Genomic DNA, 60948 nt, shown 5'->3' with positions numbered 1-60948 from the left:
AAATAGGTAAATAGTTTTTAAAGTAAATGTTCAAAATTTCTTCCTTCCACTTGAATGCACAGAGCAGCTCTTCTCAGTAGACTTGCCCTAGCATTACTGACCATTTCAGCTGTTATTGAAGCAAATGCTTCTTGAATGCGGTTTCTTAACACGTTAATATTTTCAGGCATATTTCGGTACACCAAATTCTTGACGTGTCCCCAAAGGAAAAAATCTAAGGGCGTAAGGTCTGGCGACCTGGGGGGCCAACGTCTTGGGCCTCCGCGGCCTATCCATGCATTAGGAAATCTAACATCTAAATGGTTCCTAGTTACATTTGCAAAATGTGCTGGGCATCCATCATGTTGGAACCAAATATTGTTAATGTCAACATTTCTTAATCTTTGTAGAGGAATATTGTCTAGCAGCATGTCCAAATCATCAACTAAAAAATTTGTATAAATTTGGCCGTTGAGTCTGGCGGGAAATTCGTACGGGCCAACCTGAAAGAATGTGATGTTTTATAATTGCGTATAACTTGTTCTCAAAACAATTTACTATGGCGTTCCCAAAAATTCCAGCCCAAAGATTGACAGAAAATCTTTGCTGGGGATTACTTTGCCTGAAGACGTGCGGATTATCTCGCCCCCAAACATGAAAATTTCTTTGATTGAAAAATCCATCTTTTTGAAAGCAAGATTCGTCTGTAAACAATATGCTTTTGACGAAGTTCTCATTTGCTTCATGTTCCCGCAGAAGCCAAGTACAAAACTCCACTCTTAGAGGATAATCTTCCGGCGTAAGACATTGCACTTTAGTATAATGAAATGGGTGCATTCGTTCGTCTTTAAGAATACGTTGAACAGAAGAGGTGGACATTTCAAGATTTCTGGCCACAATACTAATGCTCGTTTCAGGTTCCTCTTCAAAAATCTCAATAACCGCTTCCTCGTTGTCCACGGTTCTCGCAGTTCTTGGGGCACCCCCAACCTCCCTTCTGCATACTTTTAAATTACCAGATTCTCTTCCTCTCTGTACTAATCTTAAAATAACATTTCGGCTAGGCTGTTCCCTATTTGGAAAACGAAGTGCGTATTGCTGGATAGTAGCTGTTGCACTGCGATTACACTCTCCATACAACAAGACCATATCAAAATATTCTTCCGGGGTAAACATAATTAATTATTAAAAACAATGAAACCACAAATCAACGTTTGGAATGACTGTCTAATTGTCAGAAATACTTTGTTATGACATAACAGTCAATTATTTTTTGCAACAATTAAATAGGTTTCTATGGTAAAAAATATATGTTTTAAGGTAATTTTACATCTACAACACGATTGGTCAATTAAAACCGTTCTTATTTTAAAAGCCAACAAGAATGGATTTTTTTAAACAATTTTCTCTTTATCTGCAGAAGATCATTTATCCATGGGATGATTTTGGTCCGCCAGTTCTGATAGACCCTGTATATTTCAAATTTCTTTCCATCTTTATTTATTTTAGTAAATTGTTCATAGTCGACTATTTTAAGTTCAATTGCATTTTTTGGTCTTTTCAGTAATTCAACGATCCAAGGTTGATCAGTCCTTTTCTCGTCACCCGAAATATTGTTATTACCGTTTTTTGACGTATTCTTAATTTCTTTAATTTTCCTAGAACGACTTCTAGTAATTACATGTATTGTTTCGTCTTTGTTTTTTACCATTTCGCGTAAATCTGATACTGGAATTTCAATACGAGATAAAGCATCAGCTGTTACATTAGTTTTTCCTTTTATGTACTGAATTGTAAAGTCATATTCCTCTAATACAAGTCTAAATTTCGTTAAACGACTTGACGGATTTGTCATGCCAAATAAATAAATTAAAGGACGGTGATCTGTTTGAATGATAAATTTTCGCCCGTACAGATAGGGTCTGAAATGTTTAACACCCAAAACTATTCCTAATAACTCTTTTTCTATAATACAATAGTTGATTTCAGCTTTGTTTAAAGTGCGAGATGCATATGCTATAGGTTTATCATCATTATTACACAAAACAGCTCCGATTGCTTTTCCTGAAGAGTCAGTTTTCAAAATAAAAGTGTTAGTTTCAGAAAAATTTGGTTGTTTTAAAATCGGTGGGTTCGATAAATGTGATTTTAGATCTTCAAATGCTTTTTGACATTCTAGTGTCCAGTTAAACGAGATATTTTTTCTAGTTAATTGATTCAAAGGATTAGCAATATGTGCAAAATTTTTGATAAATGAACGATAGTAGTTGGCAAATGCCACAAATCTTTTTACAGATTGTGCATCATTTGGTACTGGAAATTGTTGAATAGCACGCGTTTTTTCTGGATCGGGAAGAACTCCTTCTCCTGCTACTATCAAATGTCCTAAATATAAGATTTCTTTTCTTAAAAAGTTACATTTACTGGGATTTAGTTTTAATTGAACTCTACGTAATCTTTCAAATACTTTTATTAAATTTCGATTGTGATTAATTAAATTATTTCCAAATACGATCAAGTCATCTAAATAGACAAAACAACTTTCATTATTTAATCCCGACATTGCTATCGTCATAGCTCTTGAAAAAGCACTGGGACTGACTTTTAATCCCATTGGGAGTCTAGTCATTTGAAATTGACCTTGATTTGTCGTAAAAGCTGTGAATGGTCTACTATTTGGATCTAAATCTATTTGGTAATATCCTTGAGATAAATCTAGATGTGAGAAATACATTGCCCCCGATAATGAATCTAATATTTCCTGAATGTTTGGCAAAGGAAATTTGTCATCTTTAATTTTTTGATTTAGCAACCTATAGTCAATTACAACTCTCCACTTTCGAACACCGTCTTTGTCTGGTTTCTTCGGAACTATTAACAATGATGCTGACTATGCTGACTGAGCTGGTTCTATGATCTTATTTTTCAGCATTTTTTGAATTTCGTTTTGAATTTCTTTTTTCTGTGCTTCTGGTAAGCGATATGGTTTTGTATATGAAGGTGTAACGTTATCTTCCAGCTGGATTGTATGTTTATAAACATTAGTGACTGTCAAAGGGTCATCGCTCAAATGAAACACATCAGCATATTTAGCACAAATGTGTTCCATTGACACAATTTCTTCTTCATTTAACCCGTCAAAGTTTATTAATTTAAGCACTTCTTCAACTCTATTAACTGAAGATGTATTTGAATCTCTAAAAGAAATGATTTGATAATTATTTGCATTTAAAAGTTTTGGTTCAAAATTTCTAAGTTTTACGTTTCGATCTAAAGTATTTAAAAATTGAACTGGAATTAAATTATTTGAATTAGAACGAGTAAGACTTCCTGCAATGAAAACTCCATTTTGTTATTCTTCTGGTAAAATTACGTAGTCATTTGGTTTACTTACACTGAAATATTTAATTACTTCACACCGTGGAGGTAAAGTTATACTTTTATCAAATTTTGATTTCATAGGCAAGGTAATGCGAGTATTATCAATTAAAATTGAAAGTGAAAAATTTTCATAATCAATGAAAGCTAAATATTCTTCGAAAAAATCTGCACCTAATATTCCATTTATTTCATCGTCAAAAGAGTTTATTATTACAAAGTTATGAGAAAAATTTAATGTGTCAACATTCAAAGAAATATCTGCTGATCCATGTGATTCGGTCGCACCTGAGATACCATTTATTTTAATCTTATTGGAATAATCTATGTTTTGTAAAGCTGTATTTATACTGTTTAAAAATATTGCCGAAATTGATGCTCCAGTATCTAATAATAATCGAATATTTTTGTTGCCATATCTTAATTCAATATAATTTAGACTGTCTATATTAAAACTAGAAGATTTTGAATTTGTTACATTTTTATTTTTATTGTGAGACTCGAAAAAACTGTTGTCTCATATGATTGTTTGACGTTGCTCCTTGAGATTGATTCTGTTGCGGTTGTTCAACTGCCGTATTTATTCTTTGCTGTCTTTGTTGTGAGTTAAAATTTTGATTTGGTTTAAAATTTGAATTGTGATTGTTATAATGATTTCCTCTATAAGATCCCCGCTTACTCTTATTTTTGAAATTTTGACGAAAATTATTATTTGGATTGTTATTTCTTGTGTTGTAATGAAACCAATTGTGCTGACAGGGTCTACTACTATTACTGTGGTAATGACCTCTGTTTGCACTGCGATTAAAGTGTGAATTTCTTTGATTATTATTGTAAGAATTTTTCGCGTGAAATAAATTTTGATCTTGTACATTTTCTTCTTTTGCTCCAACAATTGCTTCCGCTAAGGATTTATACTGCCTAGATTTAATAATAGTTCTAAGCTCACCATTACGAATTCCCCTTGTAAAAACGTCAATCGCAATTTTCTCATTCTCACTACGAAATACATCCATATTCTCCGGTATATCCCTACATTGAGACAAAGTCAAATCAGCCATCAAAGACTCTATAGATCTTCCATACTCCTCGATGGATTTTCCACTTTGTTTTGAATTTTGAAGTTGCGCTGCTAAAGCCGCGGACGAATGTTTAGGTAAAAATTTAATTTTTAAATCTTTGATTAAAGTTTTGGTGTCATTATAAGTTTGGGCTAGACGAATTTTATGATGACGCGAGATACAAGCTTTTAGTACATAATTAATCAATGCCGGTTTAGCTTCTGCATTTTTAATGTAGGCTCATACAATTCGATTCCTTCGATTAAATTATGTACTGAGTTTTCGTCATCAGTAACTATTCCAAGCAAATTTGCTGCAATTTTGAAATCAAAATCCTTTCCCATATTGGTAAGTGTATTGTTGACCAAAATAACCTCTATAGCCTCTAAACGCGATTTTACGATACTTTCGGATTCTCTTAATGATCCTTAATTAAAACTAAAGATTTTTCTAACTTTTCTACTTGTTCTTTCTTTATCTTTCCGCTCTCTACGCTTTTCTTTAATTCGTTACAAAATTTATCATAATATTTTTTCAATGTCTCTAAATCTACCCACTTACGTTTATTAACTTCCTTATCACTTCTTCTCTGAAGGTTGTCTTTCGTTAAATTTTCTCTAAAGTTCTGTACCTTGTTGTAGAGATCCAACAACGTTTCCTCTTCGGTCATTGCACATTTTTCAACATTTTGAACCCTTTTGTTACTCTAAAAACCTCACCGCACACACTTCACTTCAAGATTTCTTCTTCCTTTGGCCGTTGATCCGCTCCTAAGCGTCTTGAATACCATCGTCCCTTGATCTGTTGATACGCTGATCCGTCGATCTTCTCAGTGCCGCCATTTCCATTGTTAGTCGGATTCTCTTGCTCTCTGACCTCTTCCAGTTTTTCACCAGATACCACAGCCCACAAACTAGTACCAAGCAGAACAGCCCGACCATCATCCATTCGCTTCTGTTTAGTGATGAACTTTGGGAGGCATCATTTCTCCCCATGCCTGCAGCTTCCACTATTATTTGTTCTTGTTTCGACTGCCGATTTCCACACATTTTTCTTACTTTTCTTGGTCTCCTTGATTAGATGTTTCTTGCAAGAATCTTCTTTAGCAGGATCTTGTTTAGCAGGATCGCCATGTGATGTTGGGAGAAGGAAAAACTCACTCTTTCTGTCACCATTAATTTATTGAGTAGAACTTAATAAAAATCACATGATGCACGTACGTTCATTACATTGGACTCTTAATAATAATTAGGATTTTCTCTACAATCGTCAGCTTATATTTATAACCTTTCAATAGTGCTATAACATCAAAATACTTATTACCATAAATGGGCATAGAATCGAACGATGGGCTTTGCGGAATAAGCAATTGTTTACATCATACCCGACCACATCGTTCGATCTACGTTAACATAAAATAGTGCGTTGACACTTTTGCAATAATAGTTCAACGACTTAATTTATTACATTACTACAGCATGTTTGGTTTGGAAGGTTAAAAATGTTAGTAAAATTGTAGTGTAAAAGTTAACGTACATTGTTAATAAATAAGTTATGACTAGTCTGGCACCGGTTAAAGGAAATGGATTAAATTCAGTTAAATTGCACTACCACAATTTCAAATTCATTATTGACAGGTGTCAACAGTCACGGAAAACCGTTGCTAGGGTTGTTTTTTGTTTTCAAACGTGCGTCCTCTGTGACTGAAATCCGAAACATAAAATTAAAGAAAACTGAAGAATTTTAAAATTAAAATGTGGTAAACATTTTGTAAAATAATAAAATTGGTTTTCATCTAGTACCCTTATCAATTTCAAGTGCCGGTAAAGTTGCGTTTTCGCCCCCCGAGAAATGCGCATGCGTAGAGCAACAGCGATTTAGTCCGAACCATTCCCATGGTTGCCAAATTGTTTGGACGAGGAACGCGGTTATAATGGGTTGCCTAATTGGAAGGCTGTTACTGCTTATTTTAGCCGAAATAAACAAAGTTGTAGAAATGGTTGATGGAGATGGAAATAGATTTTGAAAGTGAAAATTTCACATTTTTTGCAATCATAAGAACTCAAGCGTAAAACATTTCGGTACCACAAATTGTATTGCAATTTCAAATTATGTTGCTTTGACTACAGCTTAGAGATATTAATAAATAATGCTTTATTGCTCTATTACTAAGGGAATTTGCTTACAATCAAATTGCAAATTGTAAATCGAGTTGTTTTTTAATTTCTTTAAAAAGAACGTTATAAATGATTTTCAGACAATCTGAAAACGCAAATTAAACTTTTACAACAACATTTTGCAATTCTTATACGCACCCTGAATAAGCGAATTTGTTTGCATTTCTTGTTAAAAAAGAATATATAGTTACTTTTATACTTTTTAAATGCGAAGAAAGGTTAAGAAAAATAAGAGAAAAAAAAGTGAGATTTAATTGTCTAATAACTTAAAATTATTATTGAAGCAGAATCCAATGTATGTATGTAGTATTCACAAAATTTTGCTATTTAGTATTTTTTTTACCCTTTATTTTCGATAATGTAGGTAGCCCCCTAACACACTCCAATATTCCGTTAATTTGTATTTAATGCTCAATCTCGTGAAACGTGAATTAACGATATTCTATTCTAATACATTTTTTATTGGTAATTTTAAAAAGTATATACTTCATGGAGAAGCAGATGCTTGATCCGTTTAGCATCTTGCTTCAGTCCAAGTATGTGCTTATAGTAGATTCTACCGGAATTAAGTATATACTTCAATTCGCCAAGACTTTATTCATACGAGCCACTGTGTGGTTGAACGGAATAATGATTTTTGGGAAAATAATATGATCACCCATCTCGAGAAGTTTTATTTTAAAGCCATGCTTCCAGAGATTATTGACTCTCGGTGGAGCAGAAATGAACCCCTTCGTAATATTTTAAAAAAGGATTGGTAAGTGGAATAAAAAAAATCTGATTAGATTTTGTTGCTCTAAATCCCAACACTTAAGCAAATGTCCTAGCTTAAAGGCTAACTATGTGATTATCACATGGCTACAAGGACATAACATGATAGGATGATATTATAATTCTATCATTTTCTTTGATTTTTTTTTGAGTGTAATTTAATTGATAATTACAATTTTCGTTCGTTGGTAATTGGGCCAGCTTTATGCTTGGTAAGAAAATTTAGTAATGATAATCCTGATAAGAATAAGATTAAAATGTTATGGATTCATGATCTTCAGCTCTCGGTAGTGAGTAGGTATCCGATTGGGGTTCCAATGGTCAATCCCGACTCGGTCGAGCCGTAGTCGTCGAACCGTCATTAGGATTAGAGACCCCTGCTGTAAGGGGTAGTAAATCATTTGTATTTTGAAGTGTTGGTTGCCGACTTTTAGAAAATTGAGGACCATTTTTACATTACATTTTATTTTTTTCTAAAAAAACTATTCATAATTGAAAAAAATCAAGGAGTTTCCCGGGTGTAGAATACAATTCTCTATCTATCAAGTCGTAGTTCAAGCAAAAATTCCTAAAACTGTGCCCGTAAAACGACATGGCGTTTTTTCAGTTTTTATTTTTTTTAAATAAATCTATAAGTAAATCATTTATTTTAACGGGAGTGTAGTGTTATTTTAGGGCCCCTTGTAGAAGCGCTTGTGTGTTGTCACCTTTTGGTATGTAATAATTTGTCCTTGACTGAAATTCGTAATTTGGATAATTTTAGTGCAACAGTTATGAAATTTGGGAAAGTTACTTTTTTGGATTCGTATATTGACTCTATTAAATTTCAAAATTGTAGAGCCAAAAACACAGATTTTAGAAATGCTTATTTTTGAGACCAATCAAAAATTGCAGACACCTTATAAAAAAGTAAGCGCTCATTGCTGTCAGTCTACCCTCGTGTGTAAATTTTTCAAATTTCTTTCGTGTAAATCTGACTTTAAATTCTTTAGAGAGAAAACTGAAGAAAAACTGAATGTTTTTTTATGATCTAACTAATCGTCTTCTTTTAGAGACAAGAACAGAAGTGACTGCAAAAAGCTGTAGAAGTAAATGGAGGCCAGCATAACCTGCAGAAAGTCGAGTCAGTCTTCCTAACTGTTAAAGTCTGAAGGAAATACGAGATTGCCAATTGTTCTTTTTTTAACAGGGTGAGTTTCAAGTATCATTTTAGGTTTTGTTGCTAAAGTTTAAACTTTGAATTTCCCTCCTTTGTGTTCAGTTTCCTTTAGACTTGAAACCATTAATTTCGGAGCTGGGACTAAAAGTGGACGTGTGGATTGAAAACCCACACATCATCCAAGACGATCAAATCTGCGTCAAAGTCGTGACAAACGGTCCAGATAATGAGCTCCTCATCTGTAATTACCAAAACAGAGGCAACTCCAGATATCTGAGGTCCTTGGGGCAAGTCCTCATGAATTTCATCCGGAGTATCGCGGGTGGGGGTCTTGGTTTTCTTTCCGCCGTACCCCATAATGCACAAGTGCCAACAACGCTTCTGGGAGCGGTGTGGAATTTGGCGGGCCATCAACGATACCAAAGTAAAACGATTTTGAAATGAAACGCAAATAATTCTATGATTTCATTGTGAAAAAAAGTGCGCTTCTTCTAAATTTGAATTTGAAATGTTTCTACACTTTTGCACATAACGATGCATTCGTTTACACTACACTGCAAAATAATGCACACGAACAGATGCCATTTTAGTGTATTTAGTAGGATGGGCTTGGGTGTTTTGGTGTGGTTGGGTTGGCAGCCATGTTTGGCGGTTGATTCGAATGAAACAAGGCAGTGGTAAAAATAAACTTGTATTAAAAGTAAATTATACAAAATTAAAAAAGAAAACAATTTCTACCTAAAATATTGTGTACTCTAGTTGCTCTCTCTATTCATATAAATAACATGAAGTACAAAGTAATGTTAATAAAATTTGTGTTTCATCTATAATACTTATGATAACGATATAAATACGCTAGATATGCATTGTAGCGAATAATTACAATCTACTTATAAATATTGGAATTACTTGACTAGTTTCTAGTCAGTTTTATTCTTATTTTTATGTACATAATTTAACGTACATATTTGGTAACTTCATATACTGAATATTGTATACGACATATTCGAACAAAAATAGATCATTAAAAAAAATCACAACACTGGGTAAAAACAGATGGCAATGTTAAAGAAAATTTATCTAACAATTATCAGTAGTGCCTCACTTATAAACAACATTAAAAATAACAATAATTATTTCACAACCAAAGTTTGAAAGAATTAAAAAAATGGAAATTTGTTATATAATCTATAGTACGACGTTAAGCGTGGATGGAAAGTGTTTAAGATAAATCACAAATTTGCAATACACAATTATTACATTATTTCATCTAAATATATACTGGAGAAGGCCTCTAAATTCACAAAAGGCATTGGTGGTGAAGATGAAGTAAACGCGGATTTAACAAAATGTACGTACGTTTTCATATGTAATTGAGATCGCTCATCAAGAGAAAAATAGAGAGGAATGTGATGATAAATTAAGTTCATGTTTAAATTATTTTATTTGGATGTTTTCTTCCACGCTTCATATGAACGGCAAGATAGTCTGATCTGGCAAACGATCGTTCACAAACGGCACATTTGAATGGTTTTGCGCCGGTGTGTTTTCTGTAATGGCGGGTTAGTTCGCCGGATCTTGCGAATCTCCATTCGCATTCTGGCCACAGGCACTGGTATGGTTTTTCACCTGAAAGTCAAAGTGTCAACTATTTCAATTTAGGTGAGATAGTCATCATTACCTGTGTGAATTCTTTGATGTTCTTTCAGATGTGAGCTCTTTGTGCAGACCTTCGTACACCCTGAAAAAAGGAAATATTCACTTTAGAACTATGCAAAAAAACGAGAAACGCGACATGCCCAATATTTTATTTATTTTTGATTTGTAAATTTTTTAAATGCGTCCATTATACTTTTTGGATTCTTTTTTTTTCTACTACATATTTACTATTTGGCTTTTTTATTAACTGTGTCAAATTACAATACTGTATAACAAAAGAAACAAATTTTAAAAAATTTATTTTGAAAATGAAACAAAAATTTCCAACATTTTTATTGAACCCTCCAGTTCTGGTAGTTTCAGTGCAATAGCAACGAAATGTGCCAAGGTTACAAGTTTTGGCCTTCTTATTAACTGTACCAAATTATAAAATTAGAGATCACAGTTTTGACTTTCTTACTGATTGTGTAAAATTCCAAAGTTTTAATTTTCAGACTGAAAATAGTGCAAATAAGTAAAACAATCTGCTCTAAATTCAAATCCATTTTCACTTGAAAGCAGGAAAACTTCTTCGTCTCTACTTAATTCTATTTACATAATGAGAGCTTAATAAACACGTGGATGAAAAATATACCCACAATTTCAATTATGTATTTTACTTATACATGCAAGTAAAAGTTGATTTTATTCATGAAGTTGTTTCGTTTTACATTTACTAAATAACCAAAGAAAACAACATGCGATTTTTTAAGAAAACGTCAATTATCATATTTCGTGGTACAATTGCGTCCAAAAATAATGCACTAGGGTATGAACAGAATATGCACCCAACAATACATTTTACCCCTAGAACTTTTGGGTTGGTCTGCTTTAGATCTGAGCGGTCAGTTTTCGTACAGAGGTGCGTCAGACAACCAAATTTTATTTACAACTCACTCGACAACTCATGCAGATTGAGTCGACAAAACGACATGGTTTGAGAAATATTGAAAGAAATTTAGAATCAATGTTTGTATTCCTAATCAATGACCCCAATCCTTCTATGAGTTGATTGCAATTAAGTTTGATTGCTGACATTTGATGGAATTAAATATTAATTTTAATTATAGATGTAATTTTTAATTTTAATTTATTTCTTAAAATTATTGATAATTTTAACGTTCATTTTTCTTTATACAATTCACTTTTATTGCTAAAAAAGTAAATTTTAGAACAATCGATTTTTAATTCTGATCAATAGTAAGTAACTAAGTATAGGCCGGCAATTTACTTATGTCACTTTAAAATAATGTTAAATATTTCATTTTATTCCAAATTGTAAAGAGTAAGAGTATCACTTTTGCAGTAGATAGTATAAAGGCACATTTAACAATCTTAGTGCTGTTAAAATTTTGGAAACAATATTAGTGTTGGTAAATGCGTTTTTTGCAATTTCTTGATTTTGCCCACCTGTTTACATCTACCTAGTTATAGCCAACTAGCATTCATAATTTTTAAAGCATTAATTTATACATTTTCTCGAGTTTTAGTTTTTCAAACATAGTTTTTCAGATGTAAAAACCCCAATAACGTTATATGGTTTCGTAAAAATCTTTGATCAAAATCAAAAATTTAATTTTGTTTCTGTAAACCGGATTTATAATTTTTTTAATTATTTGTCATTGTTTGAGACCTAAGAAACTTATTTTTTTTCATTTTTCTTACTAGTAATTAACTTATGTTTTCTACTATCTAGTAAGTGAAAAAGTTACAAAACAATGAGAGCAAGTTATTTGACATGTCAAAATTGACAATAATATTTTTATTTAATTTAAGCGAAATTTGAAAAACTTCATACTGCACTTTTAAGATAATCTAAATTTTAATCATTCAGCAAATTCCAGTGTCAGTGTTTAGATTCTAATAATCGTTATAAAACGATTAGATTAATATTAAAAATAGCAAATCGTCGGCTTAAGGCGTCCATTTTGAATTTTTTTGACGGAGGCCGATAAATCTTTATTTTTTGGAAAAGCTATATGTACATGTATAAAACTCATTCTCAGTTATCTTTAAAATTTCAAGTCATCTCTTTGATTGAAGAAACAGGCTTTTGTTTCTGTCAATTAATTTGACTCCGTCAAACTGAATATTTTGTAAAAATTTTAATGGACGAATTTGGCAATGCTGTCATATCGCAAAAAGTTCTCTTATAAAAAACTAATCACAACATGGACTTTAATCTAAAAGATAAAAATTTTTAAAGTTAGTTTGCACTTTTTGGACACCACAAGTCGTTAATTAACATTAACATAGTTCTTAGTTTTTACATTTTTAAGGCGTCCTGACGCCAAAACTATCAGTGATTAAAAACAATTTTTTACGTCAGCTTCTAGAACTTAGTCAACTATAAACGTATGCAAATTTTCAAAATTTTATCTTTAAAATTAAAGGCGATTTTGGGGGTGGACACAAGTGTTGCCGGACCCTGTATACAGGGTGTCCCAAAAGTGACGCACCACCGTGAAACTGTATCATCGGACAATGCCATAGATCACCGGAAAAATGTTAAAAAAAATCCATGTCTTCAATTTTTCGAGATACGATGGGTTGAAGAGGCAAAGTTTGATGCGAAAATTAACGATTTCTGTGCAATAATTTTACGTTCAAATAAATTTGTTATCCAAAGAACATTTTGCGCAAAGGCATGGTGCAAAAAAAATCGGAAAAATCTTGTAAGAAATGCCTAAAAACTGTTAAGAAAATTTTTGAATTAACAATCTCGATCAGTGTGGCATCGTTCACGTGAAACCATAGTTACAATACTCGTTCATGAGCCGACCTGACTAACGCCAACAATACAACAGCAACGTTACTATGGCTTTGACTACTGGAAATTTAAATTACAGGGGGTACACTTCTGCAATGTTGCCATTTTCCTAATTTTCTTTTACTCCTCCTGCGAAAACAAAGAGTCTGGAATTTTTTTTAACATTTTTTTGGTACTCTGAAGGACCACCCAATTATCCCCTTTTAAGGTGGTGCGTCACTTTTGGGACACCCTGTATACATTTATACAGTAGAATCTCGCTAATCCGCGTTCCGCTAGACTCTCCGCGAAGTCGGGGGAGAAACAATATTTTCGTGGAATTCCTAGATCAAAATTTCTCGAAATTTAAAATAAAGGAAACCTCGTCCATTTAAAAGGTGTTTTAATTTGGTATTTTAACTTGGTCCAGAGTGGACGTATTTTTTACTCTTTTTGATCAATTTAGTCAAAATATGTATGGCAACACGAAGGAATAACATTTTTGTAATGTTATTGTATAACTTTTTATGAATAATTTACTTTTAACTATAAAAAACACGTGCTTAATTGTAATCTTCGGTTAATTCGACTTTTCGGCCGTAAGTAAATGAAAAAGTTACAAAACAATGAAAGCAAGTTATTTGACATGTCAAAATTGACAATAATATTTTTATTTAATTTAAGCGAAATTTGAAAAACTTCATACTGCACTTTTAAGATAATCTAAATTTTAATCATTTGTCAACTCTATTATTACAAGTCCACATTAGATTAAAACAAAACTCAACTTCACACGTTGAGTAATCTACTATATTTGTCTGTACGTCCTAAAACTTTATTTCCAAATATTTTTTCCCTAATTCCAGTAAAATGCTGTAATTTATTGGAGATCAATTCTGGTCATCAGACAAGACCCACCAACTTGAGGGTGATTATGTTTATAGGGTCTTGCGGTCAGTTTGGTGGAAACTGTTTAAAAAGTTACAGTTATAAACGCATCACAGTATTTATACGTTTCTTTTACCATCACAGCACAGCAAAATAAGATCTAAATAATTTTACAACAGAGTTTTTGCAAACATTGAAAAATTACCATTTTATCCGGCGAGCCCCTCAAAATGTTTTCCGATGCTGTTTGAAAATAAACAATGAGATGGTGCATTATTTTTGGACGCAATTGTACACACATTTATGATGTTTACCCTGTAGTCTGCAACCAATTTTCATAAGCAAATAAATTCAATAGGCACCGAGCCACCCACACACATTGTTCAACAATTGAACGTATAATTTGCACAAACAAATAACTGCAAACTCCTCATTTGCATGACGCGGTATTCAGAGTAAATATAATTTTTAAAACCTAACATTAAACGAATGCCATTCTGCTTGTATCTACTTACCCATGAAATCGCAATGATGTATCCTTTTTTTCCAATTCTGGGTTATTTCGTCTATTGTATTTTGCCGTGGAAGAAGTGATTCTATTAATGGTTGGTTGAGGAGTTTGTTGCTGACATCCGGGGGCAGGATACGGCGGTGGAGGTGTCCGTCTTGGGAGCGTCCCTCCAGGAGAACCCGGCTCAGAACTTGGAGGAGTTACGTACATTAGCCTAGATATAGGAGGATAGAGAGCGTTTCCTGGCGCAGGACTCGGTGCCACTGCATTATTGTATTTATACTGGGGATGCGTATTGTTGTTATTGTTGTTGTTATTATTATTATTGTTGTTGTGGGGGTGGTGAAGCTGCTGTTGTGGTTGGTGATAGTGAGGGGTTTGTTGCGGACTCGTCGGGTGTTCGGCCTCCTCCAAGAAAAAAACAGAATATGTACACATTTTACTGATTCTGAATTAAAAAAAAATGCTTAGATGCCTAACTTTATCTACTTGTGAGATAATTTAAAAATTCTAAATTTAATTAATAGAAAATAACGATGTGCCGGTAAATTCAAAATTCCGAAAATCTAAATAAGCACTATACAATACACAGATAGTGTATTATGGGTTGCCAAAAAAAAAAAATTAATTTATTTAATAAGCCTGACAACCCCCTAACGGCTGATGGAAACAAATATGATATAGGAGATTATTCGATAAATTGTTCTCTATTTTTTGGGTCTAATGAAATTAGAGTACATTTTCGATTTTTTACATTCTTTCAGGGTGAATTTAAACGGGGCGAGATTACAACTCTCTGACGGTTGGTGAAAACAAATTTGATATGGGAGCTTTATCAGTGAATGTTTCTCTATTTTTTGGGTCTAATGCCATTGGGGTACATTTTCGATTTTTCATATTTTTAGAGGGTGAATTAAAATGGGGCAAGATTACAACCCTCTGACGGCTGGTGGAGACAAACTTGATATGGGAGCTTTATCAGTGAATTTTTCTCTATTTTTTGGGTCTAATGCCATTGGGGTACATTTTCAAATTTTCACATTTTGAGAGGGTGAATTAAAATGGGGCGAAATTACAACCCTCTGACGGCTGGTGGAGACAAACTTGATATGGGAGATTTATCAGTGAATTTTTCTCTATTTTTTGAGACTAATGCCATTGGGGCACATTTTCGATTTTTTACATTTTTACGGGGTGAATTAAAACGGGGTGAGATTACATTTTACGCAGAATTTCACGCTGAATCCAAAAATATGATAATTTTTTAAAATTTGTCAATAAATAACCGAGTTATAGCCGTTTTAAATTTTGGGTTGTCGCCAGATGGCCAAATTTTTGAAGGTTCCAAACAATTCATGCTCGATATCTCGAAAACTATTTGAGATATTGGAATGCGGTTTGCGGCATCGTTTTTCTCGCGATTTTTTACATAAGAAATAGTTTTTAGATTTTCTAATAGTCGAAAGTTGCAAATTTTCGCAAAAATTCATGACTAAAACTACAGTCAAACTTCTCATACCGATATCTCGCTTATTTTTTACAGTAAACTCGAGTTATTATGCATCAGTGAACGCAGAATTTTACGCAGATTTCAAATCTGGGATTTAAATTCAGATACGACTGCAAATAACCGAGTTATGGCCGATCAAAGTTTCGGATAGTTGATTTTCATTTTTTTTCTCATTTTCCCCAATATTCAAAGTTAAATACCTCGGAAACTATTAGAGATATTGAGATGCGGTCTGCGCCATCGTTTTTCTCGGCTCATTTTACGTCAGAAAAAGTGCTTAAAAGTCTAAAATTCGATAGTCGATTTTGCGCGAAAAAAATTTCGTAATTCGTAATTTGGATAATTTTAGTGCAACAGTTATGAAATTTGGGAAAGTTACTTTTTTTGATTCGTATATTGACTCTATTAAACTTCAAAGTTGTAGAGCCAAAAACACAGATTTTAGAAATGCTTATTTTTGAGACCAATTAAAAATTGCAGACACCTTATAAAAAAGTAAGCGCTCATTGCTGTCAGTCTACCCTCGTGTGTAAATTTTTCAAATTTCTTTCGTGTAAATCTGACTTTAAATTCTTTGGAGATAAAATTGAAGAAAAACTGAATTTAGCAAGTTTTGAGGTTAACTGGTTGTGTACATATCAACATCAGGAGAATAACGAAGGATTTAAATAAAAATTTGTGACCTTTGTGCTTATCAGCAACCTAAACTAAACGTAGACTTTTCATTTCCAACTCCAACACTACCAATTTCAAATTTCAAAAATCCCGCGCTAGAGTTTGACAGACGGCAGCTGTCGTCAGTTCGGTAGATGTCATTTGTTGTAAGTGGCCGGCTCTCCAATTTCGCGTAAAAACACAAGTTTTTAGTGTTCCCACGTGAAATTTTGTGTTCTGAAACATTAATGGAAGTGTTTCAAGTGTTTTAGTCGTGGTCACCAGCCAAAACCGTGTAAATTAAGGTAAATTTTACGATTTTTCCAACAAAGCCAAGAACGGGGAGTTCTGTTGTAGAGCCAGATGGTTTTTTCAGTTTCTTGCGGAAATATTCAAAGATAATTGGGGGTAAATCAATTCTTTATTAGGGAGAAGGTTAAGAGAAAATTAAATGTTGCGATTTTTGAGGTTAAGTCGTTGGTGATGTTAGTTGTATCAGCGGCTCAATATGATGAAGAAACTATTAGTACAAAATAGCAATTAAAATTAACACTGAAAAATATGGCGAAACGCACTCGATAACTAGTACAAAATAGCAATTAAAATTAACACTGAAAAATATGGCGAAACGCACTCGATAACACAACACCTTGGTACTCCCGAACTCGTACCAAAAATGAATCGCCTCCGGCGTCGCCCTCCTCCTCCGCTGCGGCGGCGGTGAACTCCCAAGTCCACCAACTTCTTAACGCAAAAATTCCTGCGGTCGTTGAGGCGCGGAAAGTTTGAAATTTGAATTTGAAGTGGGACACTACACGCCTAAAGAATTAATAATGAGCACTAATTTCACTATGCAACAAAATTTAAACATTTGATTTTCGCTAGGGCGTTAATTTTAAGTCCTTCTTAAGTATGCAATAAGACGTCAGGGTCACATTAGGATTTTTAGTAAATTTGTCATACATAGTTCCTCCAGAAAGAAAATCAATCGAGGCATATTTCAACAAAGGTCTATTAGTGTGAACCTTTTTTCATATAATTGAACTTGAAATTGGCCAGAATATTCGCGAAGTTTTCAATATTGTTATCCAACTCTTTTTTTGGCAAAAAAAAACAATTGTTTGTCGGTGGTGCGGTACTGCTCAACTTGTCTGCCCTTCAACTAATTAAGTAATTGAAGGATAAAATGAATACATACGACCTAAGTGAATTCCAGCACAGTGGCGTGAGACGACTATGGAAATTTTTACGAAGATTATGAAGTTGAGTTTCATAATATGTGCTTTCAAATAAAATTTAAATCTCAAAATTAATATTGAGCGGTTAATTTTGAAAAGAATGTTTCCATTTCAATAAAAAAATTTGAAAATTCTGAAAGCAATCTTCAAATTTTGTTCGCCATATCCAACAGTCAAACACAAATCCTAGATAAACATTTGTAAGAACCAAAAAAGTCTAAATGTATCTAACTTCCTTTAAAATCCGATTATTACTAAACATAAACACTCTGTATATTAAACAGCTTTTGTTAACGCTAACAAACTGAAAAAAATGAACAATCAAACGCACCTAACGTTTCTATGAATTGAAAACTCTCCAAAATGTCTATAAATGAATATGATGGGCTAGTACTTTACCTTACAAGATATTTTATCAGAGTAGCAAATTTCCGAAACGACCGTCTTTATCAAAAGTCGAAACACAACTGATTCCAATAAAGAGATTAATACCTACGTAATTTCCTAATAATTGCTTATGTTATAACTTTTTTCTTGAGCGAACAAAAAATAATCAGGTGGCGCTATTGCCATAACCGAAGGAAATGAATGGACAAGGTCGAGTTCCAATATAAATCCAAATATACAGTGTCCGAACGATTTGTAGACGAAACTGATTTTGCAATTTTCTGTGTCTTTCGGTCTACAATTTTGCAATTTGACAGAGTTAATACACGACTTAAAAATAGTAAGTTCCCCAAATTTCAGAACTATCTACCACCTATCCATTCCCCATCTGAACAGTAGCATAAAAATTACCAAAATTATGAATTTTAGTCAAGGACGTGGAAACTTTGTGGAAACTTGTCTCAAAAATTAAAATTTCTAAAATCTGTGTCATTGCGACGCAAAAATAGTCACTTTCCCCAAATTTCATAGCTGTAGCAATGAAACTACCAAAATTACGGATTTTGCAATACTAGAGCACGTGACCATCAATGCTCTCGTCTAAAGTTGGCAGCAAATCTGTGTTTTTGGCTGTACAATTTTGAAATTTAATAGTCAATATACGAATAAAAAAAATAGCTTTTCCAAATTTCATAACTGTTGCACTAAAATTACCAAAATTACAAATTAAATCAAAATCAACTCAAAATCCTTCTTTTGGAAAAAATGTTCTATAGTTTCATCATATTGAGCCGCTGATACAACCAACATCACCAACGACTTAACCTCAAAAATTGCAACATTCAATTTTCTCTTAACCTTCTCCCTAATAAATAATTGATTTACCCCCAATAGTCGAATATTTCCAAAAGAAACTCGAAAAGCCATAAGGCGCTACAACAGAACTCCCCTTTATTGGTTAAAATAGACCAACCCGATTTTGTTGGAAAAATCGTGAAATTTACCTTAATTTACACTGTTTTGGTTGGTGACCACGACGAAAACACTTCCATGAATGTTTCAGAACACAAAATTTCACGTGGGAACACTAAAAACTTGTGTTTTTACACGAAATTGGAGAGCCGGAAATGACATCTACCGAACTTACGACAGCTGCCGTCTGTCAAACTCTAGCGCGGGACTTTTGAAATTTGAAATTGGTACAGTTGGAGTTGGAAATGAAAAGTCTACGTTTAGTTTAGGTTGCAGATAAGCACAAAGGTCACAAATTTTTATTTAAATCTTTCATTATTCTCCTGATGTTGATATGTACACAACGAGTTAACCTCAAAACTAGCTAAATTCAGTTTTTCTTCAATTTTATCTCCAAAGAATTTAAAGTCAGATTTACACGAAAGAAATTTGAAAAATTTACACACGTGGGTAGACTGACAGCAATGAGCGCTTACTTTTTTATAAGGTGTCTGCAATTTTTAATTGGTCTCAAAAATAAGCATTTCTAAAATCTGTGTTTTTGGCTCTACAATTTTGAAATTTAATAGTCAATATACGAATCAAAAAAAGTAACTTTCCCAAATTTCATAACTGTTGCACTAAAATTACCAAAATTACGAATTAAATCAAAATCAACTCAAAATCCTTCTTTTGGAAAAAATGTTCTATAGTTTCATCATATTGAGCCGCTGATACAACCAACATCACCAACGACTTAACCTCAAAAATCACAACATTCAATTTTCTCTTAACCTTCTCCCAAATAAAGAATTGATTTACCCCCAATAATCTTTCAATATTTCCGCAAGAAACTGAAAAAGCCATCTGGCTCTACAACAGAACTCCCCGTTCTTGGCTTTGTTGGAAAAATCGTAAAATTTACTTTAATTTACACGGTTTTGGCTGGTGACCACGACTAAAACACTTGAAACACTTCCATTAATGTTTCAGAACACAAAATTTCACGTGGGAACACTAAAAACTTGTGTTTTTACGCGAAATTGGAGAGCCGGCCACTTACAACAAATGACATCTACCGAACTGACGACAGCTGCCGTCTGTCAAACTCTAGCGCGGGATTTTTGAAATTTGAAATTGGTAGTGTTGGAGTTGGAAATGAAAAGTCTACGTTTAGTTTAGGTTGCTGATAAGCACAAAGGTCACAAATTTTTATTTAAATCCTTCGTTATTCTCCTGATGTTGATATGTACACAACCAGTTAACCTCAAAACTTGCTAAATTCAGTTTTTCTTCAATTTTATCTCCAAAGAATTTAAAGTCAGATTTACACGAAAGAAATTTGAAAAATTTACACACGAGGGTAGACTGACAGCAATGAGCGCTTACTTTTTTATAAGGTGTCTGCAATTTTTAATTGGTCTCAAAAATAAGCATTTCTAAAATCTGTGTTTTTGGCTCTACAACTTTGAAGTTTAATAGAGTCAATATACGAATCAAAAAAAGTAACTTTCCCAAATTTCATAACTGTTGCACTAAAATTATCCAAATTACGAATTTCAGTCAAGTGGAAACTTTCACTTGTCTCAAAAATTAAAATTTCTAAAATCTGTGTCATTGCGACGCAAAAATAGTAATTCCCCCAAATTTCATAGCTGTAGCACTAAAACTACCAAAATTACGAATTTTACTGTACTAGAGCACGTGACCATCAATGCGCTCGTCTAAACTTCGTAACAGCCCCTAGGGATGTTTATTGTGAACAGTTAACGTCTTGCGCAAGTTTGCCAAAGACCATGAATGGAGAGAAAAGAAAACAAACAAACCTTCCATCCTTCCTCAACAAGCAGCGATGCATCCAGAACTCCAGATCTCACGTTTTCAAAAAACCAATAGAAAGAACTTCGTGCTCCCGTAATGAAATCAGCAACACTCTGAATATTTCCCAGTCACTGAACGACATCTTCAACCACTGGAAAAAGAACATTTGACTTTGACTTAAAACATGTTTAAATTTAACCTTTTTCATCCACATTGCAGTAAAGCAACACCTTTTTCGTGATGTTATGCTCCTGGATCACTCCACTGTACTCTGGGAGCCCTGAATGAGTGGTTTCTTCAATTCTGTGCAATAACTTGCAGAGTCCTTCAACGTTGAGCGACGACAACCGCCTTTTCGACATCTTAGGCTATGGGTGGTACCATCAAGATGCTGCAAGATGTGTATAGTCATGAGAAGACCATCATCTAAAGACTCAGTCTCTTAATAATAAACTCTGGTAATGAAGTTGGAACCTGAAATACCACAAAACATTATAAAGCTGGAATTCAAACAATTTTCAGCTTACCTGCGTTTAAAAATTTCTATAAAGACCCGGAAATTTGTTGCAAATCAAATCCAAGACTAAATAGCTTCAAATGAACTTCTTAACTTGTGTGATTTCTTTCGTTCCATTCCCAGAAGAACGAGAAAGTAAACAGGAAAGAATTCTGGTGGTTTCTTCTTGTGCAAGCAGCAGCGTTGTTAATCATTTGTTGTACTCTGAAAATAAGTCTTAAGGCTATGTCCTACCCCGGCCGAAAAGCATAGGAAATAGCGCAAAACGCCATTACTTTTTACGGCCACAAATTAAGAGCTGGAGTTTTGATTTTTTTTGTACGTGTAGACAATATCGAAATGTACACGGGAAACTCTGTGATTTTTAAAAATTCTTTATAGATTTATTTAAAAAAAATAAAAACTGAAAAAACGCCATGTCGTTTTACGGGCACAGTTTTAGGAATTTTTGCTTGAACTACGACTTGATAGATAGAGAATTGTATTCTACACCCGGGCAACTCCTTGATTTTTTTCAATTTTGAATAGTTTTTTTAGAAAAAAATATAATGTAATGTAAAAATGGTCCTCAATTTTCTAAAAGTCGGCAACCAACACTTCAAAATACAAATGATTTACAACCCCTCACAGCAGGGGTCTCTAATCCTAATGACGGTTCGACGACTACGGCTCGACCGAGTCGGGATTGACCATTGGAACCCCAACCAGATACCTACTCACTACCGAGAGCTGAAGATCATGAATCCCATAACATTTTAATCTTATTCTTATCAGGATTATCATTACTAAATTTTGTTACCAAGCATAAAGCTGGCCCAATTACCAACGAACGAAAATTGTAATTATCAATTAAATTACACTCAAAAAAAATCAAAGAAAATGATAGAATTATAATATTATCCTATCATGTTATGTCCTTGTAGCCATGTGATAATCACATAGTTAGCCTTTAAGCTAGGACATTTGCATAAGTGGTTGGGATTTAGAGCAACAAAATCTAATCAAATTTTTTTTATTGCACTTACAAATCCTTTTTTAAAATATTACGAAGGGGTTCATTTCTGCTCCACCGAGAGTCAATAATCTCTGGAAGCATGGCTTTAAAATAAAACTTCTCGAGATGGGTGATCATATTATTTTCCCAAAAATCATTATTCCGTTCAACCACACAGTATTGTAAATCCGTATACACTACAAAATAACAATATTGCTTTTTAGTGATGTGGAGTTGACCCTGGACTTGATACATATATGTATCTAATGGCTTTAAAAGTATCTTATTGCTGTTCGGATCAATCGTACAAAAAGTGATTGTTTTGTTGTTTATTGCATCTTTGACCATTTGGTTTTTTGCGGTATAAGCACATTTAATTTCTAGAATGCAATCAGTACCAACCAAACCATCAGCAGATGCCTCTAAAAATTTTCTCTCCGAATCAACAAACAATCCACATTGTAATACTGTCATCCCAGTGATAACTTCAAATTGTTTTCGCGCTTCCTCTTCACAATCAATGCCAAACTGAATAGACTTAGGCAGTATCTTTGGTAATGATTTGCATATAATATTTTTCACAGTGTTCGCAGTATTAGTGGTATCTCGCATCTTGCAAATTTTTCCGAAATTGCTAGCAGTTAATCGAATATTTCTTTCATTGATCCATAAACTATTATTTCTCTGGCCCCGCGTATTTTTTTCGATTGAAATAACATCGCACTTATTGAGATCAATTATGAAATCAGATTTTCTTCTTTCAAAGTCGACATGTGTCATATCCGGAATTTGAATTTGAGTGTGAGCATTTTTTCCATAATCAGAATCGGCACTTTGTATTCTCAACCTCTTTCTTCCACTCCTACATGTAGTATTTTTTTTTTAATTTAGTTTCCGCAAATTTTGTTGTAAAAGTGCCAACATTTCCGCCGTACATTTTATTTGCGAGTTGGAAAACAAAAGTGCCTTTGTTGTTGTAGCTAATCACAGCAGCTAAACATCTACATTGGTACGATCCTCTATAAGAAAAATTTATTCTTTTCCCACCAATAAATTTAAATTTCAACACAAGGATACACACGAAGTGAATTCTCAAGGAGAAAAAAGATCCATAATTCGACTTCTTACCCTTCTTATAAAGATAAGCAAAGCTCCCCTCTTTTTTTTTTTAAATTACCTAGTTTACCCCTTCGGATTGACACACTTCTAAGAAGTAAAATTCTGGTTTGTTAATGTTATTTGCAATCAGTGTTTACAAATATTTAATACTTTTAAAATAAAAATTTCTAAAAGAAAAAACTTTATCTTATACTTTCGTATAATTGAGATGCACTCTTGTTTTGAGACGTCAAATTTTGAATTATCTATTAGATCTCAAAATCTATCCTTTGGATTTCAAAAATATGTACCTAATAAGTAATTCAGTAATCTCTATGCTTTTTCCAAATGTTAGACTTGATCTTTATTGATTTATCGACTATAAATTCCAACTCGAATATAAGATACATTTCAATTTTCGAGATGCAAAAGAAATAACAAGATGGGAAAACAGCTTTATTTTATTCATTTTAATTTACGTATTATCATTAATGATAATTTTCCAATACATTAAATTAATTTCGAGGGACATCGTATTTCGAAATAAGAAAAATCTATGAAACAAACTTCGAACCAAGGCAAACTTATCTGCCTGGTTTATTGCTGTACTGTGGTAGAAAATATGCTAATTTTACAGACGATTTTCACCCTTATGGATGATTGGCATGTGTCAAATGGTTAGTATGTTGGGTTGCATATTTTTCAAAACACGAATTTTAGTTGAGGGGTAGAACAGCCTTAATTAGTAAGAATTATTTCGCTTCAACATGCAGCATATAGGCAACCAATTATACACCTTAGTAATTTTGTGGTAAGTTAGTAACTTTTCTTTCTTAGGTTGATACCAGTTTGCACCAACCGTTCAATCAATCAAAATTAAGCAAGTTTGACCGCTTCAAGTCTAGTGGAAGCTGAACACAAAGAATAGGGTAAACCGATGATAACCGCGCGTCCATTTTCGTCGACAAAATCCAACCCTTCAGACACTTTACCTATCCAGAATCCCATGAAGATAGCCCCCTTGAAGTTCCGGTCGTTAATTTTCGCGTAATACTCCTTCATGGTTGTGGTGAAGGTAACTTTATCTTTCGGCTCCACGAAAATTGACTGAAATCATAGAATTATTTGCGTTTCATTTCAAAATCGGTTTTACTTTGGTATCGTTGATGGCCCGCCAAATTCCACACCGCTCCCAGAAGCGTTGTTGGCACTTGTGCATTATGGGGTACGACGGAAAGAAAACCAAGACCCCACCCGCGATATTCCGGATGAAATTCATGAGGACTTGCCCCAAGGACCTCAGATATCTGGAGTTGTCTCTGTTTTGGTAATTACAGATGAGGAGCTCATTATCTGGACCGTTTGTCACGACTTTGACGCAGATTTGATCGTCTTGGATGATGTGTGGGCTTTCAATCCACACGTCCACTTGGAGTCCCAGCTCCGAAATTAATGGTTTCAAGTCTAATGGAAACTGAACACAAAGGAGGGAAATTCAAAGTTTAAACTTTAGCAACAAAACCTAAAATGATACTTGAAACTCACCCTGTTAAAAAAGAACAATTGGCATCTCGTATTTCCTTCAGACTTTAACACTGACTCGACTTTCTGCGGGTTATGCTGGCCTCCATTTACTTCTACAGCTTTTTGCAGTCACTTCTGTTCTTGTCTCTAAAAGAAGACGATTAGTTAGATCATAAAAAAGCATGCAGTTTTTCTTCAATTATCTCTCTAAAGAATTTAAAGTGTGATTTACACGAAAGATGTTTTGAAATTTTAAACAGGAGGGTAGACTGATAGCAATGAGCGCCTACTTTTTTATAAGATGCCTGCAATTTTTGATTGGTCTCAAAAATAAGCATTTCTAAAATCTGTGTTTTTGGCTCTACAATTTTGAAATTTAATAGTCAATACAAGGTGTTAGGTAACGTTACGGCCATAGAAAAAGGGGTGATGGAGGCAGCCGTGAAAAGTAATGTTTCGAAGTTTTTTTCGGGTTTTCTTGAACCGTTTAAGAGCTGGAAGGCTTTGAATGTGCCCAATCAGGGAACAATTTGCATAAGGTTACAAAAATTTGAATCAGAGTTACTGAAGGAAATTTTTTGTTTGATGTCAAACTGACAGTTCTTATTTTTATCAGTGGCGTACTTGTTCCGTTTTTGTGGACATCACAAATCAAGTTCGTCAAAACGAAAATGTGTTGGGTAATAAAGAAAACATTGTTGCGTCGTCTACGATTATGTGTTCAACAAGATGGTGGCCATTTTGAACATCTATTGTAGTGTTGCTTTATTGTCTGTTTTTTGAATAAAATTGCGTTATTGTTTTTCCCTTTTATTGACGCCACTGATTTAAAACTTCAAATGTGACGGGAAAGTGACAAATTATTCGTTTGGTCCGAAAGCTACTTGGATTTCTGTAAAATTGAAAAATTATTTGACGCCATTCTATTGGTCAACTCTAAAGCCTTGTAGCGTTTTAACTAAAACGAAAAAAATAAAATTAATTGCGGATTCCAAAACAGTTTGCCTTCCTTAATTACCCATTAGTCTATGGCCGTAACGTTACCTAACACCCTGTATACGAATAAAAAAAGTAACTTTCCCAAAATTCATAACTGTTGCACTAAAATTACCAAAATTACGAATTAAATCAAAATCAACCCAACATCCTTCTTTCTGACAAACGGGCGTGTAAAGTGTAAAATCCGAATAGAAAAGTAAGAAATTTGCAGTTCTGTAACCGGTAAGTACATTCAGTCACAGATTAATATACATAATTATGTTTCACGATACAAGAAACTTTATAAAAAAATTACTTTATTCAAAAATTACAGCGTGAGCTCTCGAGAGCTAAATCTAATAAGAACTGAGTTTAATTACATTGCTCGTTACACTTTTATAGACAACCAATTTTTATAATGGTGGTAATTGTATCAAAAATAATTACAGTTGGGCCTTTTACATTAAATAGGGGATTTGTTTTAATTGAATGAATAATAATGAATAATCGGTTAACCTGAATAATCTATTGATAAGAGGAGTTATCGTGGTGTGGGTCGACCACCCTGGAAGCTACATCCGGATATAATTCCTCCCCCCTTATAGACCAGTGTCGAAGCCTTCAAAAGAGGTAAAAAGTAGTAGTAGAATGAAACCTATTGGAAAATGTTGAGAATATTACAAAAATGAAAGGAAAAGTAAATTACAGTCGATTCGAGATCGGAAAGTGGGAGAGGGTGGGTTTTTAAGGGTTAAAATCGGTTTATCTCGATTTCCGGCAAAACTACAAGTCTTATGGAAAAAAGTTAAATGGCAAAGTTGTAGGTAATAAAAAGATCTACAACTTTTGTATTTACACTTTTTTCTCATAACCTCAAAATTCACATGAAAAACTCAAAAAACCACGTTTTTGGTTTTTTATTTTTATCTTTTACAATTTTTTTTTTATGAAATTTGGTGAGAACTTACCTTTGTATATACCAAATACACAAGAATTTTTTGGATTTGAAAAATTCATTTTTTCTCCTTATTTTTATTTAATACCGAAAAAGCACCATAATTTTCAATCGAAAATTCACGCGTCAAAATATCAGCTTCTTAAAAAAAGTTGGTGGGCTTTTTATTCGTTGAAATCTCTACTTTCTGATAGTGTAATAAAAAATATACGTCACTAGGGAAATTATTTTCAAAAAATTTAAAAAACGAAAAAACTCGAATCGAAAAATTATTTTTCTATCATTATGTACAATTTTGAGCTATTTATTAATATTAACACTGTAATTACTTATTTTGCGTATGATTCTATGTTACATTGATAAACAAAAAAATTTTCAATCCATCAAACATTAAGATTGCAAAATAAAACATGGGAAAATGGTTGTTAAAAATATTCAAGATAAGATTTAAAGGGAATTTTATCTAAAAAATGAGGATATTATAATTTTTTTTTCAGTAAAAAAGCTGGTTTATTACAGTTTTATTATATTTTTGTCATAAAAAAAATCTCGTATATATACAGGGTGATTTTTTTAAAACGGCAGGCGTTGTAGAATTTTTATTTATGAACCGATTTCAAAAATTTAAAAAACAAATTAAATGGTTTTTAATTTACTATAAACTGATGATTTTAAAATTTTTCTAAATGTCTTAGTTTCTTTTGGGCGATACTCAACTTTCTTATTTTAAATTGGAACCCATATTTTTTTTTTCATAATTTGGAAGATATTAATTTTGTTGATTCAGAAATGTGTAATATGTTCTACTTTTAACCAAAAATATTTTTAAAAAAATTATCAAAATTGGAAAAAAAATGCAATAAAATTTAATATCTAGGTGCATGGTGTCAAATAAAAGAATGCCGTTATTGTAATGTCAAAAAGCAGCAAATAACAGAAAAGATCGGCATTTTTTTTTGAAATTATTAATAACAAAAGACAATAATAATTACAAATCAGAAAAAACAACTACCTAATCTAATTAAAATACTGTTAAAACGCCATCCCGTTTTTTTTATTGCACAATTGACACTTACGAGAAATGCATTGTGCATTGCAAGGTGTAGCTCCATCTTGTTGAAAGAAAACTTGTTCTTTCTGTTATTTGCTGCTTTTTGACATTACAATAACGATATTGTGTTATTTGACACCACGCACCTAGATTTTATTAACTTTTATTGCCTAATTTTTTTCATTTTTGATATATTTTTTTTTAAATATTTTTTGTAAAAGTAGAACATATTACACATTTTTGAATCAAGGAAATTAATATCTTCTAAATTATGAAAAAAAAATATGGGTGTCAATTTAAAATAAGAAAGTTGAGTATGGCCCAAAACAAACTAAGACATTTAGAAAAATTTTAAAATCATTAGTTTATAGTAAATTAAAAACCATTTAATTTGTTTTTTTAATTTTTGAAATCGGTGCATAATTAAAAATTCTACAACGCCTGCCGTTTTAAAAAAATCACCCTATATGTTCTTCGGAATATTTTTTAGTTCAATAATTTCTGTCTCTTTGATGGTATTCCTTCGTCGTTTTCCAATTTTAGCAAATCTTGGGAATTTTCAAGACCATCACCATCTTCGTTTCCAATATTATGTCCAGTCTGCATTATTTCTTCATCCACAATTTCATCCGAATCATTAAGTTTCTCGTAGGCTTTTTTTTCTACATTAGAGCATTTTTCAGATCCATGACAATTTGAACATAAATTTGTGCATTTTAAACCATGTTTTCGGTAACCATATTTTAAACTGTTACATCCAGTTTCACAACTGCAGCAAATAGTTTTGAGCATTATTTCCGGAATCAATTCCTTTTCTGTGAATTTAGGTATAATACCTCGTTCATGTTGTTTCCAGCCCCAATCTGTAGCTGTCAGTTTGTTACCCAGCCAAGTTTGAAGCTGATAATATGCCCTGTAACAATGTTGTTCTGCTGCACCTTCTGTGGGTGGAAGATTCGCCAATATAAAAGATGATTTAATTTTTGCCAATTGATATTTTGTAAATCTTAATTGATTCAGCGTTAGATTATCATTTTTACACTTATAAATAGATTTTATTAATTGTAATCCATTTTTTTGGATATCGTGTTTGTTTGCATCTTTTTTATAAAAGATTTTGGCCACATTGGGCAAATTTTTAGCGTCTAATAATGCATACGATACTTTTCTTTCCTTTTCCGGCAAACCCAGATGTTGTATCGCAACCTGAAAAACAATGCAGAAGTGCAATGATATTTTGAAAAGATTCATATTTGAAACTCTTAGACGTAAAAAATTGATCTTTTACTGTTCCAGAACCTGGCTTGAGAAGATAAATGTCATGATTATTTAAATTTAATTGATTCAAAAGGACTAAAAGATCAATATCTTGTCCCACAACAATTACAGTTTTACTTGTATCTCTAGCAACTTCTATCGAGGTCTTAATTATATCAGCATCAGCATCTTCTTCCGCTTGTTTACAAGAAATTCCGTGAGACTGTAATGTTTCCATTAACGATTTGATAATTTTGTCTTTGTTTTTCTCGTTAGATAAAAATTTTTCCTGCAAAAATGGTATGGTTCTGATAATTAAACTCTGGAATATTGTCTGAGGTTTTTCTACGACTACGTTCTCCTTTTTTAGTTGAAGTAGCTGCTGGTGCTGTTGTCACAGAAACTGATTTTTCAATTTCGGGATACCCATCAAAAACGATATAACTGCCTGCTGCATAATGTTTTTCGACATAGCGCAAGTACACATTCATGATCTCTTCTACCGTTTCATTTTTCTGCCAAATTACTTTGTGCAGTAAAAATGCACAATGCTGTCAGAATGCGTTGGTCCAGTCGCACTCACAAATAATTCGTAGAGCTGACATTTAACGTTTTTTCTGAGGCCATTTTCCGTAAAAAGAGATAATGGAAAAGGTGCAAGCTCGTATTGTAAGTAAGTTTCCATATCTTTTTTACTGTCTATCGTTGGAGATATTCTTTGAAATAGCAATAACGGATCGATTGCTATAATTTCTCCGTTTACTTTAACAGAAGATTGAACGGTTTTAAGGGACAAGACTTTATTCTTTCTTTTAAATTTGACACTGCCCAAAATTCATTCCCACAATAGCTTGTAAAGATTTTTTTTATTCTTCATACGCTTCGTAGCAATTTACAGAATTACTGCCAATAATACCAGAAAATATTGACATAATGTTATCACTCTCTGGAAAAGGATCATACCTGTTGAAAAATGTATGTAATAATTGTAAATCAGCTACATCTCTTTTTATTCGATATTCCCTTGAATCAACGTGTTGCAAAAGTTGCAAAAGTTGCAAAAGAAATATTACAAAAATCTTCCATTTCATTGCAAACTGCGACAAGTATGATCATTGTTAATACGAATTTTGTTAAAACGCTTTGAGACAAACCACGACCATGTGTAAGTTCACCCTGAGTTTTCATCGATCTCATCAAAACTTACTCGATCGTCATGTCCGTCCAAACTTCCGACCAAAACTTGTGGGTACGTCTAATCGTAAAGAATCCTTCGGTGAATCGCGTAAATTCATAATCATCGTTTATAGTTTCTCTAAGCTTACGCATATCTTGGAGATAAAGATGAGCAGATTTCGCGTATAAAAAGTGCCCGCTTGCATGAAAATAGGGCAGCATTCTTTCCACGCATTTTAAATGTAATTCCCAATTACCTGTACGTTCAGCCCGTATGAAATCTTTGACCAATGAAACCATTTGCCAGTACTGCACCCAAAGTTTTGCGGTAGGACCTCTTTTTTGGACTAATTTAAAGTGCTCGACAAATTTTTCTTTTATGACTTTAAACTCTTCACAATTCAAATTATCTTCAAAACTTTCTGTTCCTAAATCCAGTAAAAATGTATTAATTAGTCCCTTATCTGTGTCCGACAACTTCATCGATGAAAAAATTAATTCAGACAAGGCGAGCTGTACTAGAAAATGTCCTCTGATAGCTCGTGCATATGCGTGTCCGGAAAGAGCTTTGTCGGACGAATTTTCTGCATATATTTCACAGAAAGCCTCCTTAAGCCCACTACCATCCATAATGAATCCAATAACTCCGAGAAACGAAATCAATAAATGAAACTCCTCAAATTTTACTTGGATTGACGACAAATTGTAGGGATCATTATTTAAATCAATACTGGCTAAGATCTCACGAGTTTTATGGTATAGCGGTTGGTCAGACGTTACGAACACAATTTTTTGCTCTTGTTTTTGGCATTGTATAGCTGCTTCTACCAACGATGTAAAAATTGTATCATAATCACTCGGTGGATTTTTTATAAACGGCACAGGAATAATTTTGGAAGTATGAAAAGTCGAATTAGTATGTAACTTCTCCATGAACCCATTCCAAACATCGGATTTGTTGTTTGCAAATTTTGAATAAGACCATGTAAAATCTGCCGAAGAAATTTCATAGCTGTTAGTATGATCTAAAATATCTTCAATACGAACAGTTTTCAAGTCATCGGAATTTTGGTTTTCGAAATGTTTCAATTTCACAAATCCAATTTCGCCTATCTCTTCTGACGATGGAATCTTTTGTAATCTTGAGATGGTTTACTTTGAAGTGACACTAGACGCCGGGGTAACCACCATTGTTCCACCCATTGCATGGAAAGTATTCTTACCATCAAGTGTGCATGTATTATGATCCGCATTGTCATAAATAAATTGAACTTATGAATCTGGAGAGATTTGCAGGGTCCTTGATAATTGATGCTTCAAAACGCAAAGTTTCTTTATATGAGGAACACAAACCCAAATTATATAATGAGTCAATCAATCCTTTAGAGGCATATTTTTTGTGTATCATTGACGACAGACCAAGTAAAATTGTAAAATTGGGGATAAAAAAGAACGTGGCCTTACAGATGTGATAATGCAATGAGATATGGTTGCCACTTTTTTTATCCATCCTATGAACATTATTTGTACTCTTTTCTTTATTACTTTTACACACAATATTCAAAAAAACTTGCAAAGTTTTTGGAACATCCTTAAAAAGATTGCCTTTGAAATCTGGAATTTCATAGTAATTCATATCGTACACTTTTGAACGTATATCTTCTAAAACAATATAAGCAGCCATTTCAACAATTCTAGTTCGTTCATCTTCTTTACTTTGTAATCTTTTTTCGTACCAGTCTTTACAGAGTTTCTTACTTGCAGAACCGTTTTTGTATAAAATTATCATGTCTCTTTTAATTAAATGACACTCGATATCATTCTGAAAATGTTCCTTTAATTTGGTCTTAATAGTTGTGTAGTCTGGGAGAGCTCCTGAAAAACTCTCTTTGATTTCATTAACTGAAAATTGACATTCTGCTTCGTTGTCAATGATATAATTAATTAGATAACAAATGAAATTCTTAGGCCCGATTGCAGAAACGCAGATTAAATTTTTAGTTCAAGACTAAAGCTTTAAACTACGATTAAACGTCAAATCCGATTGCAGAAAAATATTTTTAGTTTGGGACTAAATATAGTCCGTGACTAAAATTTAGTTCTGAACTATAGCTAGGACTAAATGAAATTTGGATTGCAGAAACGATTTAATCCTGGATTAAACGATATAGTCTGAGACTAAACATAATCCCACAGTTTTGATGGATTATACGCGGTACTAAATTGACAGTTTAAAATAAAATCACTTTAGGTGAAGTAGTTTTGTGCTTTAGGCTTTTGGTAGTGACTTTTTGCAAAGATAAGAGTAAGTTTTATTTATTGTATCCTTGTCGGTTTGAATAAATATAGTTTTTAGATGTCAGAATATTCTCTGTCATCTTTGGAATCAGATAACGAAGATGAGGTGCGTATTCCCAGAAACCGAATGTTTAGGGATCGAAATGATGCTTTCCAAATGTACGATGAAAGAAGCTTTAAAATGCGGTTTAGATTTACCAAGGCCTCCGTAATGGAAATACTGAACTTATTTGGTTATTTAATTGAGCCTGAAACTCGCAGAAACAAGGCAATAAGTGCAAGAGACCAACTTCTTATAACCCTTCGATTTTATGCAACTGGTGCTTTTTATACCTTAATCGGGGACTCCTTCAACATTGATGGGGGGTCAATATGCCGCATTGTGAGAAGAGTAACCCTTCATATTGCCTCATTAAAAAGAAGGTTTGTAAAAATGCCGAGGACCGTGGAAGAGATAAATAGGGCCAAGCTTGGATTTTACAACATTCGTCAATTTCCCAATGTGATTGGGGCAATTGATTGCACGCATATTCGTATTCAATCGCCAGGTGGGCCGAATGCTGAAATGTTCAGAAACAGGAAAGGATATTTTTCTATCAATGTACAAGTAGTGTGCAATTCGCAACAACGTGTGCAAAATATTGTTGCGCGTTGGGCCGGGTCCGTCCATGATAGCACCATATTTCGCGATTCTTCATTGAATGCAGAGTTTTTGAATGGAAACTTCGATCAGAATTATTTGCTTGGTGATAGCGGATATCCCTGCAAGCCGTATTTACTTACACCAGTGTTAAACCCTCGCGATCGCTCTGAAGCAGCTTATAACACAGCCCATATTTCGACCAGGAATTGTATTGAAAGATGTTATGGTATCGTGAAAAGACGATTCCCTTGCTTAGCTACGGGTCTTCGATTAAAAATGGACAAGATATTGCCCGTTATTGTTGCATGTTTTGTCCTACATAATATTTCCTTAGACTTCAATGACGATGTGCCTGAAGTGGATGAAAATTTGCAAATTCCTGCTGAAATACAAGATTTTCCTCTAGTAGAAAGACATAACAGAGAAAACACAGCAGTGAGAACTGCTTTAATAAGAACAACGTTCGCACGTGTCTGAATTGATTCTTATGGTTCTTATACCCTGCCACGTAATCAATTTAACTTATATTTGTCCAGTTTAATAATAGGGAATTTTAAATAAAAACTAATTTATCGAATAGCAATTTATTTTTCTCCACTACCTACAAACCTGAGAAATAATATTAACAGTAATTAACAACATATACAAAAAATGAACAAAAGAAACAAACAACAAAACAAAATCTAAGGAAATTTAGCACTTTCTCAATTGATTGAGTTGCAATTTTTTTATTTCCATATCAATGGCATGCTGCTTTTTGGCTGCCATTAATTGAAACCGTGCTAGCCTTAGTTTCGTTTGATAATAAAGCAACCGTGTTTTTTCAGCATTTTTGGGAAGAGGAAACTTCTTTTTGATAGGATTAGGCTTTTTGGGCAGTTTTGTATCATTCGGAAGGTCAAGGTCGGGACTGGAAAGGCTTGGTTGTTCCTGGAGACACTGGGGAAGAGTGAAAATTTCATCGCCTAAAGTAAAATCAGAACAAAAACAAAACAGAACTTTGTGTACACAACTCTAAACCAAATATGTGATCCCTACACATGTTTTTCCAACTGGGCTAAGGCTATATTGCACCCATAAAACTTGGTAACCGTAAATAACCATCTGCATTGTTGAAAGTAGTTTGGGGTTTTTAGGACAGGCGCCCCCTAATAAATCATCTATGACCGATCCGATCCTGACGAAAAGTACCTATCAGGTAAAGTTTGACAAACGCTTTCTCAGAATTACGATCTTACCCTCACTGCGCTTCGGTAAATATGACAAGGATGGTTTTAATTCAGGTGAGTATTTGGAACTAGCACTTGCAGTCGACGATACGTACCAAAGAGAATTCTTTACAAGCGGAGAACAAGGCAGTCTTGTCAATCTTCTTATGGATATTTATAACGCTGCGATAAACTGGAGCTAAACATTTTGTAAAATTAATGGCACTAAAGCGCAATAATTCCGAGAGCGCAATTGTCGAACTGTACAACGCAAAATCTTCGTCTTTTGTGAAGTGCTTAACTTTTACACAGTGACAGAATTTTATGACAGCCATATAGTCTCCGCCCAAATAGAATAGAAAAGTATACTAAACTTTGTGAAAAATGGTGGCGCAGCGTTTTATATAGCAGCAAGGCTCTATTATAAGAAACTATTACTGACCTTGATGGTGATAGTCTTGCTGTTAAAAACGTAGCGCAATTTTTTTTGACGCAGTGTATGCTAGAAAAAAGAAAGAAGACAGTTTTACCGTGATATGTAGCGTCATCATCGTATGGATTTTCAAGAGGGGCAAACGCATCTCCTACGATGGCTAAAATTTTGGCCCCAGTGTCATCCAGTTCCAATTGAAATGTCCCTCCTCCCGTTTTAAACAGTTCTTTCTGCAATATATTATTCTTTAGTGAGTTTTACCTATAAATAAAATAATACCTTATCGTTTTTTTCTTTGGCACGAGCACTCTCTACATCCTCGGCCGAAAACTCACTTTGTAGATATTTTCGTCTCTGAAAACAGAACAATCAAACAAAAATATAAGAATGTGGTTCAAACAACAGCAAAGTTATTTATAACATCATGTATGACTACATACATACTACTTTTTTTTTAGTTAATAGATGTAATTTTATCGAAAACACTTACATTTTCGTCAGCTATTGCTGCTTTAGTGGATTTTTTCAAATTTTTATATAAAATTTTTAACTGGCCTACATTTCGTGGGCCAGACTCCGAAAATGAGTTGTATTCCTGGCAGATTCTCTGCCAAATTTGGTTCTTCTTTTGTACGGAACAGCCATCGGTTTTTTTATTTTCGATTATGTTCTTATATCTAAAATAAATAATTATTGCTTTTACACGCAAATTAAAACAGAAGTAGGTAATTTTAAACTAAATACATGGATTTATAAGTTTATACTTACTTGTCTATCGCACTTAATAAATGGATTTTTTCCTTTTCTGTGAAGTTTTTTCCTTTATGGCGTTTCCCGTCCATTACACCAAATTACGCGAATTAGAGGTTATGTTTGATTCTACCGGTAGAAAGATGTGTGGATTGACGGTCAGTTTGATCACTGTATTACCACTGTCACGTGTGAAAAAAGGTTCGTTCATAATCAAAAACATTTTATTCTGGATTACGTAATCCCATGTATAAACCACGTTTCTGCAATTGAACCAAAATACAGGGTCCGGCAACACTTGTGTCCACCCCCAAAATCGTCTTTAATTTTAAAGATAAAATTTTGAAAATTTGCATACGCTCATAGTTGACAAAGCTCTAGAAGCTGACGTAAAAATTTGTTTTTTTATCACGGTTTGGTTGGCGTCGCGACGCCTAAGAAGTATAATTTTTAGCGATTTTTGAGTTTTTGCGGAAATATACGCGAATTCAATTTTATTTCAACATAACTGTGGTACAAATATCTGAGTTTTTATTTTAAATCTAATGCAAATTGTGTTTAAAATTTGCGAAAAAAACGTTGCTTTATCAAGTTAGTTTTCAAAATTATGACAGTGCAGCGGCAATCTACGTTTACACCAAAATTTCACAAGTCACTTCACTCACTTTTATAAAGGTTAATTTTGATTACCACGGGCATGTTGCACTTTATGGACACCAGAAATCGTTAATTAACATCGACAAAGTGACAATTTCACCAAGTAAGACTTTTGTTACAATCTAAAGCAAGCCAAAGAATAGATGTCATTTGTGACACAAGATGTTGACAGATGGGTGTAAACGTAGTTCCCAATTTTGACATAATAAAATTGGAAACTAACTTGATAAAACAGCATTTTTTCCTCAAATTTTGAAGACAATTTGCATTGAATCTAAAATAATAACTCAGATATTTTTAACATATTTATATTGAAAAAAAATTAAATTAGGGGTTGATATCACAAACCCTCACAATTACCTAACAATTACATTTTTAAGGCGTCGCGACGCCAAAACTATTAGTGATAAAAAACAAATTTTTACGTCAGCTTCTAGAGCTTTGTCAACTGTGAGCGTATGCAAATTTTCAAAATTTTATCTTTAAAATTAAAGACGATTTTGGGGGTGGACACAAGTGTTGCCGGACCCTGTATAGTTCAGGACTAAATTTAATCTGAGATTTTGTAGTCCGCTGTTTAATCTGCGTTTCTGCAATCGGGCCTTAGTGTTTTCATAAGCGGAGCGACCCCTTTTTTTTCAGTTCTTGTATGATAAAAACCAGCCATACAAGCAGTGTGATAATGCGCTTTTTTTCACTCATAGATCAGGAACAACGATTTCGCGCATAGCAACCATCACCGGTAACTAAGGCTTTCGAGCACTAGTGCGGGAACATGCACGCAAAAATTTTGCCATAGAAGCCATATAGAAAATATCGGTTACTACAAATTTAAAGAAACACGCATTGGGATCCTCTTCCATTAATATTTATTTAAATAAGTTAACAAATTACAAGAAAATTAATATTTTTTGAGAAAAAGTTCATCAGCGCCATCTATTAGCAACTTAATCATTGTTGCTCTTTTGTAAAAACATAACCTCAAAATAACATTAACAAGTTTTATGATTTTAACGATTAATAAAATTAAGCTTTTGTGAAACGTTTTATTTTACAAATACTCAAGTAATCGATGTTGGTCATCAAGTAAGTATACTCAGTACTTTTAATTTTTATTATTATAGATGTTTATGTTGAATGTGCAGTTGCTGCACGAAGCAAACGACACACCAGAAACTCCAGCAGTGTTTTCAGTTCTCACGGCGTTACTAATATTGTACGAATTGTTGGAATTGGATCTTACAGGTTCCGTGTCTGTCAAAGTGTCTGCTACTTCTATTTTATTTTTTAAAGAATCTTGGATATATCCCTCCGCTACTGCGGAAGATTTCCAACCACCATGTCTTTTAACGGCTAGAAAGTCAAGCCCCTTGTTTGCTAATAAAGTAGCACTGCTCCTACGAAAACAATGGCCAGTATATTGATGAGGGTTTGGAAGTTCAAGATATTTGGCGATCAATGATGGAATTTTCCCAATGGTGTTTATACCAATAGGTAAATTTATACATTTTCCTGCACGATAAGTTAGAAATAGTCTCCTGTTGTCAGTCACAACTTGTAGTCTTAATTTCACAAATTGCTTTATTATTTCGACCCATTCCCTTTTGGTTATGGCAAATTCCCGTTTAACCTTAGTTTTTGTTTCAGGAATAGAAACCAAAATTATGTCATCTTTAAAGATAACATCACCAATCATCATCTTACAAATTTCTTCTCGGCGGCAGGCTCCAGAAATTCCCATAATCAAAATCGTCTAAAATATAAATGTTAAATTTTTGAATGTAAATTTCTGAATAAAGACAAACCACTCACTTTCATCAAAAAATATTCTTTGTTAGGGGCCTCTGTCAAAAATTTTGTAATATGTTCTCCTTCAAGTATTTGTGACTTTTTTGGAATGTGTTGTTCCGTTTTCCTTTTAAGAAGGGCAAGCAATTTTGGATATTTCGAGATATCTATATTCTTCTTAATATTCAAGCAAGATCGTATCATGCTATAAATTGGCCACAATGTTTTTTTAGTAGAACCTATTTCTTCAAAATAGGCCACCAAGACGTTTTCAGAGTAATTTTTGATCTTTTTATCTTCGCACCATTTGACAAACTGAGAAAACGTACTCTCATATCTGGGGCGTGATTTTGTCGGCAATAAATTGTTTATTGCAGCAGTTGCCGCACTTTTCACTTCGGGTGGTGTACACTCGAATTCAAACTCTTCTTCCGAAGACATGGTACAAATCAATACAAATCTTTATTTTTGAACTTTTTCCTTGACAGAATTGACAACTGTCAACTGGAAACTTCAGCGACTTGATTTTTTATACCAATAAATGCGAACTATATATGATGGCGAAAATTTGTTACAAACTTCGTGCAAAAAATGTTATACAAGAGACGTGCGGGAATAATTTTGCCTGATTCGTGCGACATTCCTTCACTCGTGCGCGGGGCGCACTCGTGTTGAAAGAGTCGCACTTATCTGCAAAAATTGTATTCCCGCACTAATCATGTAAAATACTATTACTGCGAGTAAGTCAGGCACATTTTTCAAACGGACTGAAATGTTTTAATCGAAATCATTTAATGTATTTTGTTTTTGAATATACTGTAATATATTATCTCTTGTATCGTTACTTTGAACAGATGAAAATTTTTTCTTTTGAAATATTTCCGAAAAACCCATCGCAAAGGAAGCAATGAGATTGAAAATTAATTCGAAGGGCGTCTATTCATTTCTTTTCCTTCCTTGGATTTTTTAGATCTTGAATTACAGAACGCTGCTATCGCAGTTTCACTATTATATTGACTTTGACAAGTTCGATGAATAAAAGCAGACGTCATAGTCTCAAATTTTTTGTATTCATTGTCGATTCTTTTCTTGCTGGAGATGACTAAACGGTTCAGAGCTGTTTTTTTTATTTCACACATCGGCTTATCATCTGCCTTATTGCAGATTATACAAACAGATTGATCCATACTGATAATCTGAAAAGACAAAATCAAATTAATAATGCCTTCACAGTTTTATCATAAGTATAATTAAATTTGTTTGTGCAAAATAAATACAATTATTATTTTTTAATCTTGTACTAAATTATCATTTGATTTTAATTTTGTAGGTTATGTTACGGTAATACGTTATTTATGAGAGAAAATATTACTATTTTTATCTTAGAGTAGATTGATACAGATTAAAATACAAGTAATATTTACCTTGCTATGTAGATTCCAATAGTTTCATTTAAAGTAAATTTGTCACAATTTTCTAAAACAGCCTGCACGTGTATTTTTATAAATGATGTTGTTCACTGCTCTGTATCTTGTATACTAGCAATACTAAAGGTCTATTTACATTATGAGATTTTTCATTGGATATTTCTTAAATAAAATTCATGTGATTTTCTTGTGATTACTTTAGGAATAAACAATATGGTTAGGGTTCGGGTTTTGAAGTTTACATAGTTGCGAAATTTCTTGTGATTTCATTAGTGTCGGTTTTGACGTTTTGATCACTCATTTTAAAATTATAAAACTTTTCTAACTTTAAATAAAGCTGCCAATGATGTTCTGCGCCTGAAGACACATATTTAACTACTTTTACTAAAATTAATAAAAAGGTATGTTATCTGTATTATTTTTGTTTGTTGCATTTGCTTGCGTTGTTATTACATAAGAAAAGAAATATTATACAAGGGGCCGTCATTCGAGAAGATTATGGACTCGAAAGTGGTAATGCAGGACGAATGTTATCTAGTTTGGTGTTTAATGAATTAGCCATAGAAGATAAAACAAGTTTCAAAAATTTTACTCGGATGTCAACGGTTACTTTTGAGAACCTATTGTTAAAAGTTGGACTAAAGATACAGAGAAGTAATACAACTTTCAGAGAATGTTTAGCACCTCAAACTAGATTATTAGTTACACTCAGATATCTTGCTACTGGAGAAAGCATTAAAAGTTTACAATATGCATTCAGAATCTCTGTGCCCTCTCTAGCACTACTTATCCGAGAAACATTAAATGCGATCTATGAAGTGCTTCAAAGAGATTATTTGTCAACACCAAAGAGTAGTGATGAATGGAAAAAAGTTGCAGCAACCTTTAATAATTGTGGAATTTTCCACATTGTCTATGTGCATTAGGCGGAAAACATATAGCATTTCGAGCAAAAATGAAGGATGGTTCGTTTTATTTTAACTATAAGGGCTTTCACAGCATAGTGTTATTGGCCGGAATCAGCGGTGTGTGAATTGTGATCTAAGTTTGATGATTTTCTTCTTAACTTCGTCCACCGTCATCGTAGGACAGTATTCCTTTAAAGCTTCTGTAATTTTACACAAGGCATTCTGCCTGGCATGTTTGTTCGAATGAAATCTGTGTTTCGTATCGTACAAACAAGCATTTTCTTCGTATCGCTTGATTTTAATTTTTAGCCTCCGTAATTTTGCGATTCCATTCTATTGTCTGAAAAAAAAATTCTAAACTCTTTTCTGTTTATTTTGATTCAACTTTTTGTATATGACCTGTACTGTCTCATCCTGATCGTCAAAAACCTGGCTATCTTCCATTATTTTTTTAAAAACATGGCACGTGACTTCTAAAGACAAGTTACACTTAATTTATAACTTCACAAAAAGGCAAGAACGGCCCTAAATCTAAAATTTACGATAAAAACACTGGGATTTATCACAAGAAATAGTTCCGGCGTATTCCTTGTGATCGCTTATGATTTCTTGAGAATATCTTTATTATTTTACTTAGGAGTGTTTTCTTAAGAATAATCACATAATGTAAAGAGTTAGGTTTAACGTTAAGACGTTTCCTAAGAAATTTCCTAGGTCAATCGTAGGAAAAATCCCGTAATGTAAACAGACCTTAATGGTAGTCCGACCCTCCTAGTTAGTCCCTTCCCCACTTCTTTACGAAATATCTATTCATGGACTAAAATTTTCTGAAGGTATATAAATTATCTTCAAATAGTAATAAACAAGCATCTACGCATTTAATTAAAAGAAAATTTTACGACTATCTTATAATATTGTAGATTATATTATTAACTTAGTTGTTTGTTAATTATAGTAGTATCTTTTGATTGAAAATTTTTTTGTTAATCAAAGTAACTTAGAATCATACGCTAAATGAGTAATTACAGTGTTAATATTAATAAATAGCTCAAAATTGTACAGAATGATAGAAAAATAATTTTTCGATTCAAGTTTTTTTCGTTTTTTAAATTTTTTGAAAATATTTTCCAAAGTGACGTATATTGTTTATTACACTATCAGAAAGTAGAGATTTCAACGAATAAGCCCACCAACTTTTTTAAGAAAGCTGATATTTTGACGCGTGAATTTTCGATTGAAAATTAGGGTGCTTTTTCGGTATTAAATAAAAATAAGGAGAAAAAATGAATTTTTCAAATCCAAAAAATTCTTGTGTATTTGGTATATACAAAGGTAAGTTCTCACCAAATTTCATAAAAAAAAAATTTTGTAAAAGAAAAATAAAAAACCAAAAACGTGTTTTTTTGAGTTTTTTATGTGAATTTTGAGGTTATGAGAAAAAAGTGTAAATACAAAAGTTGTAGATCTTTTTATTACCTACAACTTTGCCATTTAACTTTTTTCCATAAGACTTGTAGTTTTGCCGGAAATCGAGATAAACCGATTTTAACCCTTAAAAACCCACCCTCTCCCACTTCCCCGATCTCGAATCGACCGTAATTTATTTTTCCTTTCATTTTTGTAATATTCTCAACATTTTCCAGTAGGTTTCATTCTACTACGATTTTTTTTCTTGTTCTTCTGTTGTCTTGAAAAGAGTTCTCAGGATCAGTAAAACGCGTTGTCGGAAAACGTAGCTTATTATGGCCAAGATAAGTAAGACTGTTAGGAGAATTGCAGTTGTTGACAAGTGTAGTAGGTGTACCATAGGGTGAAGTTCTATTCGCTCATTTAAGTTTGTTGCCTCTTCTTTTAGTTTTGTAAAGTCTTCTAGATGCTTGTGTTCAAGATGAAATTGCTTCGTTTCTTGAAGGTTGTTATTTGTAATCTCTGGTGTTTCATAGTTGTAACTAATGTACGTATTGGAGAAAGTGATCTATGATGATTTTGCAACGGTCGTTTTCGGAGAATAGTAGAGCGTTTTCGCTGACTTTTTCTTGATTTTTCTTGTTTTTTCATACTTCTAAAACTTTCAGGTGTTTCTTTGTAGATACCAGAATTTTCTTGTTGTCAAGTTGTTTGATGATTCTGTAGTAGTTCGTGGCAAGGGCGAAAGTGCAATTTGAAATATCGTTGTTGATAAAACATTTGTTGATTTCTGGAGGATTTATGCAGATGATTATCTCTTCTATTTTTGTACATTGTTCGTTGGTCCAAAGTTCTCCTTTTTCACCAAATAGGACAGTATGTTCGAGACGGCAAAAGGATGTTGTGATGGCTTTTGGGTATGGGATAAATTCTTTGGTAACTGAATGGATTTGGATTTAGGATTAGAATGTACAATATACATGTTATAATTTTGTTAACTGATAAAATTTGGTATTTTGAAAATTCAACAATTTTGAATAGATGTGTTGAGTCTAATTCAATCAACTCGTCAGTTTTATAAATTAATTTTAAGTGGTGTATTATTTGAAACAATTCATCGGAAGAAATTATTTCTAAGTTTGGTGTTCCACTAAGAGCAAATGTGATAGTTCTTTGAACATTTTATATGGCAAATAGTAGCTTTTTAGCTAATTGAATGTTGTATTGTACTTGTATCTGATATTCAAGTTTATTATTAACTTGTTCTATAGAATGAAGTGAAACATTGAGATTTTGTTGAATAGTAGAAATATCTTTAGCGTATCTTTCTATAATGTGATTTGCAAATGATGCGTATTTGTCAATTTGTTTAATAATTTTTGCTTGGTTTTGGAAAAGATTGTCTAAGTTTGCGTTAATTTCTTTCATATCATTCTGATCTAGATTTCCAGTGATGAAGCATATTGTCGAGCCTAAGCCATCAAACAAGGAACGTTTAGTCCTATGACTAAATTTTTATATACAGGGTCCGGCAACACTTGTGTCCACCCCCAAAATCGTCTTTAATTTTAAAGATAAAATTTTGAAAATTTGCATACGCTCATAGTTGACAAAGCTCTAGAAGCTGACGTAAAAATTTGTTTTTTTATCACGGTTTGGTTGGCGTCGCGACGCCTAAGAAGTATAATTTTTAGCGATTTTTGAGTTTTTGCGGAAATATACGCGAATTCAATTTTATTTCAACATAACTGTGGTACAAATATCTGAGTTTTTATTTTAAATCTAATGCAAATTGTGTTTAAAATTTGCGAAAAAAACGTTGCTTTATCAAGTTAGTTTTCAAAATTATGACAGTGCAGCGGCAATCTACGTTTACACCAAAATTTCACAAGTCACTTCACTCACTTTTATAAAGGTTAATTTTGATTACCACGGGCATGTTGCACTTTATGGACACCAGAAATCGTTAATTAACATCGACAAAGTGACAATTTCACCAAGTAAGACTTTTGTTACAATCTAAAGCGAGCCAAAGAATAGATGTCATTTGTGACACAAGATGTTGACAGATGGGTGTATACGTAGTTCCCAATTTTGACATAATAAAATTGGAAACTAACTTGATAAAACAGCATTTTTTCCTCAAATTTTGAAGACAATTTGCATTGAATCTAAAATAATAACTCAGATATTTTTAACATATTTATATTGAAAAAAAAATTAAATTAGGGGTTGATATCACAAACCCTCACAATTACCTAACAATTACATTTTTAAGGCGTCGCGACGCCAAAACTATCAGTGATAAAAAACAAATTTTTACGTCAGCTTCTAGAGCTTTGTCAACTGTGAGCGTATGCAAATTTTCAAAATTTTATCTTTAAAATTAAAGACGATTTTGGGGGTGGACACAAGTGTTGCCGGACCCTGTATAGCTATTGGATAAGAGTTTTCTATAACTAGATTCTGAACTACTAATATTGAAGTAAAAGTAAAACTTATGATAATGGTTGACCGTTTTTGCAGTGCCAACTGTCTCGAGGTAATATCCATTGTTATATATCCTCTCGAGTTGAAGGCCCAGGTTCGTCCCTATTAGGATGACGACGAGGGTTAGTCTGTAATGAAAATGTTTTCTTTAGTCTTATTATTCTGCGTGTATGTGCTGTTGCGGGGAATTTAGATTTAGCTTTAATTCCATTCACTTTATTTTTCTTTGTTGATGTTATGTTTAGTTTTTCGTAACACGGATCCATTTTTCGGATTCTTTGCTTTTTAATGTACACAGAAGGTTCAGTAACCTGTATCGTTTCGTCTTTGTCTTTATTGCGTTTTTCGAGAATCTTACTGGCGCGTTCAATTTGTTTTTGATACAACTCTTCATAAAATGGTAATATTTCTTGTTTTCGTTTGTTGTTATACGATTCGCAAAATTGCTTTGTTTAGATCAATTTCGTGGATATTTAAATTTTAGTATGGACCGTATAATAGACTGAAAGGTGTGTATCCAGTGCTTGAATGGACTGATTGATTATAGATTAGGATTGCGGATGTCATTATGTTTTGTGGTGATTCTTTATCATTTTCTATTTTAAGAGCCCTAATTTTCTCAATTAAAGTAGAATGAATTCTTTCTATTGGGGAGTTTGAACTCGGGTTGTAATTAGTAGTGTAATGTAAGGTGATCTTGAAGAGATCGCAAAATTCTTTTACAACATTGTTTTTAAACTCTTTACCTTCGTGGCAAACAATTTTCTTGGGGTAGTTATGGTGCGTGAAACAGTGCCGTAATTTATTTAATATTGTTATGCCTGACGAATCTTCAGTATAATATGCTTGAGCATATCGCAAAAACAATTCTACCACGGTGAGAAATTTGTTGTTATCGAAACTAAATGTATCTATGTGAATGACATCAAAAGGTCGTTTGGCTAATAATGGACCAGAAAATGGTGTTTGATATGGATGTCCTTCGTCTTTGCTTTGCAAACATGTGTCCCAATCGTTGATGATTTTATTGATTTTTGTTTTCATATCAGGCCAAAAGTAAACCTTCTTTAAATGATTATAAGTTTCAGTGACTCCATTATGATTTTGAGAGTGGTATTTATTAATCACCTCGTTTTGTGAATCTGGCTTCTCAAGATCTTGGCAAGGTATATTACATTTTATTATTTGTACATTGCTTTCAAAAATTTCGGAACATAGCTCTCGGAATATCGGTTCTAAATTTTGATTATCGAAATAAACTTCGTACAACTGTTTGGGGTCAATAACTTCAATAACTTAGTGCCGTTAATTAGTTTTCCTTTTCTTGACCGTTTCTGACAGTGATTATGCGATTGTTTTTTGAAGGATTTGGTGTACGTTATATTATTTTGATCACCAGTTTTTATTATTAATCTGTTGGTGTAACAATTGACAGATTTTTCCGAAATCGGCATGTTGAAAATTGGATTATCTATAGCCGTATGTTGAGTATTATTAGATCTATCTGGAGAGGTAAACTCATTTTCAAGAATCTCGTCAGCTTCTTCGGGAGTTAGATCACTATCTTCGTCAATTTGTGGCAAAATTGATATGAGATCTAAGTCTTCTTCGTTAAGGTCTTTTTCATGAATGTTAATTTCTACTCTGGAGAGTGCATCTGCAACTAAGTTTTCTTTTCCTTTTTTATATTGAACTTTATAATCGAATTCCTCTAATCGAAGTCGCCATTTGACTAATCGCGAATTTGGGTCTTTAATCGTGAATAACCAAACAAGAGGTTTATGATCCGTTTCGATTATAAATTGTCGACCATATAGATACGGACGAAAATATTTCGTAGTTTCGATAATTGCGAGTAACTCTCTTTTGATTGTGGAATAATTTCTTTCTGCTCAATTTAAAGTTCGAGAGTAGAAAGTAATGGGTTAAGTAAGAGCAATGTTAGTAAGTAAGAGCAATGTAAGTAAGAGCAATGTTACTAGTATCGGGAGTTAAATGAAATGTTTTGTTAAAGTCGGGGTAAGCAAGAACCGGTGCGTTTGTTAGCATATCTTTACATTTATAGAATGCTTCCTTATATTTTAGATCTTCAGTATTAATTTTCGCTCCTTTCTTTAGACAACTCGTGAATGGTGAGACAATTTTAGCAAAGTTCATGAGAAATCTGCGGTAGTAACCGACTAATCCTAAAAAGGCTTTTAATTTTTTTTCAGTTTTCGGGATTGGGTATTCTTGCACTGCTTTAAATTTTGATGGGTTTGGTTTTATACCTTCAGGTGTACTTACGTGACCCAGGAATGCTACTTCGCGACACAAGAACTCAGATTTGTTGAGTTGGACTTTTAAGTTGAATTCTCTAAACTTTTTGAAAATTTACTTTATGTGAACTAAATGTTCATGCAATGATTTAGAGAAAATAACAACGTCGTCCATGTAGACAAAACAAGATTTGTAAAGAAATTCACGTAAGACATTGTCCATGACTCTTCGGAATGTAGAAGGGGCATTTTTGAAACAGAAAGGCATTCGCACATATTCGTAATGACCGTTGTTTACTGAGAATGCAGTTTTCTCAATACTTTCTTGAGACATTTCAATTTGGTGGAATTCTTGCGCTAAATCTAACGTTGTGAAATATACACATTTTCCTAGATTATCGAGGATTTCGTTGATTCGTGGAAGAGGGTATTTATCTTCGACCGTTTTTTTATTCAGTTTTCTGTAATCAATGACCAAGCGCCATTTTTTCTTTCCAGATGCGTCCATTTTTTTTTTGGGACGATCCAGACAGGACTACTGAATGGTGAAATTCTGCTACGTTTCACCAAATGTGCACATAGAGAAACTGAGTAGGGTCCTAAACTCTATCCGCCATAGCGTTAGGACAACAGGTAAGAGCGTCATAATATGCGGCGATTTCAATGCGAAGTCGTCGGAATGGGCGTCCAGAGTAGAAGACGAAAGGGGCAAGATCCTCAGCGAATGGGCAGCGGCGATGAACTTAAGTATCTTCAACCAAGGGGATGCACCGACGTGCATCAGACATAACGGGGTGTCGCACATTGATGTCACGATATTGGTAAGTAGAGTTACGGGGTGGACGGTAACGGATGACGTTAACCTGAGCGACCACCAGAACATAACTTTTGAGGTCAGTAGCGAGACTCCAGGGAGCCAGAAGGCCCCGAGGAGTCCCTAATGGAGATACAGGGAGGCGAATAGAGTTCACCTAATGGAGGAGCTGGTAAGTAAGACAGAAGACGAGACCACGTACACACCAGAAGGATGTGACAGGATCATCCGAGAAGCGTGTGAGGCTGCGTGTCGCAGAAGCGGCGGAGGCAAGGACCGCAGGAGAGCGGTCTGTTGGTGGACGCCTGAAATCGCAAAGGCAAGGAAGGAATGTTTGGCTGCAAAACGACAGGCAGTGCGCAGCAACAGGAGAGCGGCGAGAGACCCTCTCAACGAGGAAAAAAAACCTGAAGTATAAGAGTGCAAGAGCGACTCTTCGGAAGATGATCGCGGCATCAAAAGCCAAAGCATGGGAGCAAGTCCGCCAAGAACTGGAGGACGACTTTTGGGGAAAGGGTTACAAGATCGTAACAGGTAAGTTGAAGCCCAGCTCGCCAATCGAGCTGACGAGAGAACAGATGGAACAGCAGATAGAGCTGCTGTTTCCCAGACACGAAGAGGTGGTGTGGCAACAAATGACTGTGGAAACCGTACCGAGTTTTAGGGAGGAGGAGGTCACCAAAGCTGCCGGCCGAATTACAAGAGGCAAAGCGGGAGGGCCCGACGGTGCTCCCCCGGAAGTTGTGAGAGCCCTAGCTGAAAAATCCCCGGGCTATGTGGCGAAAGTCTTTAACAGACTCCTAGAAGAGGGAACCTTTCCTCGCGAATGGAAAAAACCGAGACTGGTGTTGATCGGGAAACTCGGTCAAGACGGGCAAATGGAGAGCAAGTACAGGCTACTTTGCATGCTAAATGTAATAAGCAAGCTACTTGAGAGGATGATCCTACAAAGACTGCAGGACGAAATGTAACAGAAGAGCGGACTGTCGCCATGCCAGTACGGATTCCGTGGAGGCAGGTCGACAGTGGATGCCGTCTTGAAGGTGCAAGAAATTGCTGATAAAGCGAACAGTGGAACGTGGGGAACGAGAAACTACTGCGCACTCGTGAAAATTGACGTAAAGAATGCTTTCAACTCAGCCCCTTGGCAGGGGATACTTGAACAGCTAGCAAACTTGAAAATCTCGCCATACCTCACCAGGATGATTCGAGACTACCTGAAGGACCAATACCTAATACTCAAAGATGAGACAGAGGTAAGAATAAACAGTGGAGTTCCACAAGGATCAGTGTTAGGACCGACATTGTGGAACATTTACTACGACAGGGTCCTGAGGGCAAAGATGCCCCAGGGAGTGACTCTGATAGGATTCGCAGACTATCTGGCAGTGGTGGCAACGGCCAGAACGAAAGAAGGGCTCGAGGGCAAAACCAATAAAGCCCTCGAGCTGGTGAGCGAAAGGATGGCCCAGAATGGCCTGGAAATTGCCCCTGAAAAAACGGAGAGCGTACTCCTGATCGGCAAGAGAAGGCTGACAGGTGTACGATTCAAGATACAAGGAAGAGAAGTACTCCCTGTGGAGTCAGTAAATTACCTGGGAGTCCACGTTGGCAGAAGCCGATCGGGGAAAGAACACGCGGTCGCCGTGGCTCAGAAAGCCGAAATGACGGCCGTCGCGCTGAGCAGACTAATGCCGAATGTGAAGGGACCCAAATCAAGCAAGCGAAGGGTCATAGGGATGGTGATAAACTCAATTATCCTCTACGCAGTTCCTGCCTGGGAGAGAGTCTGGCAGATAAAGAAGTACAAGGAGCGACTCGAGAGGACGCAGAGAAAGATGATGCTCCGGATCTGTAGCGCGTACTGCACAGTATCAACGGAGGCACTCGCGGTAGTTGCAAGCGCACCCCCGATCGACCTCCTGGCCGAGGAGAGGAGCGCCCTCTACCGCGACAAGAAGGATGGGCTGACGAGAAGCACGCAAGGAAAGTCACCATGGAGAAATGACAAGAAAGGTGGAAGGAGGAAAGCAAAGGCTCGTGGACGCGGACTTTGATTCCTGACGTCATCAGGTGGGTGAGAAGAGACTGGGGAGAAGTGAACTACCACCTAACACAAGCGCTCACCGGACATGGGTGTTTTTCCAACTACCTGGAGGGAATAGGTAAGTTGGACAGCGACAAATGTTGGTTTTGCAGGGAGGCAGACTCGCCTGAACACACGTTGTTCAGGTGTGAGAAAGGAAGGAGCTGCGTGAAAAGACGCAAGAAAAACTGGAAGAAGAACTCTCCCCACGAAACATGATCGAGCTGATGTTGAGGAAGCGGGAGAACTGGGCGATAATCTCCATCATGGTCGAATCCATCCTGAAACAGAAGGATCATTACGAAAGGCAGAAACAGAGCGGTAACCGGAACGTTGAGCTCTGATACAGCAAGGTGGACCGTTCGGGTCGAGCTCCCGCACTGAAGCAATGTGGAAACAGTTCCAGTGGGGAGAAAGAGCTAATGGAGGGATTTTAGAGGGTATGGGTCCCTGGATGGGTAACTGAGTCCCACACTCTCTCGTGCGGGTGGAACCATGCACGGGAGGTGCGTAAAGGCATTTCCCCTCTGGTAGAAAAAAAAAAAGGTGGAACACGAGGGTTGAATTCCGGAACTCGATTTTCTCTCCGCTCTTCTCCCCTTCCGTCCCCGCGCCCATCTCTCGAGCGACTGATGTCAAGAGCATTGAGGAACTCCAGCGTGCCCTGGAAGTTCCTGGATGGCAGAGGTCGTCCGGCCCATCTTTCCACGACGGATGTGGGGAAGACGTGCATCAACCCTTCGACGATCTCACCCTCTTCGTCGCCGAGGGGTCCAGCCGTCTGACGAGGTTGAACTTTTGTCGGAAGAACTGCGCTTCCGACAACCCTTTCCTGGAATCAAATTTATGACTGCTGATGCGACGGAAGATCTCCTTTCTCTTGTTTCTGGACCAGAATTCTGTCAGCAGGTCTTCGCGGAAATCTCCAACTGTCGCCCAGGAATCCCGCTGGCTATCGGCCCAGTCTTTGGCCGGTCCTTTCAGCATCTTCTTTAGTTCTCGCAAACGGTTTTCTGGCCGAACGCGTGCCTCTTCGAAGTAGTCTTCCGCTTCTTCTAAGAACTTCTTGGCGTCGGTCCGGGCGGTCCCCTTGAAGATTGGTCGCTCGGGAACCGTCAACGGTCTGCTCGTGCATGCCTTGGCCATTTTCACGAGAGCTCTTTGCCAAGGGGTCTCAACCTGTCCTTCGTCACTTGGGGTTGTTCTCTCTTCTCCTTGGCTTGATGGGTGTTGTAATTCCACCAAACGCCTTCTGCCTGGGGGATTTGTGGAAATGTCCGAGGAAGCGTCGCCCTCTTTGGTGTATCGCGCCGCAAGTTATGCTTCCATCGCCTCGGCGTTCTCCCTGGCTTCTTTTGCTGCCTCGCGAAGTTGACGGCGGCTTAAACCGCTGGGTCCAGCGCCTCCATTGTTCTCCCGGCGACCCTTGGTGGACTTGACTCCAAGTTGTCGCTTGCTGATTCCTCTTCCACTCATGATGGAAGCCCTAACGACCCGGGCAACCGGCAACCGGCAACCTTTTCAACGTTATCAAAAAAAAAATTAAAATGGGGTTCAAATAGGTTATGGCACTCCTCAAGGGAAGTTTACCAACGTTACATCCTGTAATAAACCAAAATTCTGTAATAACCCAAAAGGCCCGCCAAATAAAAGACGTTAACATGTAAACAAAACATATTTAAAAAATGGCGCTAAAAGCCGGCGAAATTTAAAATCCAAAGTTTGGCTGTGATCGTCAAAAACGGTTAGGACCTACGTTGTGTTTGAGAAAAACAAAATTACTAAAGAAAATTTAGAAAACGGACCTCGGTTCTTTAGTGTAACGGGCAAAAGCGACACAAACGGAAGAGTGAAATAAAACAACAAATGGGTTGGAGAGCTGTATTAGTAAACGTTGATCTTTGATGTTATTTGCTTGGGAAAATTTGTGTAGTTAGTGATTTAGAATGGAAAATGAAAAACTAGTCATGAAATGGACCGTTAGACCTGTAGTGAGTGTGTTTAGTCAAAACGTCGAGACTCGTTTACAGTCATGGAAAACAAAAAGCAAAATTTACATGAACACCACCACTCATTACAAGACTGGCTGGACTAAAAACCCAGTGGGATAAAAACCTAGCCTTCACAGTCAACTACTAAGCTACCCATAATCCTTGATCTTTTCAAAAACGATTACAAAGATTACAATGATTTGAACAAGAAAATTACAATTATGAAAGCGTAGTAACGTGTCTGTACGATTTGTTTTGAATTTGCGAGAAATTTGAATTGAATTGCAAGTTGATTGTCGTATTGCGGTTTGCCTTCCTCTTCTTCTCAGTTTTCGTCCACATCATAGCACATTAGATCATCATCGCATCTTTGGAATTTTCGGATAATAAAATACACCCGGGACTGGGTTTACGGGCGACGGCGTTTCCGGGCGAACCCGGCCGACTAGCACCCGCAACACTCCACTGTGGGAGTACCTCAAAGGCCTTCAGTCAGAATACGGACACCCGAAAAGATAAAGCGTTTGAACTTGCCGCTGAAAACCGAACGACCAATGACACTCATTCCCTCCACATTCTCACTCTCGCGGGAAACAAAAGACGGTTTTAGCAATCATACTCTATTATCGACCGAGGATCATTACGATAAATCACCTAAATCAAAGTCCCGCGTGGTATCGGCTGAAACAGACAAGACATACATGGCGACTTGGGCCCTCTTCTTCTTTCTTCATTTCTTGAACGACAAAAAAGGGAACAAGAATTTTTGAATCGCGGCATCGTACGACACATTACGACTTGTCAGAAAATATTGAAAATAAGAAAAATACAACAACGTTTTAGGACGCGCTCAAAATGGCACCCCCACCCATCCTAACGGTCACCGAAGCGACGCGCCAGAATTTGGAAAAGTCCTCGAAAACCGACATGCGCCCCCCCAACATTAAGTATTTAATCACATTAATACAAATACAACACAAAGTAACAAGTTTCCTGGGAGTACCACCCACGCTTCAACCCCATTTCCCTTAACATTTGAACACGAAAAACCTCCCAGAAACCTGCTAACAATCAAAGCTTTCTCGACCGAAGAACAAATTAACATTTTACATACCTTTTCAACGTTAGCTTACCGGCAACCTTTTTACCCACTTACACTAACGTTTACAATTTAAAAAAAAAACACTAAATGTTAACGCATGCAAAACAAAACTTAAAGAACAAAACAAAACAAACAATGCACAAAAGAACAAAAGCGATACCGCGAAGTCACTACAAAAGAATTGTTTATCAACAATGGCGGCACCACTCCGACAAAAACGACTGCTCTGTTTGGAGTACTAGGCGGAAGTGATCTCCACTGGTCAACATCCCTTTCCGTATCTTCCGCTAGGCGGGCGGGTGGCGATGTCACTTCCGCCCCGCGGCGGCGGTACTTTTAAATTCAAATCGTGCCATTACAATACTATTCAGATAATGTATCGTTTCACAAATTTCCAAATCCCGATAATAGAATACTACGGTTGAAGTGGATGCATGCTTTGAAAATGGGAAAAGCAGTATCACCATACATGCGAGTATGCAGCAAACATTTTCAAGATCAAGATTTTTTCTTTAATCGACGTAAGGTAGTATAAATGGCTAACCCGGGTATTAATTAGTGAAAAAGCGAGATTTCTTAAATTGTGGTTTATTGGTTGCTAATATTTATAGTTCAGCCAAGTTGGTCTGAGCTACCATAAAAGCATAAAAATTTGCGGGCCACCGCAACAGGACAGCTTCAAAAGATTCTCAAGTGCACATAATGGAGGGTTTATTTGCTCAAGTTTGCACCCTACGATAAGAACAGCATACCTAAACAGGCCAGATGAATCGTCATAAATGACAAAATACCGCAAACTGTCCGGTTGCGGTTGCCGTCTAATTTTTATGATTTTATGGTGGCTCAGACCAACTTGGCTGAACTATACATTCCGGGTTGGTGTCCGGATTAGTACTTCTTAAGAACTAAATCTAAAATCTTAGAAAAATGCGTAGTCGGAATAGTCGCACCCCCACTCCGACTTAAGGGAGAGTTATGAGATGTGACTAATTGAACATATGTGAATGAGAGTGGCTGGAATTAATTACAACAGGTATCTAGAATTAAATTTGCTGTCTTAGACGCAGCTAAATCTATCGGAAGAGTTACAAAATTTGGTTGTGACTTTATTGTGATGTTGAAAACTTTTGAATGAATTTCTGCGGTACCATTTAATGGGAGTTTTTGAGATTGCGCATCCGAGTTCCGTTTCCCGATGAACTCGGAGCAGGCTCGTTTCCCGGATTGTTTTGAGAATTTTGTGGTGTTATTCGAATTATTATAACGTGAATTATTATATTCTTTTTTTCGGCATACATCTATGGTATGACCCCTTATTTTACAATATTGACAAAAACTGTTATTTGGATTTTGAAAGAAATTATTTTGTCGATTTGAATTTGCGAAAGGTCTTTGATTCGTGTTATTAGAATTATAATTAGAATGATTGTTGTGAGACCTTTGATTTGAATTGTTGTAATTGTGATTAGAATGGAAAGAGGATCGATTTAATTTAAAATTATTAGATTTTTGAGAACCTTGCAGTTTAGTTGATTTTTCTTCCTCAACTGCAGCCTCTATAGCTTCATGCAATTCTTGAAATCGCGACGCTATGATAATTAGTTTAATTGGCTCATTTAGACCAGACGGTGTATACACAAAGGCCTTTAACGCTGAATGTTTATTTAACTTTTTGACGTACTGAGACGCATCTGCGCCTTGTTCTTTGATGCACGCATCGTCCAGATCGGATGTCAATTGTATGATTTTATTTGCAAATTCTCGTACCGCATCTTTATTTTGTTTAATACTCAAAAGTTCTGTTTGAATTTGAGCAATTGATCTTTTTTCTCCGAACTGATTCTCTAATTCATTTTTTAGTGATTCCTAAGATTCAAAGTTATTATGTTTTACTAGATCATAAACGCGGAAAAAATTATTTTCAAGTTTTTGGCAACCTCAGCCTCTTCATTGCGTTCTCTGTATAAAAGAATGCAAGGGAATGCTTCCACTGGCGTGTTGAACCTTTGACCATGAAGACCATAGCATGGTCTGCCAGTTTTAGAACTTTTTCACTGCCATTGTCTTGGGAACCTTCCACTGCATCTTTACATTTGTCATAAGACAATAACGGTTGCAATGAAATTTCGTCAAAAAGCAAAATACAATAACGATTCTGCTCGTCTAACGTGCCCACTTGCTTTTCTAAGCTATGAAAAATTTGTCTATTGATGCCGGGATAAAAAGGCACCCTTCGTAGCAGCTGCCTCAATGTTTTTCTTGAAGGAAGTGCAAATATCTTTTGCAACAGCTTGTATCTTTTAGGACTTTGCTTCAATAAAAGCAGTCATAATAATTTATTATTTAAATTAATCCGACGGCCCCTTTTTTGTTTCCCTTGCTGTGTCAATTGACCGAACAAACTCCCAAGTTGTCAGATTAATTTTGTCCTTCATAATTTCCCCTGTTTCAGTCAGATGAATTATTTCGTTTAAGTATTCCGAATTGGACATATTTCGGCTTTCTAAATCTCTTGCCAGGTTGAGATAATCTTGCCAGATTGAGATAATCTTTACTAATATTGTATAGCTTCAATTTCCGTGGCGTGAGCTCTGACACTTTTTGGCAGCCGATCTTTCGCAGAATATTGACTCTTTGGCCATTTCCTACAATATTTATATTATAATTTTTATGATTTTGTTGAAGATAAAAAAAAGGGGCAATATAATAAATCTTGTAAGAAATGCCTGAAAACTGTTAACAAAATTTTTCAATCAACAATCTATACAGAGCCGATTTACACGATAATAATTTATAATAATAATTTGTACCTGTGACAAGAAGAGATGATGTAGAGGCTTTAATAGATGGACCAGCTTCAAAGTGCATTGACCCATTACCTAAAGCATAAAACAAGCTAACATAAATATAAGTTAATAATCTACTAAGATGTTTTTAAAAGCAAATGTTGTGCCTTCACAAAGTCTCCCAACGGGTTTGCATGACAAAGAAGTAAACGAAGAAAAGTCTTTGCAAAGACAACAAAGAATTGCAAATCGACACAAATCAATGTAAGCATAGGTTTTAAGTGAAACTGCTTTATTATTATTTTTTCAATGCAGAGATGCGAGTAGGAATGTCGTGCAAATCGTAGAGGATACACCACTTGTTGAGAGGTAGTTAAAAATTCAAATAGTCTTGTTTCTTACCTATATTTTCATTTTAGTGTTAATACTACTGAATTGGACGCTGCAGAGGCGTTAATTTCTTTGGGACATTTAAATCCCAACAATTTTTCAAATACAGAAGCTAAAGAATTTGATGAAATTTGACATATGAAAAGTTTAAAGACTTTCATCTGTCTGACATTATAAATACGGATTATAAACTACGAATTTTGACGGGAATTCAAATTTTTGCTTTGCATATGAAGTCAAAATTTTTTATGAAAAAAATTGTGTTGCTCTCTTTAATGCGCCTCAAGTTAGATATATCACTTACATGTTTAAGTATTTTGTTTGGTGTCAGCTCAAAGCTATTTTCAGCATGTTATAAAAAATGTAGCATTTTTATTGAAAAGTTTCATCCGGTTTCCTACTATAGAAGAAATTCAGTGTAATATGCCACTTTGTTTTAAAAACTTCCCAAATACAAGAATTGTTCTTGATTGTACGGAAATTGAAGTCGAAAAATGTAAGTGCCTAAAATGTAGGATTAGAATGTTTATTCATTTCATAAAAGTAAACATACTGTAAAGTTTTTAATAGGTGTAGCCCCGTCTGGAACTGTAACGTTTTTAAGCAAACCATATGGTGGTAGGGCTTCGGACAAAGCCATATTCAATGAGGAAAATATAATTTCAAAATTTTCTGCAGGTGATGCGGTAATGGTCGACAAAGGATTCTTAATAGACAATGTGCTAAAAAAGGCATTCAACTTATTCGTCCGCCTTTTTTAAAGAAAGAAAAACAATTAACAAAGGCAACAACAATTAACAAAACACCGCAGAAATAGCTAGAGTCCGAGTACACGTAGAACGCTATACTGATATTTAAATTATTGAAGAATATTAATGATATTTTTATTATTATTGTTGCTTTAACAAACTTGTCAAGTCCAATTTTATCTACGGATAAATTTTAATCTTATAATACTCCCTCTGTTCAGAAAGGGGGAGTAAATCATGCTCAAATTTAAGCTAAATCCATGTTGTATATGTAATCAATGCCATGGACCTCATGAGACTGTATACGATAAATTATACTGTTTTGAGAATTTAATAAAAAACTCAATGTTGTGATATTTATTTATTTCATTATAGATTTACATACACATGTAACATTTTCTCAAAAAATATTGAGTTTAGTTTCTTCACTAGATTTTGACAAAACATTTCATCTCGATCTACATTCAGAAGATGAAATGTTTTGTCAAAACTACTATATATAACAAAATCACAACCTTGTAGGTTTAACACTACCATAGAAAGTTGCATTTGGGCCATATAACTGTGCTTTCTTTTTAGTTGCAACCTTCTATCTTCAATTCCAAAATATCCATTGTGGGAAGACACTCTAAAATCGTTTTCGTCGAACCTAACAAAATAATTTTAACAAAGAAGGCTTGTTACAGTACGTTGACTTACCGATAACCGGAAACTTTATTTCTAATAATCGAATTGGTTGTCCATGTACGAGTACTATCCCATCAGGAGAAACAGCCAACCAAGGATTATGTTTGGAGACTACCAACCCACACTCAATGACCACCTCATTGCTTGGGAGGCAAGTCTTGTAAGTCTCACGGGAAAATATTTCTTGCTCATTGCCGTATCGGGTAGCAAAGTTTCCTGTTAACGACTTTGGATAAAAATACTTCCTAGATTTCTTGTCCCATTCTTTGGCGTACGTAAATAAATTGTAAGACCTTGAGCCTATAACCTCATATTCTTATTTACAAACAAAAACTTAAGTAAATATTTAGCTACAAACCAGTTATTCTAAATTGGCGTTTTTTGTGCCAAATTGCTTTGCTCAGGCAAGTTTGTTTACAAACTTCGACGGTGTCACAAGGATACAGTTTATTGAACGTATCAAAACAACATCCTTTCAAATTTAAATTGAACTGGGACACCCATTCGGTTAATTTGCTTCGCTCGGCATTATGGCAAATAGATCTGATCAAGTCATCCCTGCAAAAACACACATCAGCAAAAACTTTTAAATAAAAACGTGTTTATATCATAATCAGTTGCTAAGGCGTGATGATGCCGTTTATAAAAATTATTTGATACAACCTGGCGTGGTGTTTAGCAATGCCAACTGTCCCCTTGGCAAGCAATGCAGCTCCTGAATGTGGAACAGCTTTGACAAAATATAATTATTGATTTTAATTTTTAAGATCTACATACATACCTTCAAAACACTTTTGTTGAAACTCGTCCAGAGACGATTCTGTCATTTCACATTCAGCGGTAGCTTTTGGGACATGACAGAAGTCGTCTAGTGGAACGACTTCAACAAGTTCTTCCCTCTTTCTTTTGCCCCAAACCTGGGACAGGTCAGTGCAACTTAAGGTGTCAAGATTCACAGCACTAAAAAAATAATGCAATAGTTGATAATTTTAAAATAAATCAACTTACTTGTAAACATACAGCATAGTGGCAACAATGTGTTTACACTTTGCCCCAGCTCCTGCCTTCCAGCTGCAGTAGCACGTCCACTGTTTGTAATCTGGTAGAACATATTATGTATTTGTTATAAATGTAGTTTTTGCGATTTTTTATTCACCTGAGTAATCGCCAAATCGAATGTCAATTTTATGGGGCACAGCACTGATTTTGGAGGTTAAACATCGCGTATGAACCCTTTGCCCCACAAAATTGCAGTTGCCAATTAAACCGGCTAAATAAAGTCTTTCGCCTTCTTCTAAGAGCCGTGTTTTGGTAACACAAACTTGTCCATCACTCACGGAACTACAAATATTACTAAATGAAATCAACATACTTATACCTAGTCATTTACAAAAAAAAAACTAAAGTGAAATCAATAGTCACAAATACACAACAACTAAACACTACAATAATCCTATTCTACAGTTCCACACAAAAAAATATCCTTAAACAGTCACGACATACACTTTATAAACCACGTATAAACTATCCACCACTATCCACTTATCCCTCAAATGTAGTTTAGAAAATTTTCCGCAACGCGGCGCCACTATATCTGGTTGGGTTGAAATCTTTTAATATGTATTCTCTATACTGCCATTGAGTAGTAATTGTTTATTTTAGGACACTTTTAACGTAATTAGTGGTGCAAAAACGCCAACGAATGACGACTTTCTAAAGTTGATACTTTAAAAAACGCAAAAAAAGTTAGAAGCGTTTGCCGCTTGACGATAAAAATTAAAATAAAATTGAAATATCTGCTGATTAGACGAAAAAATAATACAGTGCTTTGTACTTTAAATAAATTAGCTTTTATCTTCCTTAATTTTAGAAGAAAGAATTTGGAAATGATAGATTGTCCACGAGTTTTTGACTTGGTGTTCGACATCTTCGATTTTTAAGAAAAGCTGCTCAGAAGACATTCCTTATAAAATTTCAACTTAAAATTCTTATTTCGATTTCTTTTAAATATTAAAATCTTTAAATTCGATCGTTAATTATTGATAATGAAGTATTATTATTTTGTTCATTTCTGCTAAATAAATGGTTTTGTTAATTTTTTAGTTCGCATAAAATTATACTTAATGGGAACTCAAAATTTAAAGTTGAAAGTGGTTTAAAATTGTGTAAGGAAGTATGGACAACACTGTATGTACTAAAGAATTCATAGCTCATTTTGGTTCGCCAATTGTTATTATACAATGTATTACTGCTTGAAAGAACTGTATGTGATAGAATAAAAATTAGAAATTTTTTGTTTAAAAACTCCTCATTTGGTATAAATGAATTTAAAATTAAAAATAGCTTTATTCAAAAAATCCTAATAGATTGAATTTTCCATATCTGCTGCATTTAGTATCGTGATGGATTTTGCTGTTATTTTTCACATAATATTATATTTCATAATTTTTGTTTTGTTTTATTACTTGTCTCACAAATGGCGCCTCATAGCTAAGTATTTGTTTATTAAATGAGACAATTGTGAAGTGACTAGCCGCATATAAGTGATTGCCTTGCTCTAAATTTAAATTCGTATTTCTGGAAGTATTCAACTTCTAAGTCAAGGGCCGTCTTTGTAACCAACAATAATATGCCACTTTAAAATGGCCGCGATTTATCTGTGACATAAAATTATAATATTCGTAAATGCAGGATAAATTGCAATATGTCAATAGGTTTTTACATCTCGTGTTCACTAAACCCCATTTTCGAAAGACGTCTACTTCTAAGACTAACGATTAAATAAACGATTTAAAAACTTGGAAAATAAATGAAGCTGCAGTTCTATTTTTTTGCTCTAATTTTTTAGTGGTGGTATAATAACATATACCTGCTGCCGTGTTATGAAATAGTAATGTTTCTACATTCATCTTTTGGAAATGGTGGGGCTGTCACTTATAGTATTTTAGTGCCACTTTCAGTTCTCTATTGTGGTCCTTGTTTTACACATTTTATAGCTTGTCTGTAAATGCAACTTGATGGCAACTTTTACATTTCACAAGTGTCTTGTGAATGTAAAATGTCCTAAGCTTCAATAAACTTCCTACAAAATAGCGAGTCGACATGATTTGGACATCTAAAATTTGTAATGAACCAATAGTATGGCGAAGCCAGAGAGAAAGTAAGCAAAGGCTATTTTTTTGCGATACGGGGTTTTTACGAGTGAAACAGACTTTCCGAAGAAACTGTTAACATAACCAGCTTCAATATATTTTAAAACAAAAACAAAACTGACACATTCTTTGATAATGCTGCAACATGGAAACCTTTCCGGTTGTTCTCCGTCCGAGCCATAAGGCTAGCAATGCATTATTTGCATTGTTACAAGGACCTTGCTACCTGACAACTCATATTTTGTGTAGCAAAAATAAAAATTGAAGTTTTATTTTGAGTTTTGAGCAATACAATTGCTCTTTATGTGTTTCACTTCCAGATTGAATTGTGTTGTTAAATGCCCAGCGACTTCTCACTGATAAAAAATAGCTCCACATGGTCTTGACTTTGCTTATATGTCAGAGGATAACTGAAAGAAATAAATCAATCTTAAAAATATAT

The 60948-nt window shown here is 34.7% G+C and overlaps 3 protein-coding genes and 2 pseudogenes across 4 annotated transcripts; 1 reads left to right on the top strand and 4 right to left on the bottom strand.

Annotated features, from left to right (window-relative positions):
• Positions 1–9200: 9200 nt before the first annotated feature.
• Positions 9201–17532, bottom strand: LOC148176706 (uncharacterized; annotated as a pseudogene). The gene is made up of 6 exons (XR_015769794.1): positions 17471–17532; positions 17405–17416; positions 17207–17354; positions 14376–14779; positions 10207–10266; positions 9201–10154 (listed from the first exon to the last, which is right to left on the bottom strand). The product of XR_015769794.1 is annotated as an uncharacterized LOC148176706 (transcript).
• Positions 17533–21011: 3479 nt separating this feature from the next.
• LOC148176705 (kinase D-interacting substrate of 220 kDa-like) lies at positions 21012–21302 on the bottom strand. The gene is made up of 2 exons (XM_088033497.1): positions 21132–21302; positions 21012–21083 (listed from the first exon to the last, which is right to left on the bottom strand). Exons 1-2 carry the CDS (start codon positions 21292–21294, stop codon positions 21061–21063), a joined length of 186 nt encoding a protein of 61 aa, XP_087889623.1. The 5' UTR covers positions 21295–21302; the 3' UTR covers positions 21012–21060.
• Positions 21303–34836: 13534 nt separating this feature from the next.
• On the bottom strand, positions 34837–35906 carry LOC148176704 (uncharacterized). The gene is made up of 4 exons (XM_088032773.1): positions 35833–35906; positions 35555–35741; positions 35344–35418; positions 34837–35294 (listed from the first exon to the last, which is right to left on the bottom strand). The coding sequence occupies exons 1-4, from the start codon at positions 35904–35906 to the stop codon at positions 34929–34931; spliced, it is 702 nt and encodes a 233-aa protein (XP_087888899.1). The 3' UTR covers positions 34837–34928.
• A 17179-nt stretch (positions 35907–53085) lies between these two features.
• Positions 53086–56864, top strand: LOC148176703 (uncharacterized; annotated as a pseudogene).
• A 1010-nt stretch (positions 56865–57874) lies between these two features.
• LOC148176702 (uncharacterized) lies at positions 57875–58799 on the bottom strand. Its single transcript, XM_088033493.1, has 4 exons — positions 58511–58799; positions 58375–58453; positions 58136–58314; positions 57875–58084 (listed from the first exon to the last, which is right to left on the bottom strand). The coding sequence occupies exons 1-4, from the start codon at positions 58722–58724 to the stop codon at positions 57975–57977; spliced, it is 582 nt and encodes a 193-aa protein (XP_087889619.1). The 5' UTR covers positions 58725–58799; the 3' UTR covers positions 57875–57974.
• Positions 58800–60948: the final 2149 nt, after the last annotated feature.

Source organism: Gnatocerus cornutus, chromosome 3, assembly GCF_029298725.1.
Source record: "Gnatocerus cornutus isolate USDA-ARS CGAHR chromosome 3, icGnaCorn1.1, whole genome shotgun sequence".
Classification (NCBI taxonomy): domain Eukaryota; kingdom Metazoa; phylum Arthropoda; class Insecta; order Coleoptera; family Tenebrionidae; genus Gnatocerus; species Gnatocerus cornutus.
This window is presented reverse-complemented; position numbering and strand designations above follow the sequence as displayed.

Coding starts and splice junctions, on each gene's coding strand:
- LOC148176705 (XM_088033497.1), bottom strand. CDS start 21,294: ATGTCGAAAAGGCGGTTGTCGTCGCTCAACGTTGAAGGACTCTGCAAG. Junction 21,084..21,131: donor CTGCAATGTGGATGAAAAAG/GTTAAATTTAAA, acceptor TTCTTTTTCCAG/TGGTTGAAGATGTCGTTCAG.
- LOC148176702 (XM_088033493.1), bottom strand. CDS start 58,724: ATGTTGATTTCATTTAGTAATATTTGTAGTTCCGTGAGTGATGGACAA. Junction 58,315..58,374: donor CACATTGTTGCCACTATGCT/GTATGTTTACAA, acceptor TTATTTTTTTAG/TGCTGTGAATCTTGACACCT. Junction 58,085..58,135: donor TCAACAAAAGTGTTTTGAAG/GTATGTATGTAG, acceptor ATTTTGTCAAAG/CTGTTCCACATTCAGGAGCT.
- LOC148176704 (XM_088032773.1), bottom strand. CDS start 35,906: ATGGACGGGAAACGCCATAAAGGAAAAAACTTCACAGAAAAGGAAAAA. Junction 35,419..35,554: donor CAGCAATAGCTGACGAAAAT/GTAAGTGTTTTC, acceptor TTCTGTTTTCAG/AGACGAAAATATCTACAAAG. Junction 35,295..35,343: donor CCAAAGAAAAAAACGATAAG/GTATTATTTTAT, acceptor AATATATTGCAG/AAAGAACTGTTTAAAACGGG.